The sequence below is a fragment of the Mastacembelus armatus genome, chromosome 3, assembly GCF_900324485.2.
Source record: "Mastacembelus armatus chromosome 3, fMasArm1.2, whole genome shotgun sequence".
In the NCBI taxonomy this organism is placed as follows: Eukaryota; Metazoa; Chordata; class Actinopteri; order Synbranchiformes; family Mastacembelidae; genus Mastacembelus; species Mastacembelus armatus.
Window position 1 is genome coordinate 13,459,374 of NC_046635.1, and position 72,089 is coordinate 13,531,462.

General features: G+C 39.8%; 1 protein-coding gene across 1 annotated transcript; it reads right to left on the minus strand.

Annotated features, from left to right (window-relative positions):
• Positions 1 to 25,442: 25,442 nt before the first annotated feature.
• ppfibp2a (PPFIA binding protein 2a) lies at positions 25,443 to 51,085 on the minus strand. The gene is given in 25 exon segments (XM_033324989.1): positions 25,443 to 26,149; positions 26,151 to 26,233; positions 26,321 to 26,509; positions 26,635 to 26,760; positions 27,097 to 27,219; positions 27,382 to 27,470; positions 27,545 to 27,656; positions 27,798 to 27,948; positions 28,221 to 28,349; positions 28,816 to 28,957; positions 29,626 to 29,767; positions 29,965 to 30,025; positions 30,108 to 30,175; positions 30,261 to 30,385; positions 30,531 to 30,609; positions 31,273 to 31,334; positions 31,937 to 31,969; positions 32,169 to 32,280; positions 42,508 to 42,600; positions 42,866 to 43,159; positions 44,450 to 44,581; positions 46,241 to 46,354; positions 47,175 to 47,261; positions 49,734 to 49,981; positions 50,953 to 51,085. Coding segments are annotated over 25 exon segments (2,973 nt in total). The 5' UTR covers positions 51,017 to 51,085; the 3' UTR covers positions 25,443 to 26,034.
• Positions 51,086 to 72,089: the final 21,004 nt, after the last annotated feature.

The window sequence follows — 72,089 nt, forward strand, 5'->3', positions numbered from 1 at the left end:
GCCAACAACCGGAGGGACCAAGCTGGCTGAAGCACAAATAAGGATGCCAGTTTTATCCTCATTTAGCTGAATAAAATTATCCAGCAACCATGACTTTATGCCGTTCAGACAATTTTGTAGGATTGACAATTTAGAGACACACTGAGGTTGGTAGTAAAAAGTTGAATACTGTCAGCGTAACAAAGAGATGCCATTAAACAATCTCAAGGAAGCAAATGAAACAAAAACAAAATAGGGCCAAAAACAGAAAGCTGAGGAACAATGCTGTTCATGTCTTTGTTAGAGGTTAGATATAGCAAAAAAAACAAAAAAAAAAAAACTTCTATGTGAGAGGTATTAAGTGAACCAGTCAAGGGCTGTATCAGATATTCCCACCCAATGGCTCACTATCTGGATCAACACAGAATGATCCCCAGTATCAAAGGCTGAACTTAGATCCCGCTAAAAACTGACGGATCTAGGCTGGGTTTTTTTTTTTTTTAAAAGAAAGAATTACAGCATTTTTAATATAAGCTGGGACTCTCTACGGGCGGCTGTGGCTCAGGAGATAGAGCAGGTTAACCATGAACCAGACGGTTAGTGGTTCAATCCTTGGCTTCTCTGGTCCAAAGGCAGACACTGAACCCCAAGATGCCCCCCCCCCCACTGGTGTATGAATGTGTGAGTGAGTAGGTGAATGGAGAAATACTGTAAAAGCGCTTTGACTGCACTTGAGTGTAGAAAAGTGCTATACAAGTATAATACCATTTATCTCAGTGAGCAGTTAATTATTGAAAGAACAGAAGGCTAGTGGTTTTAAGCAGTGGAGTTCGGATGACATCCAAAGAACATGATCTTGTATTCATAATGTCAACTAATTTGAGAGACAACTAAGATATATAGGTGTAAAATATTGAGGGTTGTATGTATATACATTATTATTAAAAAAAAACTGGCAGCAGCAGGTCGCGCAAGAGAGACAATATTGGTAATGGTATCAAATAACAGTTTGGGATTTCGCTTTGAAAAATAAGCAGCTCTAGAATCTTTGACCATGTTGTTAAAATCACTTAAAAGATCTAGCCGTGTTTTCATAGGACAAATTCTTGTCAAGAATTTCATGACAGTGTTCACTAAAAGAATTAACTAGAAAATCAACATTGTTGTCCACTGTTAGAGATCATTTAAAAAAATGTCAGCAGAGTTATTGTTTAGAATGCGAGAACTAATGAAACGACGAAGAGGACAGGAATCAAGATTGAAAGTCAAATTAAGTGATTACAAAGAAAAAACTTCCTCAACGCAGGTATCTGAAATATTTAGACCCAGACTAAAAATTAAGTACAGAGTAAGTCTATGCCCTTTGTCATGTGTGGGACTAGACTTCTTTTTCTTTCGGCTGCTCCCTTCAGGGGTCACCACAGCGAGAGAAGAAAAAAGGATTTTAAATTCCATTCTGGATTTTACAGGGAGCCAGTGAAGAGAAGCTAATATAGGAGAAATGTGATGTCTCTGGCTAGTTTTTGTCAGGACTCTGGCTGCAGCATTCTGGATTAACTGGAGGCTTTTTATGGAGATACTGGGACATCCAGATAGTAATGAGTTACAGTAATCTAGCCTTGAGGTAACAAATGCATGGACTAGTTTTTCTGTGCCATTTTGAAACAGGATGTTCCTAATTTTGATAATGTTGCGCAGGTGAAAGAAGGCAGTTCTAGAGATTTGTTTTATGTGTGAGTTAAAGAACATGTCCTGATCAAAAATAGCTCAGTAGTGCTGGAGGCCAGGTCTATACCATCTGAGGTTTTAGGCCCAAATACAATAACTTCTGTTTTCTCTGAATTTAAAAGTAGAAAGTTACTGGTCATCCGAGCCTTTATGTCAGTTAGACATGCTTGAAGTCTGGTTAACTGGTTTGTGTTAACAGGTTTCATAGATAGATACAGCTCAGTGTCATCTGCATAGTAATTAATAGTAATAGTAATAGTAGTGGTAATTAATAGAGTGCTTCCTAATGACATTGCCTAAAGTACGCATGTACAGGGTGAACAGAATCTGTCCTAGCACAGAGCCTTATGTCCATAACTACAGTGCCCTCCACAATTATTGGCACCCCTGATTAAGATTGGATTTTAAGCTTCTAATAAATTCATTTTCTTTTTAAAAGTAGAACCAAAATTCAGAAAAAAAGAGAAAAATCCAACCTTTAATTGAAGTACAATTATTCTGAGACTGGAGCATGTGACTGGTATCAGAGGAACAGCATTAAAATGATTGCAATCCTATTTATCGGACAGATTCCAGTTTGTTCATGTCCATGATGAACCTTCCACACGAACAAAAGTTAGTTATGGAGTTCCACAAGTCTCTGTGCTAGGACAGATTCTGTTCACCCTTCCTTTAGGCCATGTCATTAGGAAGCACTCTATTAATTACCATTACTATTACTATTACTATTAATTACTATGCAGATGACACTCAGCTGTATCTATCTATGAAACCTGTTAACACAAACCAGTTAACCAGACTTCAAGCATGTCTAACTGACATAAAGGCCTGGATGACCAGTAACTTCCTACTTTTAAATTCAGAAAATACAGAAGTTATTATATTTGGACCTAAAAACCTCAGAAATAACTTTTCTAAAATTAGAGCTACTTTAGATGGCATAGCTCTGGCCTCCAGCACTACTGTGAAAAACCTTTTTATTATTTAGTTATTTTTGACCAGGACATGTTCTTTAACTCACACATAAAACAAATCTCTAGAACTGCCTTCTTTCACCTGCGCAACATTGCCAAAATTAGGAACATCCTTTCTCAAAATGATGCTGAAAAACTAGTCCATGCATTTGTTACCTCAAGGCTAGATTACTGTAACTCATTACTATCTGGATGTCCCAGTATCTCCATAAAAAGCCTCCAGTTTACCCAGAATGCTGCAGTCAGAGTCCTGAGAAGAACTAGCAAGAGACATCATATTTCTCCTGTATTAGCTTCTCTTCACTGGCTCCCTGTAAAATCCAGAATAGAATTTAAAATCCTTCTTCTCACATACAAATCCTTTTATGATCAAGCTCCTTCATACCTTAAAGACCTCATAATACCATATTATCCCAATAGAGCACTTCGCTCTCAGGGTGCAGGTCTACCTGTGGTTCCCAGAGTTTCCAAAAGCAGAATGGGAGGCAGAGCCTTTAGCTATCAAGCTCCTATCCTGTGGAACCAGCTCCCAGTCTGTGTTCAGGAGGACAGTCTCTGTACTTTTAAGGCTAGACTTAAAACCTTCCTCTTTAACAAAGCAACCATCAGTGCACCGAGCTCCCCTACCCTTCCCTTCCCCTCTCTTCCTCTCCTCCCCCCTCACATGTATATTCCACCATTGAATGTCACTAACCTTGTGCTTTTTCTCTCCCCTAGTTTGTGCTCTCTCCCTCTCTCTCTGTCTCTCTGCACCTTCTGCAGGTGTCCCTGATCCTGGAGCTGTATATTGCTGATGTGCAGTTACTGGCCCCACCAACCTGCAGTGTCTATTTGTTGTTTATTGTTGCTGTTCTTTTCTCTCTGCTCTATCCACTCACCCCAACCGGTTGAGGCAGATGGCCGCCCAAACTGAGCACGGTTCTGCTGGAGGTTTTTTCTTCCGTTAAAGGGAGTTTCTCCTCTCCACTGTCGCCAAGTGTGTGCTCATAAGGGATTTGTTGGGTTTTTAGTTTTTGTAAAGTGCCTTGAGAGGATTTGTATTGTGATTTGGCGCTGTACAAATAAAATTGAATTGAATTGAATTGACATCAGCCTAGCCTCCACTACTCTTTCCCATAACTTCATTGTGTGACTCATCAGCTTTATTCCTCTGTAGTTTCCACAACTCTGCACGTCTCGCTTGTTCTTAAAGATGTGCACCAGTACACTTCTCCTCCATTCCTCAGGCATCCTCTCACTCTCCAAGATCTTGTTAAGTAGCCCAGTCAAAAACTGTACTGCCACCTCTCCTAAACACTTACATACCTCCACAGTTATGTCGTCAGGACCAACTGCCTTTCTATTCTTCATCTTCTTCCTCTTCGCCTTCCTCACTTCATCCTTACTGATCTTTGCTACTTCCTGCTCCACAACAGTCACCTCTTCTACTCTGTGCTCTCTGACATCTCAGAATCAGAATCAGAATCAGAATGAGCTTTATTGCCAAGTGTGTGAGCACACACACACAAGGAATTTGTTTAGGTACAGGGGGGGTACTCCAGTGCAAACAGACATAGATACAAATGCTACAAGGGGTAAAAACAGTAAACATAAATGCTACAGAAACAAATGCTATAAAAAACTAAAAAAAAAAAGCACAGATAACCTGAAGACAGAATGTAAGGGGAACTAGGTGGTGTGCAAAGAGCAAAAGGTGCCAGTGACATAGTGCATAGTGCAGGTGGTAGGAGGGAATGGTGGAGAGCTATGAGTTTAAGAGTTGGATGGCCTGAGGGAAGAAGCTTCCTTTGTGCCGGGCTGTCTTGATGTTTGGAGCTCTGAAGCGCCGTCCAGAGGGTAAGAGCTGGAAGAGGTGGTGGCTCGGGTGGGTGGCATCCAGAGTGATTTTCTGAGCTCTTTTTCTCACTCTGGAGGTGAACAGGTCTTGGAGAGTGGGTAGGGGAACACCGATGATCTTCTCAGCAGTCCGAACTGTTCTCTGAAGTCTTAGGATGTCTGATTTAGAGGCGGAACTAAACCAGACAGTGATGGAGGAGCACAGGACAGACTCGATGACCGCTGAGTAGAACTGGTTCAGCAGCGTCTGTGGAAGGTTGAACTTCTTCAGCTGGCGCAGGAAGTACAACCTCTGCTGGGCCTTCTTCATGATGGAGTCGATGTGGAAGTTCCACTTCAGGTCCTGAGAGATGGTGGTGCCCAGGAACCTGAATGACTCCACTAGTGCCACAGTGCTGTTCATAATGGTGAGAGGGGGGTGGGTGGGGGCATTTCTCCTGAAGTCCACAGCCATCTCCACTGTTTTGAGCGTGTTTAGCTCCAAGTTGTTGTGACTGCACCAGCAAGCCAGCTGCTTGGAGAGGAGTCACGGGAGGTGCAGTTGTTTGTGTAGAGGGAGAAGAGCAGTGGGGACAGAACACACCCCTGGGGGGCGCCGGTGCTGATGGTGCGGGAGCCAGAAGTAAATTTCCCCATCCTCACTAGCTGTTGCCTATCCATCAGGAAGCTTGTAATCCACTGACAGGTAGAGTCAGGAACGGAGAGCTGGGAGAATTTATTCTGGAGGAGTGATGGGATGATGGTGTTGAATGCCGAGCTGAAGTCCACAAACAGAATCCTTACATAAGTCCCTGGTTTGTCCAGATGTTGCAGGATGTAGTGCAGCCCCATATTGACTGTATCATCCACGGACCGATTGGATCGGTAGGCAAACTGCAGGGGGTCCAGGAAGGGTCCAGTGACGATCTTCAGGTGGGCCAACACCAGTCTTTCAAAGGACTTCATGACCACAGATGTCAGAGCCACTTGTCTGTAGTCATTGAGTCCCGTGATTTTTGGCTTCTTGGGGATGGGAATGATGGTGGAGCGTTTGAAGCATGCAGGGACTTCACACAGCTCCAGTGATCTGTTGAAGATCAGAGAGAAGATGGGAGCCAGCTGGTCAGCACAGGTTCTGAGGCATGATGGTGAAACCCCATCTGGTCCTGGTGCTTTCCTTCCCTTCTGCTTCCTGAAGAGCCGACACACATCGTCCACACTGGTCTGAAGTGTTGGAGCGGGGGAGAGGGGGTTGATGGTTGGAGGTGTTAATGGTTGCTCTGGAGGACAATCAGAGCGGGTGGGGGGTGATTCAAATCTGCAATAGAACTCGTTCAGATCGTTCACCAGGGTTTGATTGCCTATTGAGGAGGGGGATGGAGTCCTATAGTTGGTTATTGTCCTCAGGCCTCTCCACACTGAAGCAGTGTCGTTATCTGTAAACTGGTTTTCCAGCTTTTTGGAGTAGCTCCTCTTAGCTGCTCTGATCTCCTTATTCACTGTGTTCCTGGCCTGATTATACAAGACCCGATCACCACTTCTGTAGGCATCTCCTTTGGCTTTACAAAGCTGTCTGAGTTTTCCAGAGAACCACGGTTTGTCGTTGTTGTATCTTAAGAAGGTCCGGGTGGGAATGCACATGTCCTCACAGAAACTGATGTAAGATGTAACAGAGTCCGTGAGTTCGTCCAGGTTTGTGGCAGCAGCTTCAAAAACACTCCAGTCAATGCATTCAAAGCAGGCTTGTAGGTCCTGCTCTGTTTCCCTGGTCCATCTCTTCACAGTTCTCACTACAGGCTTAGCAGATTTGAGCTTTTGCCTGTATGTTGGTATGAGGTGGACCAGACAGTGGTCAGAGAGTCCTAAAGCTGCTCTGGGGACGGCGTGATATGCATCCTTTATTGTGGTGTAGCAGTGGTCCAGAATATTGCCCTCCCTGGTGGGGCACTTGATGTGCTGCTTGAATTTGGGCAGTTCGTGGCTCAAGTGTGCTTTATTAAAGTCTCCGAGGATGATTAAAACAGAGTCCGGGTGTTGATGCTCTTCCTCATTCATCAACTTTTCAAAGTATTCCTTCCATCTTTCCATCACACTCGTGGCACCTGTCAACACATTTCCATCAATGTCCTTAATCACCCTAACCTGCTGCACATCCTTCCCATCTCTGTCTCTCTGCCTCGCCAACCTGTACAAATCCACCTCTCCCTCCTTAGTGTCCAACCTATCATACAAATCCTCATACGCCCTTTGTTTGGCCTTTGCCACCTCTACATTCACCTTACGCTGCATCTCCCCATACTCCTGTCTGTTCTCTTATGTCCTCTCAGTGTCCCACTTCTTCTTAGCTAACCTTTTCCTCTAACATATTCCTGAACTTCCTCATTCCACCACCAAGTCTCCTTATCTGCTTTCCTCTTTCCAGATGACACACCAAATACCCTCCTACCTGTCTCCCTGTAGCTGTCCAGTCATCTGGAAGAACCTCCTGACCTCCCAGAGCCTGTTTCAGCTCCTCCCTGAAACCCACACAACACTCTTCCTTTTTCAACTTCCACCACTTGGTCCTCTGCTCTGCCCTTGCGTTCCTCACCACCAGAGTCATCCTACACACCACCATCCTATGCTGTCTGGCTACACTCTCCCCAGGCAGTACTTTACAGTCACTGATCTCTTTCAGGTTGAAATGTCTGCACAAGATGTAATCAACTTGTGTGCTCCTGCCTCCACTCGTATATGTCACCCTATGTTCCTCCGTTTTCTGGAAAAATGTGTTCACTACAGCCATTTCCATCCTTTTTGTGAAGTCTACCACCATCTGTCCTGAATTCCTGCATACCAGACTTACCCATCACTTCCTCGTCACCTCTGTTTCCCTCACCAACATGTCCACTGAAGTTTGCCCCAGTCACCACTCTCTCACCACTAGGAATACCCTGAATCACCTCATCCATCTGCCTCCAGAATTTCTCCTTCTAACTCACATCCTACCTGTGGGGCATAACCACTGACAACATTCAGCATCACACCTTCAACTTCCAGCTTCAGACACATCACCCTATCTGACACTCTCTTCACCTCCAGAACATTCCTAGCAAAACCCTCTTTCAGGATAACTCCTACTCCTTTCCACACCATTAAAAAACAGCTTGAACCCTGATCCTAATCTGTAGGCCTTTCTACTATTCCACCTGGTCTCCTGCACACACAAGATATCCACCTTTCTTCTCTCCATCATATCAGCCAACTCTCTAGTTTTCCCTGACAAAGTCCCTACATTCAAAGTCCCTACTCTAAGTCCTACACTCCTGCCCTTCCTCTTCTCTCTTTGCCTACAAACACACCTTCCTTCTCTCCTTCTTCAACCAAGAGTAATCCAATTTCCACTGACACCCTGTAAGTCAACAGCACCAGTGGTGGTCACTGTTAACCCGGGCTGCGATCCAGAATGGAAGTCATATTTGTGATTCGCATGTTTGATTTGGCTTAAATTTTACGTGCCCTTCCTGACACAACCCTCTGCATTTACCCGGACTTGGGACCGGCACATGAAGACACTGGATTTTGCCCCCTTGTGGTTGCATTGCTCCCCTATGGTTGCATTGCACTCCATAATACTGATAAAATTTCTCGAGATCAGCATCATCATCACCAGTAATAATCAGCCTGCACTGTAAACCCAGATAAGTTGATTGTACTTAAACCATTTGAGGCAAGTGATTGCCTCAAATGGTAATCGACAGTCAAAAAAGTTAATTTGTTTAAGTATAGTCAACTTAAATGCAAAACAGTCAGAACGTAATATTTTTAAGTCATATACACTTAAATGGTTTAAGTAATCTACAGTCAAAAATTAATTTGTTTAAGTAGTGTATTTTAAGTCAAATACACTTAAAACTATATTTGTATTAAAATAAATGGGATAGGAAACTTCCAATTCAATGACCACACAACACAGTACATTTTTTTTTTTTTATTGAAACACAACAAAGCAACAAATATCATTGATAATGATGCTCTTCATGAACTATGAGATCTAAAACCAGTTTTCAAACACAAGCTTTAAACCAAAAACAGTAAGAACTGGTTATCAAATTATCAAAATGTTTTGTGTTTTTTTTCCACCAGTTACTACAGTATATTCTTCCTTTTTGCTGCAGACATTTTCTCTCACAATCACTTTGAAATACCCAATTAGTAGTAGGTCCTATCTGACCTGTCTTCATCTTGAAAATTTCCATCAAGCTTGGACACAAGCCATCAAGCACACCAAATAATTCCTCTTTAAGGTTTCTTCCAACAACCCTGTTAAACTCCAAGTAAACCTGAAAAATGCAAAACAAGCCAGATTTTGTCATACAGGCAAAGTTACTTATAACACAAATGAACCTCTCTGAACATGTTGTCCAAGTATGTATTGAATGTAAGAAAAAACACATATTCAAAGGAAACTTCCACAAACCTGGCTTTCTGTGAAAAGGGCTGGCCAGCGTCGGACCATCTGGCTAATGTCAGGCTCATCCTTTACATCCTCATCTCTTCTAAGGGCAAAAGTGATGTCCATGTTCGTTCTAAAAAAGGAATCAATTGTTTTTTGGTTTTTTTTTTAACTATTGTTGCCAAATCTTATGTGGAACAACATAAGTTGAGAGCTACTGTTTGTATGCTTTGGAGTTAACCTCAAATTTACATATTCAAATGCACACATTTCTAACTAGAAACATTTCAGTGGTTTCTAATTTGTAATACTTGAACATAGAAAACAAGTCACCAAGTTCACCAAGAAAATGGTGTCTTCTTAACTGCAGTCAACTGCTGATTATAATAGTCCAAACTCATGAAAAACTGAAAAATGCAAATTACATTTTTTTCAACAGCATGTTACTGCATATAACTCCCAGGCAGAAAACACGTTCATCAAAGGAGAAGGTAAATTGCAAAAAAGACCCAATTTACTTCTTGAAAATAAGAAAAAGGCGCAATTTTCTCAGAATCCACCAAGAAGCAAGCCCAGACTAGTCTTGAGTCTTGAACCAATCACAACCTAGAAAGTGCTGCAGTGCTGAAAACAGGGGTGTGGTCGTAGGTAAAACTTTAGTTGAGTACACCTAGTGATTGTCTCATATACTCATACTATTTAAGTAATGCGATAAAACTAATTTTTTTAAGTGACATTTACTCAAACTGTTTACATAGAAACAACTTTTGTGTTAACAGTGTGGACAACTTCAATGTAGAAGATAAAAAATTTAAAAAGTAAAAACTAAAGTCATTTAAAAAGGAGCTGTTTAGACCAGGGGGCCGATAAATTAATACACAAATAAAGGCGTTTTTCCCTCCAACTTTAACTACTAGGAGTTCAAAGGTGGAAAACTGTACTCCACAAGTAAAACAGCTCCTGAACACCACTGCAAGTCATCCTCTTCTGCCAGACATCCGAGACTGGCTGCTATACGAGTACCCATCTGGACAGAGTTTAATGATTTCCGTTAAGAATAGAAAGTCTAGTTTCTTAACACTAATAAAATCATTCAAAATGAATGATTTGTGTGGGACAGAGTGAGTGTTTAGGAGCATAATCACCATTGTTGTAAGTGTTGGAATATTCATAGCGGCAGCACAGGGCAGGTTGCACAGAAACTGCAGGTTAGCTCCAGATTCTGGTTAATGCCACAAACTACAGGAATGGAGACCAACTGACCTGGAGAAACAGGATGAGCTGGCGTCAGGTAGCATGACCTGGAGTATCAATCCATGGATAGGAATGGAAAGTTCCAGATGGGTGGGTACATCAGAAAGAAATCAGACAGATGCAAGTGAGGTTGCTTCCTAGCAAAACCACACTTCCACAACAATTTCACTTGTATCCCAGTCCTTCTTCCTCTCTTTCTCCTGCAGGGTTGATGACAAAAAGAATTCCACAGAACTCCAGCAGAGATATCTGCAGTTGGACCAAACTTGGTAGCAGGGTAGCATAGAACACAGGCAGAAAGGGTCAGAAAACACACAGTCTATGAAGGCCAGTAACAGCTGAAGTGAAGCCCAACACAGGTGCCATCACACTGGAATTGGGCACTGGTCTTCAGTTGTGACACCAGTTGTCTCACACCTTAAAAAAAGCTCTTTGATTGGCAGGCATTTGCAGTGGTTGCCACTGAAGAGAAGCCTTTCTTTCATCATGCGTGAGTGACACTTCATTTTTTTTTCACTTTAACTGCACTCATGTTGAAACATTCATGCCAATAATTCCCATTTCATGTAATCCACAAGTTTTTTCTCTGTTCGGATTATTTTAAACTCTTAAACTCAACAAACTCTTAAACAAGCTAACTGATAATCAGACATATGAAAGATGGATGGTAGGGTTAGTTGTACATGTGTTCTACTTCTGATACTGCCCACATGTCAAAATCTCCCTCATTAACACACTGAATCACACATTACTTTTTAATTATTAGACCAGTGCTGTTGCATGGCAGTTCACTTTAGTATGTGTATAAATAGATAAACATGAGGTGGATTTTAAAGCTTTATGAATAATGTGCTTTATAAATGTAGTTTCAATATGAATAGATACATTATAAACAGAAATAAATTGTCACTAAAATGTAAATAAATTAATGACAATGTCTTGTACACTATATATCCATCAATTCAGTTATTATATAAAATTTATACATTATTATACAAGTATCACTTATAAATTTCTTTCAACCAGATCTAAGTCTCTACCTCACAGCTGCCTCTGAAACCCATAGAACCCTTCCTTAAACCCTTTTACATATTTATATGTTATCCTAATGGTAGCACTGGGCATGTTTAATACTGTTACTGGGCCTGATATATGTGGAAGGGCCAAAAGTGAAGAGGGACATTTTATACTTGGCCATCAATCTGACCAGGATCTGTAGGCACTAGTGGATATGGTGGTAATTCATTTTAAAGTGGGCTCAGTGGGCTATGAGGGGCCCTAAGGGGTGGTGATGGGTCCTCAACCTATGATTGAGATCCTGAAAGTGGAGCTGTTTTATGGGATTCTTAATATAGAGGGGCAGGCACTGCCATAGATGTCAGTGTCAGTGAAAGAGAGGGGCAAAAGGCTAGTCGGGGCTGACCTCTAAGAGGGGCAATAATTAACCAGAAGTTGAGAATTTTTAGCTGTCTGAATTGATGTGTTCTGTATACAGTACACACCAGGAGAAGACAAAAACAAGTATTTCACCACCAGGTTGAGGAGCTCTAAGCTGTCTAGGTGTATACAGAGTCTTAAATGATTTATATTGGTCATCTATCTTTGATTGAATGGGAAGTGGTGACATCAATATAGCTTGCAGGTCATAGATATAAATGAGAATACACAGACAGGTATGCCCGCAGTGTCACCTCACAGTCCATAGGACTAATAATCAATGTTTCTGCCACAGACTCTCTGGAAAACCAGAGTCTGAAGTTAACAACACTACTTTGTGGGTCTAAACCATGGGTCTATGAGGGCTGGATTCTTTCAGAAATTGCTCTTAGGAATCAAGAAATGCTGCATACTATTCTATGGGAGCATTCTCCCTGCATATTAACAATGTATCCAATGTGTGAGGTACACAATAACAGCGCTAGCAGACCCCATTTGCATTGTTGTGTGAACAACAAATGTAATTGATTACAATATTGCTTATTGTATTTTTGAGAAAAGAGATGTCCCCAGAGAGAAGTTGAGGTGGTTGAGGCAATCACATCCTTAAATTTATCTTTTTTCAACCTTTCTGTGACTGTGGAGGTATAATCAAATGTCACTTAGTTCTTCACTGAAAAAGTATATTTGCCCTCTTGGTTCCCCAGTTCAAAGGTGCACCATGACTCACTCATTATCACTCAGCACTCAACTCAATTTGCATCTCACTCCACTCAAATCAAACCCAGTCATTCCATAAAAGGAAAAATTCTGCATGTGTTTCTACTTTTAACCTAAACCATAGCTTTACATCCCAAAGAATATTAGTTACATATTGTAGCCCAAGATTCTGCCCTCTAGGCTATTGCTATGAGTCCAATACCATCCTCATACTAGTGCACTGAGGAAAATATTGTCTACAGCCACCAAGGACTACTCAGCTGAATAGAGTGTATGAGTTACATACGCATTACTACATACATGTGGTGGTACAGATGGGATTTTCCCAAAAAGAACCACTTTTTATTTCAGCTAGATCAGGGACCAGTGGGGTCCAAAGCCCAGAAGGCTGTGACACATACCTAAAGAAAAATCCTTGTGGATTGTGTGCTGGATTGTGGGCTTGCCCACAGTGAAGGAGGAGGACTGCATGCATGTTCCAAGCTTTTCAGCACACATCCCTGGGAAACACCTAAAAACACAGTGGAGAGGGAACATTACACAAAAAGGGACAAAAAAACATGGGCAAGTCCAAGGAGCCACCAGCACACCAGCTGGTGGGTGGCTGCCACTGGGCTGCCTATCAAGCAGCCAACCCCAAAGCCTCCCACCTGTCTACGCCTGAAAACTAAATGACAGGGCGGGTGCTATCTTGACTCTTCAGCCCCTGTTGTTGCAGTCCCCATCCCAACTACACTGCTCAAAGCCACACTGCCATTAAGTCTTGTCTTGATCCAGGAGTCTTGGGTAGTTATAGACCAATATCTAGCCTACTTTTTATGTCCAAAATCCTTGAAAAAGCTGTTGCTAAGCAGCTATGTGACCACTTATACACAAATGAACGATTTGAAGATTTTCTGTAAAGATTTAGAGCACTTCATAGTACACACTAGATGTGTTTATGCCCGATTTCATGCTCGATTTTCCCCCTCCATTGATCATGCAGACATTGCCCGATTCCAATTCCGAATTGATTATTTGTCTAAACAATCCTCGTGTGTGATTATTTTACTATTGATCGGGTTGGAGACTCAATTGTGAATATCAAACGTGATATTTACGATTCCTTATCGAGGAAGCTTTAAGGGGAATACCCACAAAAGCCACTGAGAGATTGAGCAGCCCGGGAAATGTCACCACTTGGCCGTTAGTGGGTCACCATGTCATGCACCTTTACGCCTCGCAAACATGATAGCAAATCAAAACAAAACCAACGGCAAATGGAGCATTGAAAGGACATGCTTGTATATGCCAACAACATGTAATTGCTACGATATTAATGTACTGTGCAAGACATAACGTTACTACAATAGGGCCGCGTGACGGGGGAAACCATCACTTGTTCCACAGGAATAACTATAGGCCAGACGCGCAGCCATATCCCAGCCATTAAGAAAATGCGCTGGTAGTCATCGCGCAAACAGACACATTTCCATCCACACAAACATACATAAACATTGCCATTATAACTCACCTCTGTCATAGCATCCTTGCCGGTCACAAACACCTATTATAGGGCATCAAGGGTGCACACTTGCTGCTCTTTCTACATAATTATCGCCATAATTTTAAGCATTCTCAAACATTTTTTCTCATAACACGCACCTCACTCCATTCACGGGTCCTTGGTTCCAACCCTTAAAAACGTAATTTCTGTATATATAAAGTCCAAGCACATCATCACAGGACATGACATCAGGGGTTTAGAGGCTTTAAAAGACACCTCATTCAACGGAGAAGAGAAGAGTCGACAATTGTGTAAGAGGGGGTAACGGAGAGGTCAATGAAAGACTTTTTTTTTTTTTTTGCTCATTTTTGCACCTTTGTGAGTGCGTCTCAGACAAGTCAAGGAAGAACTGTGTATTTTTTTTTGTTTTGTTGTTTATGCACAGATTGGAAGTGTGCTTTTAGTGTAAATATTGTAAAAAGATACTCTAGATACTCAAGCTACGGTGTCTGAGGAATCGCCGTATTACAAATGGCAGGTGTGTGGTCTCCCGGTCTTGATGAATTCTCCAGTGTGTACGTTCTGAGGATTATAATATTAAAAATTGGCTGAAACTGTCCTTACGTCTTTGGTCTCCCATGGTTTGTAAAATCGGTGAAGATTTTAATATCGTCTAGTGTGTCCCCAGTCTTAGGCAATGTTATTAGGAAGCACTCTATTAATTACAATTGCTATGCAGATGACACTCAACTGTATCCATCTATGAAACCCAATGACATAAACCACTTACCATACTTGAAGCATGTCTAAAGGACATAAAGGCATGAATGACCAGTAACTTTCTACTTTTAAATTCAGAGAAAACAGAAGTTATTGCAGTTGGGCCTAAAAACATCAGACTTAAAACCTCATACAAAGCTTATAGTTGAGGCTGGTTCAGGTGACTGTCAACCACCCCTTAGTCATGTTACTATAAAGCTAGACTGCCTGAGGACTCTCCATCGGTGCACTGAACCCCGAGTGAGTGTGAGCATATGTGGTTGTCTGTCCATATGTGGCCTTGTGATGGACTGGTGACTGTACCTCTGCCTTTTAACCCAAAAAGAACTGGGATAGGCTCCATGAGGGGCGTCTCTCCATCCTGCCCTCTCTCTGCATTTGTTGTTTCCCCCACAGTTGCTCCTGGGGAGGAATTTGGTTTTTAGAACCATTAATGCATACGGTAGACTATCTCCTCCTCTCAGGCTAGTGAGTCATTCAATCATTCCCCCACTAAGCATTTTTTGAGGGGTGTTCATAGGCAGTACTTAAATATGTGCTTCCTCGCATCATAATGACATCTCATTCCATTTTTGCGTGCACTTGTAGGCAGAGGTAGCAAGAGTACTCACATTCTATACTTAAGTAGAAGTACAGATCTTCTTCTTTTCCTTTTGGCTGCTCCCTTTCAGGGGTCGCCACAGAAACTCATCTGCCTCCATTTAACTCTATCCTCTGTATAAGTAGAAGTACAGATACTTGTGTGAAAAAAGACTGGTAAAAGTATAAGTACTGACTCAACTCCTTTACTCAAGTAAAAGTAAGAAAGTAAAGGATCTGAAATGTACTTAAGTAAAAAAGTAAAAAGTAAAATTTTAAAACCCATAAACTCAAACTTCATTCTCTGTACTTTTAAGGCTAGACTTAAAACCTTCCTCTTTGACAAAGCGTATAATTAGAGCTGGCTTCAGGTAAGCCTGAACTATCCCTTAGTTATGCTGCTATAGGCCTAGACTGCCCGAGGACCATCGGAGCACTGAGCTCCCCTACCCTAACCCTAACACTCCCTTCCCTTCTCCTCTCTTCCTCTCCTCCTTCCTCTCCTCCCCGCTTGTTTCTATACTTGTCCTCCTAGACCTTAGTGCTGCATTCGACACTGTTGACCCCAACATCTTATTACAGAGACTGGAGCATGTGACTGGTATCAGAGGAACAGCATTAAAATGATTGCAATCCTATTTATCGGACAGATTCCAGTTTGTTCATGTCCATGATGAACCTTCCACACGAACAAAAGTTAGTTATGGAGTTCCACAAGTCTCTGTGCTAGGACAGATTCTGTTCACCCTGTACATGCTTCCTTTAGGCCATGTCATTAGGAAGCACTCTATTAATTACTATTACTATTACTATTACTATTAATTACTATGCAGATGACACTCAGCTGTATCTATCTATGAAACCTGTTAACACAAACCAGTTAACCAGACTTCAAGCATGTCTAACTGACATAAAGGCCTGGATGACCAGTAACTTCCTACTTTTAAATTCAGAAAATACAGAAGTTATTATATTTGGACCTAAAAACCTCAGAAATAACTTTTCTAAAATTAGAGCTACTTTAGATGGCATAGCTCTGGCCTCCAGCACTACTGTGAAAAACCTTTTTATTATTTAGTTATTTTTGACCAGGACATGTTCTTTAACTCACACATAAAACAAATCTCTAGAACTGCCTTCTTTCACCTGCGCAACATTGCCAAAATTAGGAACATCCTTTCTCAAAATGATGCTGAAAAACTAGTCCATGCATTTGTTACCTCAAGGCTAGATTACTGTAACTCATTACTATCCGGATGTCCCAGTATCTCCATAAAAAGCCTCCAGTTTACCCAGAATGCTGCAGTCAGAGTCCTGACAAGAACTAGCAAGAGACGTCATATTTCTCCTATATTAGCTTCTCTTCACTGGCTCCCTGTAAAATCCAGAATAGAATTTAAAATCCTTCTTCTCACATACAAATCCTTTTATGATCAAGCTCCTTCATACCTTAAAGACCTCATAATACCATATTATCCCAATAGAGCACTTCGCTCTCAGGGTGCAGGTCTACCTGTGGTTCCCAGAGTTTCCAAAAGCAGAATGGGAGGCAGAGCCTTTAGCTATCAAGCTCCTATCCTGTGGAACCAGCTCCCAGTCTGTGTTCAGGAGGACAGTCTCTGTACTTTTAAGGCTAGACTTAAAACCTTCCTCTTTAACAAAGCAACCATCAGTGCACCGAGCTCCCCTACCCCTCCCCTCCCTTCCCTTCCCCTCTCTTCCTCTCCTCCCCCCTCACATGTATATTCCACCATTGAATGTCGCTAACCTTGTGCTCTCTCTCCCCTAGTTTGTGCTCTCTCCCTTTCTCTCTCTCTCTCTCTCTCTGTACCTTCTGCAGGTGTCCCCGGTCCTGGAGCTGTATATTGCTGATGTGCACTTACTGGCCCCACCAACCTGCAGTGTCTATTTGTGTTTTATTGTTGCTGTTTTTTTCTCTGTCCTCTATCCACTCACCCCAACCGGTCAAGGCAGATGGCCGCCCAAACTGAGCCCGGTTCTGCTGGAGGTTTTTTCTTCCGTTAAAGGGAGTTTCTCCTCTCCACTGTCGCCAAGTGTGTGCTCATAAGGGATTTGTTGGGTTTTTAGTTTTTGTAAAGTGCCTTGAGATGATTTGTATTGTGATTTGGCGCTATACAAATAAAATTGAATTGAAGTTATACTGTACAACAAGGAAAACAAAATATTCATGTTGTATTATTTAATATTGCTCACAATCATGTGATCAAATCAATGTGACTACATAAAATTCAAGATCAAGCTAAAGAGTTTTCCTAAGACCACTTCTACCAGAAAATATGTCGATTGTAAAAAATAAACAACCACTCCTTATTTGATAGGATGGATGGATGGATGGATGGATGGGCTTAATGATGTTTTGGGCTGGGACAGACCTTTAGTCAGAATCAGAATCAGCTTTATTAGCCAAGTATGTTGTAAGGCAGCTCCCACTCCAGTTTTTCTTTGTAAGGGGAGAGAAGGTCTATGGAGAGATCTATATCTAGAGAGATCACTGTCATCTGCTTAAGTAAAAATTAATCACCTACTGGACATACGTTGTGCAGTTGAAGGATTTACACCTCTCATCCAACAGGCTTCTTCAATTCTGCCACCAGTCAGCAGAACAACTAATTTCCACCACTTGTTTGAGCCAGCTAGCACGCAGGGTAACTCTCTAATTGAAGATGTACATCACACTGCAACAGTTGCATATTATTAACACACAAAACAAGGGCCAATTGATCATGAGTGCATCAATATGTAGTTTGCATAAAATTATTTCCTTTAAATAGTCAGTGTTTGAGGTGACACAGGGTTGGCTCATCAATAATGTAAATGAGCCATTAGGGCATTAAGAAGCTGTCTGTTGGAATGACGGACCACCAGGCGTCAGTGAGTTAATATCCAATACAGCACTCCCTGCCACACAGGCCGATGACTAGGCCGATTACACACATATATTACACCTACCTAAAGCCAGGTCTCTTAAAGTTAAATTTTTTTTTTTTTTTTTTTTTTTTTGGATAGTTACATTGATTTACAGATGGCAGAGCATATCATTAACTGGAATTAATTCAAAGAAATTGTTTAGTAATTTTAAACATCTGAAATTTTTGCAGTTCTTTGATTGTTTCACATAAAAGTTGATAAGAGATTATTAGAAATGCAATATAATTATGGAATATTTTACCAATTAGGGAATAATTCCCAATGAAGCAGTCTGAACCCATCTCAGTCCCTCTGCCTCAATCCATAAGTGCTGCTGGATGCCACCTGCAACCTTGAGACTCCCCCTTTCCACCTCTTTCTCCCTCCACTTTTCTCCATATATGCCAATAATAACTAGCCATGTGAAGTGACAGTGAGAGGAACTATTTACTGTGAAGTTGGTTGTGTCATCTCAAGAATCTGTGATGCAAGCCAAAGAGAGAATATCAGCATAATCCATCACACCATTAATTCTTGCAGTAAAGGATTTAAATTTACCACATAAAAGATATTTATACAAGAAAAGTCAAAATAGTCTAAAAGTAACTGTAGTTTGAATTTTTAAAGCATCACTGTCATTCATAATTAATCAATCAGCTTATTTAAATTTATATTAAATTAAATTTATATTAAATTAAAATGTATTCAAGTTTATATTAATTGTTTTAGTATGAGTTTTTCTCTGTGCAAACCTTTATATCCAGGAACAGACTCTTTCATATCTACTGAAATATACTGTTGAAGTATTATACATATCTAAACTCTTGGTAGCAAAGGAAAAAAAACTGTTTATTGTCTGTGGAAGCATTACATACTTGTGTATGGGGCAGAAATTCACTCAGGGTGTTTGAATTTAGTTTGGACATTGGGTGTACATGATTATTAATTTAAAACCTCATATAATAGAATTTTGTATATGATTTTAGAAAAAAATTATACTATTTGTTTTTAATTTAGTAAAAAAATCCAACCCGTCATATACACTTACACATCAGTCTGTACCAGTCCACATCAGAGTGCTTGTGTAAATGTATCCTATTTTTGGATCATGATGATGATATACAATAAGAGCTAAAATAATCATATGTCTCAGGATGACTGGGCCATATCTTTAACTGCCATGCCACTCAGTACCTATGCTCTGCCATCATCACTGAACACTAGCACACGAGGGGGCTCGTTAGCCTGCTATTACAGATGTGACAAGTGCACTGTAATAGCCCAATTATGCCAAAATGCCAAATTTCACTCGAAAGCAAAAGGCATGTGTAGTGATTAATGGTGAACACTTAAGGGGTAGAGTTAGACAACGCTGTTGGATAGGAGAAAATATGTATCAGGCTGTCACCACTACAGATGCTTCCTCCCTCCTGACAACTGCAATTCATTTGAGATGCTATTAACATGCATAATTATGCTAATCAAGCTGTAATTAAGTACCAATTTATCAGAGACCATTTTTTGTCTGTAATTTCATCAAGCATGGTTGTTGGGGATTGTTTTTTTCTTGCATATTTCTCTATACAATGTTGCCCAAATGAGGCTCCCTCATTACTTCTAACAGCCCCTTTGCTGTATGTTTTTGAAGTCTGGGTAACAAGGGTATGTTAGGCACACGAATCCAGCTCTTACTGTATACTGGACTATACTGTACACATGTATAACATGTATACAACTGGTTCATTAAACACAGTATGTGTCTACACGACATGTCTTCATGTACATGAATGACAAAATAATTTTCCCAAATAACACGTATGATCATTAAAAAATCACTTAATAAGCTTCTGAAGCTTTTAATTAGTTGGCATTCCTAAGTACAGTTGCCTAGTTGGCATAGAGATGGTTTAGTTGTTAATATAGGACTTAAGTAGGAAATATTACACTAATCAGACAGACAATGACTTTGACTGAAAATGCATTGTAGGGCATATATATATATTAATATGGCCCTAAAATATGACACTTACAGTCAGCACTGACTGTTTTGTATTCATTGCCCTCTTTGTGGATTGTCCATCCTCTACTGACTGTTTTTCTCTTTGAGGCCCACATAATGGGCCCTGAAGAATAAGAACAACCCAACCCACATAAAGACTTGCAGCTTCTTGTAAATGCTGTATACAGGAGACACTCATCAAAAACTCAATATTTGTTTGTTTACATATGTATCATCCATCCATCCATTTTCTGCCGCTTTACCCAGGGCCAAGTCACGGGGACAGTGGTCTAAGCAGAGATAAAGTATGTATCACTCAACTTAATTTTTGATGATGATCAGTGAAACAAATTAAATTTTAATCACACTCAACAAACAAAATCCTGCATTCTCTGGAGCTGTTTATCTCTGATACTGCTGTGTACATAAAGGCACCATGTCTTCTGACGCAGGGTAGCACATATGAATTGTTATTTGTGATGGCATTCCTCTGTCCAGTTTCACCCAGAGTCAGACAGGTGTTCTTATAGGGCATGAAAGCCTCTGTTGATGCATGTCAGTCTTGATCACCCATGATGATGGCCTGAGGTAAGGAAACTGCTTCCATTCCTCTGACACTAGAGCTCTTTGGAGTTTCAGCACTTTTATAGTTTTATAGTTTTGGCAGCCAGAGCAACCATTCAGATGCTGATGTGGACAGTCTCTTTTATCAGTCATTTATATGTCTATTTGCTAGATAATTTTCTTTTAATTAATTTGTCATTTTTTTCTGTGTGTGTGTGTGTGTGTTACCTTTGATTGTAAGATTGTCCTCTAAGTGTTTCCAGGTTCTGGAGCCCTGATTGTCTTGGCTTGTAATGTTTGATGAAGGGAATTAAACTGGTAGTGTAACTACTAAAACTACTAAAACCTTTGAAAATTGCGTTAAAAGAGTACGAAGAATAATAGCATCAATAACTACAAGAGGATCCAAAATTACAAATTAACAATGCCTTCTAACAACACATAGTATGTGGAAGTATTGTGAAGTAGATTTTAATATGGGTGACTGCTGTTTCTGTTTCTCACTGATCTGTTATTAAAGCATTATATATATATATATATATATGTGTGTGTATATATATATATATATATATATATATATATATATATATTCTGTTACCTTAAAACTATGTTTATAATTGTAACCATAACAACAACCTAACCATGTAGTTTCACATCATGTAACATGTTTCTTTCAACAGTGATTTGTAAGTTTTGGACAAATTATATTGCCCTGTCAATGCTGGTGTCAGATCAGAAAATGCTTCCCATGTCATCCTAGAGGAAATGGACAAACACCATATTGTGTTGTTTCATATTGTTGATTTGTTGAATGTTTAGGTTAGAATGTTTAATTAGAAAAAAAATTCTAGTTGCTCATATATAGGGAAATTTCTTTGTATTGGTAACATACCCAGTAGTAACATAAAATATGGAATGTCATTTTCCTTTATATTCACTCAGAATAACTTAGAGTTACATCCATTTATGCCTAATTAGGGTCACGGGGATCTGCTGGGGCCTATTCCAGCTCTCTTCAGCTGAAAGCCAGGGATACACCCTGGACAGGGTCCATCACAGTCCATCACAGGGCGACATAGAGACGAACAACCACAGACACACACACATTCACTTCTATGGGCAACTTAGAGTCACCAGTCAACCTAATGTGCATGTTTTTGAACTCTGGGAGGAAACCGGAGTACACCCATGCAAGAACAGGGTGAACATGCAAACTCCACACAGAATGTTCCCTGACAAGTTGTGAACCTAGGCCCTTCTAGCTGTGAGGCAACAGCGCTAACCACTTATCCACCGTGCTGCCCTGCCCAAATACAATGTTTACTAAATTACATAGAGGTGTCACTATGCTGTCTTGTGGGTGCATTTTTCATGCAATGAGAAAGCCAGTCCAGAAGCTAAGCTTTGGCTACCAATAAAACGGCCACTTGACGCCAAAGGGCCAAATCATAACCAAGCTCTTCAGCTTCATTTCTCCAAATCACGACACATCATTCATGTTGTGGACAACCTCATAATTTTCATGTGAAGAGTTCAGATAATCTGCAGATAAATCAAGAAGATTTATAGCCATAGGATGTGGTGGTAAGTATTGTAAAATAACATCTAAACCAGATTAGGCTGTTACATGGGATGCACTCAGCGTGGAAAGAATAGTGAAGCAGCTTGGTTGATGGTGGCTGGCTGAACAGTGTAAAATGGGCTGAGAGGTTTGATGGGGCAGAAGAAGGCTCATGCAGATGGCTGGCTGCTCCTTTTGACGGCATGTCAGGGTTGGCTCGCAAGCTGCTCTGCCGCATCTGGGTGATGCAGTCATCATTGTGGCAGGCCTGTCAGAACAAACTGGTGTGCTGGAGACAGATACAGCTTTAGTGGCTAAATGGGGAGTATCCAACACATGCACCACCCGAACACTGAATATGCTCCCCAAACTGGCAAGGTGGTGGCAAGTTAATGACAGGAACGACCAGTGACATACAAAAAACATGATTACACTCCACATAGATCAAACAGACAAGGTGATGACTTAACACACTCGCTACTGGCATTACTTTGAAAGGGAGACTTGGTAAACTGAACTCAAGTTTGCCTGTGTAGTTTTAATGGAAAAATTATTTTAAAAAGTATAATACACATACATACAGTATAATACACACACACACACACACACACATATGAGCAGACATGAAGATGAGACAGACAAAAGAAAGGAGGGCTAAGGCTTTGCCAATAGAGGGTTTACATGGCATCACCAGTGTCATGTTATTATTTATGTATTAAAATGAATTGACAAAGTGGGAAAATAAAATTTAATTATTAACCAGGGGTTTGCAAATTATTTATGTACTGTAAACCAAGAGAATTTACTTCCACTTTTTTTCTTATTCTGCCATTAACAAGTTACTTTGAAACCAATAAATGTCACAATCACTTTCACTTAATTAAAACAATAGATATCATAGTGCAAAGTAAGATGTCAGTCCTACCACAGTCTCCTGCTCATAGTAATTTACTTAACACACTCGCTACTGGCATTACTTTGAAAGGGAGACTTGGTAAACTGAACTCAAGTTTGCCTGTGTAGTTTTAATGGAAAAATTATTTTAAAAAGTATAATACACATACATACAGTATAATACACACACACACACACATATGAGCAGACATGAAGATGAGACAGACAAAAGAAAGGAGGGCTAAGGCTTTGCCAATAGAGGGTTTACATGGCATCACCAGTGTCATGTTATTATTTATGTATTCAAATGAATTGACAAAGTGGGAAAATAAAATTTAATTATTAACCAGGGGTTTGCAAATTATTTATGTACTGTAAACCAAGAGAATTTACTCCCACTTTTTTTCTTATTCTGCCATTAACAAGTTACTTTGAAACCAATAAATGTCACAATCACTTTCACTTAATTAAAACAATAGATATCATAGTGCAAAGTAAGATGTCAGTCCTACCACAGTCTCCTGCTCATAGTAATTTACTCCTAAAGTGTTATTAGAGAGGGTGACACAAATAATAGCTATTAAACTGTCAGCTAGATGCTGGATCACATTACTGAAATTAGCTGAGATGCACTATTATAAACAATGCCATTCTCTCCTAACACATACATATATACACAGATAAAGCCATGTGAAAACAGACACATACACACAACAAAAAGGAGGAATCATTGCAAAACACAGTAATTTATCCTATGTATAAATTCTGAATAGATTACTACTGCTATAATGCAATCCCATGTTTTCTTCACTGGTATTTTGACTATTTTGAAGTCTAAAGTGCATCTAAAATCATTTAATTTAGTTTCTGTTCCTGTACTGTCAAACTCCTGAACTCTCATTTGGAACCACATGACACTGAGCCAGTGTTTCATTAAAATTGTGCCACCCCTTGTGTTTGCATGATACTCAACTTCCAGTCTGTCTGGTGGAAAGTGTATTTACAAATGCAGTAATGTATCCCAAAACAACAAATACCAGTTCTGCCACTGAAATAGACACCTACAGTAAAAAGAAGGAGAAAAAAAAGACAAAAACTAAATTTCAGTACTCAGAGGTGCACTTAGTTAACTGAAGGTTCAGCGCTGGCAGGCTTTTCAGTTTATCAGATATCAACAAGCAACACTGACATCTACTGGTTGGCTGAGGAGAACTTTTTAGCACTTCGTTTCTTTCGTTTCCTAAGATATGCAATTGTGTATCATGTATATCAGAATTTTTCCAGTCATTAGGAAAAACATTTATCAGTGTCTGTAGCTGATCAATTGCTTTGTGTTCATGACTAACCTACTGCAAAAACCTTCTCTCCCAGTCTTCACTCCTGAATCCCCCTAATTCCCATTTAACATGGATAAAATAAGCAGTCATTTATTTATGAACCTGTCATTTGCAATCACTGATCAGAATGTAGGAAAGTAATGATATACAGAGGTAAATTATTCCCTAATTATTATGCCTGGTATAATTGTAACTTTGTGCTTCTACAGGAGGGTTCAGACGGGAGCTGACTGCTACCCTATTTGCCACACTGTACACACCAGCAGAATCCTAGTATTCACTTGGACTGAAACTGATGGAAAAACACCCCCACACACTGTCATTTATTGAGAATTTATCTCAATACAGCACTTAGTTTGTGTAAACTGGAATATTGCCAATACCAAATATCTATTTGACAAAACATTTACAATAAAGTGGTATTAGATGAAGTGTTAGATTGCATTAGATTAGATTGCATACTTAAATGTATGCAATTACCAAGGCATAGGTAAATTTAGCTCTAAAAAAAACAATCCTTTAACATTTGAGCTGAGTATCTTAAGACAACCCAATTTTAATGAATTCAACCAAATAAAACAGATTCGTATCAGTCTTGTCAGTAATATTGAAGGATCTAAACTTGGGCTGTAACACAACAAACCTGTGCAATAGTACGGTGCAAAGTGTTCCTGCATTTTCATTTTCCAACAGTGGTGGGCAGTCTCAAATGCACTTTCCATTCAAGATCCACAGATCTGTCCTCAGGAGCTGATCTCATCCTAAAACTTTGTCTTTGCATCACACAAAATTGTGTCTCTTACTGTAGTGACATATAGTGCAACAAGGTGAATCATTTCCTACAATAAAGTATTAAAACCTAAAAATCTCAATTTGTCACTCCCTTACACTTTCATTCAAATATCTTTGACTACAATTTAGATAAAATATGCAAACAGGGTAGCAAGTATTGAGGACCAAAACTGCTTTGGCTAATGAGGTGGCTCTTTTTTATTTTTTTGAAAAGGGTATGTATTCTCTATTACCTTGTGAAACAAGGCAACATTTGGATAGGAGAATCTTAAGGTCTTGTCAGTAAACCATCAACAATCAAAATGATTTTTTTTTCACACATACAGAAAATGAGAAACATTTATGCTTATACTATCCCATGTCAGATAATGTACAATCAATCTGGACTTTTAATAAATACAGCTTCCAGACACTGAGATACAAAATGGTCAGCGAAATGCATTGTTCTAAATCAAAAGTATGAGCTTTGGAATCCAACTATATAAGGAATGCAGAGATCAGCTTTCATAAAACATTTCACACAATGTCATCATTCATCACTATTTTCGACAAACATTGTTTTATCCTTACATCGGGTTAAAAATACATTATCAACAATTAACCACCTGCTAAACACAACTTTTTTGCAATGCATCCAGCAAGGCACCATATGGCTGAATCATGGTTGCATTTCTGCTTTAAAATTTCAACATCTTCACATAAGTCACTCAGTAAAAAGGAAGTTAGATGTCTACTCTAACTTTTTAATTACTGTTTGTGGCTATGTTTTTAATCACGTTTTTATCCCATCCTTCTCCTGCCTTCCATCCTGTCTGTCCAAGCTGGGGCTGAGGCCCCTGAGTGCTGCAGAAGGTAATCGGGAAACCCCATTCACTATCAGTGCTCCAGTCTGTTGGGCAGATATAGTCTGCGGATTCATCAGGTTTTCTCTTTCTGAGGTGACTGAATTGAGTGAAACCCAGTTTCTTAGGCTGAAAAATATATAAAATAAAAATATTTAAAAAGTCCAACCCATTTGGACCCAATTGATTAGAAATTACTCTAGATTCTGGTTTTACCTTCACTTTAGCAGTGGTAGTAAGGGGAACATGGCCTGTAGCATTGCCATACTCTCGCTTCTCCTGCATGCCCTGAGTACCAACCAGAGCAGAGAAGGCAGTGGCGAGGTGGCGGCGGAGCAAAGTCTTCTGAGGAGGAATATTTAGCAGCAGGGCCAAAGTCTCAGAGCTAAAGCGAGGCTCCAGGATCTATGGAAGAGCATATTGACAGCAGATGACAGCAACAAATTTTGCCTCCTGGCAAGTACTGAAAGCATGTCAGGATAGTCTCACTTGAAAAACTTTCAGACAAGCTCAAAACATACAGTACTTACAATAAGCCCACCATGAACACCACTGCCCCGTAGATTAGGAGCATACTCAGCTAGGTCCACTGCTCTCAGCCACTCCATCACACGATGATTAGACCATTGCACCACTTCTGAGGGAGAAGGCTGTTTCTGAAGAAAGTTAAAAATAAAAATATTAATTGAAGTCATGGCCTCTTCCAATGTCACTCCTAACTCTTTCTACTTTAAATACACAGAAGCGAAAAGAATAGAGCTCAAAAGCACCAGGGTTTGGAAGCAATTTTATGAAAGGAGAAATTATGTTAAGTGTTCAACACTCATCTGTCACCATCTGGTGGGCAACTGATGTGATGGCACCTTCCATATCTGAGAAAAGTATCTCAGTAAAACACTTTGTCTTTAATTACATCAGCTTTGATTGCTAATAATTCACACAAAATTTTCCATAATTTCAATTTCTGCCTGCTCCTTCAAATTTTGTCTCACCTCTTCACCCGGCCTACGTCGAAGACAGTTGGGGTTGAACTTGTTGGCATGAAGGACATGGATGGCACATTTAATACTGAGATGATGAAGCTGACTGGTAACCTTCAGAGTTAAGAGGTCATTCTGGGTGAACAAGCAAAATAACATCAGTAAACTTTACAAAAAATATAAACTGTCATATACTGTTTTTCATTTGTCTTTAAGTCATGTTTGAAATTCAAGCAAGTTTATCTGCAGACCCACCTCAACAGAAAATGTCAGAACACATGCAGGATTATGTCTTACCACTGTGAGGTATTGAATCATTCGACCATCTACACGAGCTTCATGGAATTGATCTTTATACTGAGGCAAACCGATATCATCCAACCACCCTAAAAATGTGGAAATGCGAATTAATTTACTTTACTTGAAACATTTCCAATATTCAATGTAAAAACTGTCTTACGGGTGACCCAGATATGGTCCAGCTCTGATGATTTCTCTACCACTTTAGTAGTGACTGCACTCAGAGCAAGCTGCAGCTTCTTCCTGTGTAGTGGATTCTTCATACCCATCTCCTGAGGTCAGAAAAGACTTTATCACAACACTAAAGACTGGGGTTTAATTGTGGCTTTGCTCACACACTATGCAATTTAATTTTCCCTGATAATCCTTTTAAGTCATGTCATTAGATTAATTATCCCATCTCATCACTTGACCTTCTCAAAATCCTGAGGTGTGGCAGAGAGGAGTGTCTGTCCATTCTCAACCCACTGCCGGGTGAGACTGACATACTGGCCCAGTCCGTAGTCCTCTAGCCAACCACAGACCTGCTCCCTTGTCCACTGGCTAAATGGAATATTCATATCACTGACAGAAAAAAGGAACAGATTAGTTGATAAACTGGTTGATTTATTGCAAAGATTTAAAAATTATCATCTTTTAGATTATTCACAATAAAACACACAAAGCATACAATGCATTTAAAACAAAAACGATTATGGTAAGCCCTTTAGCCTCTTCTCATTTTGGCCATTTAGGAAATGATGGAGGTAAGGATAAAGTGTAACAGTGACCTTGCTGATCTGAAATCCTTAAAATAGGAGTACTACAAAGTGAGGTAGATCTACATCGAACTTTACCGTGCAGAGTCATAGGATTCAAGGGTCCTAGTCAGTCTGGGTCCAGCCGTAGCCCGTAGACCCCCTCTTCTAAATTGACTGACATCTGGATCCATTGCCTGGAGCCCTCCAGACTGGGTTCTTCGAAGTCTGTATGGATGAGGATAAACAAATCTTTGGATAAAAATCTGGAAACGTCTTTCATCCTCAAAGTTAAATTGTAGTAGAATTGGCACAATCAGTACATATTAACTGCAATGTTGAAAAATATAAATAAGAAGTATAAAAGAGGCAATAAAGGAAAATAGCTTAAATAACTGTAGTATTTTAATATTAAAGGCCAGTAAAAAATTATTAAACATTTACAGTTTTGTATAAGTGTATAATGTCAGTAATTTTATAAGTTTGTCTTTATAAAACAACTACATTATATTTGTATAATAATTAAATTTTTTACCTTACATCACATACACCTACTGATGTTTTTGCACATATATTGAATATATAAAATATATGCTATTTAGAGTACATATATATATAAACATAATGATATAACAGACATCTATTTAATGTTTTTTACTTAGTGATCATCTGTTAATGTATTTCCCACACTCACTTCCCCCAGAGTCTCTTAAAGCTCCTGTTATTCTTCATGTATTCTGGTGAGCCCACAGCTCTCTGGCCAGTCTGTGTATTTGCCCCAGAATGAACTGGGGAATTATTGGTTGAAGAGCTGTCATCAACTTTCTCCAGCTTTCCTTTAAGAGAAAACCACCATGAGTGTTGTGCTCTATTTTTTTAGAGCTAAATTAACAAATATGAGTCAGATTGTTTGAAGTTAGCAAATGCTCAGTTAAAAATGGCAGTAATTTGAGCAGACAAAGGATATTTCTAAATTTAAAGTCTTCCCTGGTTGTGAAACTGTGGCACATACAAGTGTAAAAAAACAGTGCATGTGTGGTGTGATGGGCTGTCTTTATACAGTGCTCTATTCAGGAAAGGGAACAAAGGTTACAGACCATTGAGATCAGCAAATAATTCATCAGTTAATGTCCCTTGAAAAAGAAGGGATTTAAGCGAAATTTTACAAGCTGTGATCTTAATGATATACACTGCAGTCAGTCTCCACTCTACAGCAGAACTTGGTAAAGAGAAATCTGGGTGGGGCTCCAGTTAAATCTGGTCGGTAAAGAGGATTGAAGGGTGGAGCTGGGATGATTGTGGTCAATCTGTTAGGATCCTCTGCAATTAGTTGTGATCAAAGGTGTAGTGGTTGTCTGGTTAAAGAAGAAGGGTTTGCCCAAAATATGAGTACTGCCTTTGCTCATGGGAATTCATGGCATCACGACTATTCCACAGTAAAAGATATCTGATGCTATGTCAGAGATTATTACTGTATATCCTGAGTTAATACTTATGGAATTACTTTGGCTGGAGTCTCCATCTTCCCCTCTATCGGGAGACGTTTGTCTCTGGATTTCACTACTGATGTCTCTTCCCATCCCATTTTGCTCTGACAAAGAAGAATTCACAGGCAGCGTCTGACTTCTGGTGTCACTAAGACCACTCTGCAGATATAAACAAAACAAAAAAAAAAAATCAACTGTAATTATATGTGATACAAATTGTGAATTCTGTCACATATTCATCACATAAGACAATAGCTTGCATACAGTATGAAACACATAGGGAAAGCGTTCAGGGTTATTAATGAAATTAAAAAGTAAATGACAAATCTAAGCATATTAGATGATTTAAAAAATACCTTTTGTGAAGGTCCATTTGACAGGTCATTCATGCTGCTTGATAAAGACTGGGGTACTATTCTGAGAATATAAAACCACAGTCATCTCAATTAATTTCTAAGCAATAACAGAGTAGGCCATTGATAAGTAGCTGCTTCATTACCTGGATTCACTGTCCTTCTGGGCTGACAAAAGTGGTACTTGTTGGGAGGAAGAGCTGTTTTTGGAACCCTGTGATGAGTCAGAATTAAATTAGAGAAACTACACATTCAAAATCATGTAGAGTTGTTCAGTCATACAACCAATTTAAACCCACATCAGACTTTACATCCTCATATTTTGCACTGGCAGAGTCAGTATGCTTCATCAGCCCCTGTTCTTCTTCCTCACTGCTGCTTGACGGAGTCCTACCATTTGACAATGAACGAACAGCAGGAGGAGCTACAGCAACAAAAAGAAGAAGTCTATTTTTGTCTCAGCTTAAGCAATTGCAGATATTTCTCCAAAAGAAAAAATGATCAAATGTTGTTATTAAGGGAATATAGATACTTCACAGGGAGGATAAAGGAGTAAATAGGCAGATTACCTTGCCTTGTGGTGTGAGTGACCTCTCTGAATTGCCTGCACTGATTCAGGAGCAGAGTAAGCTCTTCAATACGACGGTCCTGCAGAAAACAGAATTAAGATGTTTATCTAATGTTAGGAAAAGCACAAATGGACAATCTGCTCTACTCTCGTACTAACCAATATTCCACGTAAACATCCCTTGTTCACCATATGGTCTTTACATCAAAATAGTGAAGAGAGAAGGCATTGACATAGAACTGGCTGGAAATCTTAGTTGTGGTCACCAGCTGTGTGGAGCGTGTGTTTTTTGAAATGGTGCCCATGCCTGGTTTTGCCATGGTTCTCTTAATGCAGCTCACTCCAAAATTAGGCTTGGCAGATTGAGGCCTACTTAAATGTGGCTTTGCCTGAAATGGCTTGCCTTGGGGTATGTGTACGTGTGTGTCTTCACTAGTGTGCCTTCACTAGTGTGCCACATGTAGTTCTGCGTCTGTAAGTCTTTAACGTCCAAGATTCCCAGGCAGGGAGAATACAAAAGCTGCTCTGTACTATAAATGGTTGGAGGGCGGTGCCTCCCAGAAATGACAACACCTAAAAACAGTTGCTTCCTAATCTTCAAAGCAGCAGTGATGATAGCTCTTCTAGATACAGGCCAGCAAGACACTTTGCATTGCAGTGAACAACAGATAATACACATTGCTCTACTTCAGCCTGGTTAATCACATACAAAAGAATAGGTCACCGGACTCCTGGTAACTTACCTTTTCATCATTGGCAGCTACCAGTGATTTCATTCCACTCCTAAGTGTCTGCAGTTCTTGATCTATAAAGAAAAGCCTCACACGTTTATTATTTTGTATGGACAGCAGCTCAGGTCAAATTAATTATATTTATCTGCAGACACATACAGTGGCCTATGGGTATTTAGAAAGAATGGAAAGTAAAAAATACATGATTGAATGCTATAGATTTATTCCTCAATAGAGTGTCATCTAAGCATGTATTATTGTATTCACCGAAGGCAGTTTGATCTACCAATCATAGCTTTAGTCATATTAGCTTCTACATATCTGGCCCCACAATCAATAGATACTTTCTTTGCAACAGTTACAGGCATTACAGGTAGTATTGCTAGTGAGTGTCAGTAATTACAAAAAAAAGCACCTAGAGAAGTGTTTATCTATGACAAAGAAAATTCAGAACAAAACAACATTAAAGAGAATGAGGACACCAAAGGGAAGAGAGCTGGTGCATCAAGTAATTTTGGAAACCCCTTGGTGATTCTCAAAACTGCTTCTCAGGGCAAAAGGAAACAAAAGCTAATAAAGTAAAAAGACATGTCTAGAGAAAGGAAATAATTGAAAACTGAAAAAGATATGGCCCATGGGTTTAGAATAATTTTTATTAAGTACTGCTCAGGCTTACATTTGATGTTTAGCCTCTTCCTGTACATCTCCTCTGAGAGAGACAGACAGAGACCCATGATGAGACACTTTATTAAGGGCCAAGACAGACTCTTCACTGCAGCTGTTACTGCAAGTTAATGAATGCAAAAAGGAGTCAATAACTGTGTCAGCCATCAGGCTGGGCAACTCTGACAGTGCAAGGCTGTTGTTGGCAGGTTGGTGTAGGGCTTGAAGCCGGGTGCTTTGCTTACCTTTCTCTGAGCTCTCACTGGTTAAAGAAGGTCTGGCAAGCAGCTGATTGTGCAAGCTTTCGATCTCAGCGTTCTTACTGAGGAGATGCTGCTGAAGGGTGTTGATCTCTGCCTGTGGATACCACATAATGAGGACTCATTGCAGATAAGCCATGCAGTTCTGCACAACTGTACTGTATTATACAGTGGTGTGAAAAAGTATTGGCCCCCTTCCTGATTTCTTCTTTTTTTTTTTTGCATGTCTGTCACACTTTGTTTCAAATCATCGAACAAATTTAAATATTAGTAAAAGATAAAACAAGTAAACACATCATGCAGTTCTTAAATGAAGGTTTTTATTATTAAGGGAAAACCAAATCCAAAACTATATGGTCCTGTGTGAAAAAGTGCCCCCTAACCTAATAACCTGTTGGGCCACCCTTAACCTCAACAACTGCTATCAAGCATTTGCAATAACTTGCAATGAGTCAGTTACAGCACTGTGGAGGAATTCTGGCCCACTCATCTTTGCAGAATTGTTGTAATTCAGCCACATTGGAAGGTTTTCGAGCACGAACCACCATTTTAAGGTCATGCCACACCATCTTCATTTTGTTTTTCTTCAGCCATTCAGAGGTGGACTTGCTGGTGTGTTTTGGATCATTGTCCTGCGGCAGAACCCAAGTTCACTTCAGCTTGAGGTCACGAACAGATGGCCGGACATTCTCCTTCAGGATTTTTTGGTAGACAGCAGAATTCATGGTTCCATTTATCACAGCAAGTCTTCCAGGTCCTGAAGCAGCAAAACAGCCCCGGACCATCACACTACCACCAACATATTTTACTGTTGGTATGATGTTCTTTTTCTGAAATGCGGTTACTTTTATGCCAGACATAATGGCACACACACCTTCCAAGAAGTTCAACTTTTGTCTCGTCAGTCCACATTTTCCCAAAAGTCTTGGGGATCATCAAGGTGTTTTCTGGCAAAACTGAGGTGAGCCTTTATGTTCTTTTTGCTCAGCAGTGGTTTTCATCTTGGAACTCTGCCATGCAGACCATTTTTGCCCAGGTGGAGTAATGAACAGTGACCTTAACTGAGGCCTGCAGTTCTTTGGATGTTGTTGTGGGGTCTTTTGTGACCTCTTGAATGAGTCGTCACTGCGCTCTTGGGGTATTTTTGGTCGGCTGACCACTCCTGGGAAGGTTCTCCGCTGTTCCATGTTTTCACCAGATAAAGGCTCTCACTGTGGTTCGCTGCAGTCACAAAGCTTTAGAAATGGCTTTATAACCCAGACTGATAGATCTCAATTACTTTCTTTCTCATTTGTTTTTGAATTTCTTTGGATCTTGGCATGAAGTCTAGCTTTTGAGGATCTTTTGGTCTACTTCATTTTGTCAGGCAGGTCCTATTAAAGTGATTTCTTGATTGTAAACAGGTGTGGCAGTAATCAGGCCTGGGTGTGGCTATTGAACTCAGGTGTGATAAACCACAGTAAAGTTATGTTTTAACGGGGGGGGGGGGGACTTTCACACCACTGTATGTGCCAAAATATGTCTAAAACTCTTTCACATTCACTAAAACAAAGCATGCACATGCATCTTAATTTAAAGTGACAGCAAAAAACCTCACACATTTTGTACCAGCAGTATATACAATACAAAAGACCCACAACAAAGGAGATGTTTGTTTTCATTAAACTCTAGAAAACCAGCTATCGGGCTACTTTCAAGGAATTTGATTTGTTTTGAAATAAGGTAAAATTTATTTTAGAATGATTTATTCACCAGTGTGCACTAGCTCTATGTTGGAAATAAAAGTAAAAATACATTTTTTCCATCATATATAGCACTGTTTTACTTACCAAGCATTATTCCTCTTGTTTAAAAAGGTCTTGTAAGTTACACACATGTGCATGCAAATGCGCTTAGTATAAAACATTATTTGCCAATGAAAAAAAATAATTGTTATTCAACAATTGGTCAGCAAACTGACAATAACATTGGTTATGTATTGCAACCCAAAAGTCTCTGAATTGGGCACAGCCCTCTGGTTAATGCTATGGGTCCTATCCTAGGGATAGTGATAGGGATAGGGTAGAAAATTGTCTATGCCCACATGGGTGGACCCCACTTCGTCTGAACCGAGTGAACTCATGTCTACAATGTCCATATACAAAAAAATAAATAAAAAAGCCTATTTTTATAGTTTAAACCCGAAATATGCCTCCAAAATATGCTCCCAAAACACTTTAATTTCATGTCAAACTCAGCTTGATATATTGTTAATAAATAAATTAGTGACCTAAATTAGTAAATTACATTGTTCTTAATAATTTAGCATTAAAACTGTTAGGATATTTTTTACTTCCTGTGTATGGACTCTTATTTTGGTCTCTGGTTTCCGGTTTCATCTATGTTAGTCATAGGTAGCTTTATGTTTATCAGTAAGAGTTTTCACCTGTGTTTGATTAGGCTGTTTCTAGTGTATATATATATCTCCTGTTCCCCTTCGTTTCTCACTGGAGAATTAAAGTTTGTTCACATCTGTTACATTTGCTTGTACGCCAAGTGGCAGAGTTTATGTGTTGTTTGTTAGTCTGTGTTTGGTTCTGTGCTGAGCAGCGGAGTATCCTGAATCTGTGTATTGTGTCCTGAGTGCAGAGAAGGTTCTCTGCAGTGCCTGAGCCTGGTGTGTCCAGGAATTAATAAAAAGACCAGTGGGGCCCACAAGCCCAGAGCGCTATGCCTAATTCACAGAATCTTTGGTTACAATACATAACCAACATTCTGTTTCATTGGTGTGTAACCCTCTGGGCTATTACTATGGGTCAAAGTGAAAGCCAGAAACGCTTCACGCCCCACAGGGCCCAAAACACCCAGGAGGATAACTAAAAACTACAGTATGACCTGAGCCTAAATCACCAGGTGGGGCACAGAGGTACACACATACTAGAAAGACAGACATGAACAAGAGCAAAAAAAACAGGTTCAACCTGGCAAACACCTGCCATGCACAGGGCAGGTAGGCAGAACTGGGGCACAGTATAACTGTTCTACGACCTTCCATAATTTGCAGGCAAAGGAGGGGGTAGTGAGATTGCTCACTCTCTCTATCGACACCAAAGTGAATAACAGGATGTATTTTCCAAGAGAACAAAGGAGAGGAGCCTACCACAGGGCCTCAAAAGGAACCCTAATGAGCACATGCTCACCAGAGCAAAGTCCGATTGCAACACCAGGGGGCACACCACCAGGCAGTACCTGCATCCGCTGAGAAAACCACCATTCACATTGGGTATTGCCACATGGCATGAAACAATGCACTCTTGACTGCCTGAACCTGTGCCAGACCCAACCAACCAGGTCCAAATGAAGGCACCATTCCCCCAGGCAAGGGGCCCTCATGAGACATGATGTCTGCAACTTCTTTGAGCTTCCTAGGGATGTGCACTGCTTTGATCGAGAGGAGGTGAGCTTGAGCCCACAATAGACGACGAGCAATGCAGAGCAGATGCGCTGAATGCACTCCACCCTGACTGTTGATATACTGTAATATACAAGCCCTGGCAAAAATTATGGAATGAACACTCTTGGAGGGTGTTCATTCAATTGTTTAATTTTGTAGTCAATCTCAGTTTTTGTTTTTGTGTTTTTTTTAGATCAAGCACAAAAAGATATGGAATTCTGAGGAAAATATTACTGAATCATAAAAAAAAAAATAAAAAAAAAAAACACTACACCACTAATACTTTGATGCACCACTTCTGGCTTTTGTAATTGCTTGAATTCTCTGACGCATGGACTTGAATATCGACAAACAGGATTCCTTATCAATCCAGGTCCAACATTCTCTTATTGCAGGTGCAGATCGGTCTTGCAGGTTGCCATTTTCTTCAGTTTCTACCATGACCATGACGTTTCTTGAAGGAAAGGTTTCATGTGTTTTGCCCTATGGCAAGATGCATTATCCTGAATAATGATGTCATCACCAAACATCCTTTCAACTGATGGATTAAGAAGTGTCCAAATTTCAATATACAGTGCATTCAGAAAGTATGCAGACCCCCTTGACTTTTTTCAATGTTATGTTGCACCGTGGTACTACAATTGTTTAAATTTTTTTTTTTCATCAATCTACACTCAGTACCACATAATGACAAAGTGAAAACAGAATTTTAGAAATGTCTGCAAATTTATTAAAGAAAAACTGAAATATCACATTTACATTCTCTTCCCTTTGGCTTCCTCAAGTATTTAGACCATTGACGCAACAGGCTTTGCACACATGGACTGGGGGATTTCCACTATTCTTCTTTGCAAATCAGCTCAAGCTCAGTCAGATTGGATGGGGACTATCAGTGAACAGTCAGGGCTCTGGATGGGCCACTCAAGGACATTCACAAAGTTCTCCCTAAGCCACTCCTGTGTTGTCTTGGCTGTGTGCCTATGGTCGTTATCATATTGGAAGGTGAACTATTGGCCCAGTCTGAGGTCCTGAGCGCTGGGGAACAAGAGCAGTTAACAGTTATGGAGAATATCTATGCATTTTGCTCCATTCGGCTTTCCCTCAACCCTGACCGGTCTCCCAGTCCCTGCTGCTGAAAAACACCCCCACAACATGATGCTGCCACCGACATTGGGCAACTGATGGGAGGTTCCTGGTTTCCTTCAGACATAACTTTTAGAACTGAGGCCAATCCGTTCAACCTTGGTGTCATCAGACCAGAGAATCTTGTTCCTCACAGTCTGAGAATCCTTCAGGTGCTTTTTTGTAAACAAACCTTTTGCACTGAGGAGAATCCAGTTTTTGAGGAGGGAGCAGGCCGCCATCCAGCAAAGGAAACTCATTTAAGTCACTTGTATTCAAGATCTTGTCCTTTCAATCATGACCCAAAGCTCATGACCATAGGTGAGAGTAGGGACATAGATTGACTGGTAAATCAAGAACTTTGCGTTTTGGCTCAGTTCCTTCTTCACCACAACAGACCAGTACATTGACAGCATTGCTGCTGCCGATGCACTAATCCGTCTGTCAATCTCGCATTCCGTCCTTCCCCCACTGGTGCTCAATATTATGTCTCAAAACACTTTACTATATGAAAAGGGTTCACAAGCAAACACTCAATCTGCTAAATAAAATTAAAAGTCCTCTGAATAGACAAAAACGTGGCAAGCCTGAGAGTGTACGTGCAGTTTTACTCACGACGTCAGCGGACATTTGGTAGACAATAGGACGAACCGGACCGGCTACTAGGCAATGATGGGGATGATGAGATGAGGTTGAAACACCAGCAATCAGCAGGCTACATCAACAACCAGCTCGGCAGCGGTGTACTGTAGCTGAACTTTAGGTCATGCGACAGGGGGGAAAAAAGCCAAACGAATGTCTCCTGGTCCAAGTCCTTCAGCGAGCATACACAATGTCTCTTAGTCAGTTTGATCAACTAAAAGTCTCTTCAACAAACTCATTCCGAGCTCATTTTAGCTTCAAAGTTGGCTCACATTAACAGTATACAGTAGAACTAATTAGCCAAGTAGCAACACTATTACGTGAATGCTAACATGCTAATAGCGATCTTCTACACTTCCTTATTAACGTTACACTTTCGAAGAAAGATAAACATTTTATCTCGGAGCATTTAACGTCACATTTCACAAACCTCCCGTTACACATCAGAAAACTCTGCATTCACCAGTAATGAGAAAAATTCTACATCAGTTTACTCTCGTCTTCTTGGTATTTCTGTGTTCTCCCGTCTGCTCTCTGCAGCATACGTGCTAGCTACAGGGTTTCTCAAATGTCCCTCCTTAGCGCTGCTCTGATTGGCCATTAGATCATCAAAATTACATACAACTAAAGAAGTCTGACACCCGGTGAGGTTAAGTAGTACAACTGACCATGCTTCTGTATGTACACAACACACAAACTATGTGCAGATACACACCATTTCTGATTGGACAAAAATTCGCTCTACCTCAACTGTATACACAAACTAAAAATCAGTGGAATCCAGTTCTTTGACTCCCTACCCTGCTACCATAAAATGAATAATGAAGATAGCTTATTTTGTGATCAGCCAATCTTTTTTAAGGAAATTTTAGAGTCAATAAAACATCTAAAACCTAATAAATCACCAGATTTATCACCTCTCCTACTAGATAATTGGCTGATGGTAATAGTGCTATTAAGCTGAAAAACAGAGCATCCCCAAGATTTTTCTTACAACATGGAATTAGACAGGAGTGCCCTGTTTCCCCATACCTTTTTCTTCTAGTTGACCAGCTTCTTTCAGCCCATGTTAATGCCAGCTCTCTACAGGGTATTCATATTGCAAACAGGCATGTTTTAATAAGCCAACTAGCAGATGATACTACCCTATTTTTACATAATGCAGAACAAATCCAAATCCCAATAATAATATTATCCACATTTTCTCAAAAGCGTCTAAGCTACATTTAAATATTAACAAATGTGAACATTTTCCAATTAAAAATTCTGCCCTTACAATGATAAGTAATATATGAGTGAAAGAAAAAGTTGTCTACTTGGAAATTACCATCAAAAAAAATGAAAAAAAAAGATTGAGAGAAAATCTTGGTACATTTATTGAAAAGACTAGAAAAAGGTTAAACTGATCGTTGCACAGATGTTTAATTTCTTATGGGAAAATAAGACACGCTCTTATTAGAAAATCTGTTGTGCTGAACTCACCTTGGACAGGTCCTTAACAATATCCTAAAGGTCAACAGCGCTTAAAGAGTCCTACATCTATAGGGAACTTTATCCCTAACTACATTTTCGATCAGCTGGGTGGTATTGATTTTCTGCTGCTCTGTAAATATAATCCAGAAAAAATTCCAGTCAAACAATACTTATTAGCCTGGTCTCTCATCTACAAACATTCACCACACAACTATATTATCTGAAACAATAAAGATATACTTTATAGGAAGAAATCTTTATACTACAACCATTGGAAACAAAATGGCATTATCTTTATAAGACAGTTGTTTAATTGTGAAGGCTTGCAATTTAACTACAGTCAATTTTTTCACTACTATTCCTCCTGGTCTTTGTACGATTATGATGAGATAACATCTTTTAACTTAATGGACATCTCAACTGCCACGACGTCAAAAAAAAAAAAAAAAAAAGCTTATTGGAACAGATATGTAGATAGGCTTAACTGGAAAAACATATGGTCCTTGCCACAATAATTTTTTGTCACGAATAAGTTTAGAGTAGTAACATATAAGCTTATTCATAGATTTTACCCCACTAAGAACTACTTAGACAAGTTTAAGTCAAGTCAAGTCAAGTCAACACAAACCGTTCCTTCTGTAACAAAAATAAACAACGAAAAGGCGTGCGTCATTAAGGCACGTTTGGTCTCGCGAGTTTCTGTGAAATTATGTTTGTGGAATCGCCCCAAAATGAAATCATTGCTACAAACAGCTGGTGTGTGATTTCCCAGTCTTGTTGAATCCTCTAGTGTGCATTCACAGGATCATGATATTAAAATTTTCTTGAAACTGTCCTAATGTCTGTGGTCTCCCACATTTTTAAAATCGGTCAAGATTTTAAAATCGTCCCCAGCCTAAGTCATGCGGTCACCTTCACTGGTGTGACGAAAGACTGCCCCAGGGAAACCCCTATAGCAAAACAAGGGGCTTCTGAATATCTGGGCCAACCAGATGACTCCTCCATCCTCCACCACAGTCTCTTCTGTGGTGTAGACTATTTACAGTTGCTAGAAAAAGTATGTGAACCCTTTGGGATTACTTGGATTTCTGCATAAATTGGTCATAAAATGTGTTCTGATCTTCATGTAAGGCACAACAATAGAAAAACACAGTCTGCTTAAACTAATACCACACAAACATTATATGTTTTCATGTTTTTATTGAACACAACATGTAAACATTCACAGTGCAGGGTGGAAAAAGTATGTGAACCTTTGGGTTTAATAACTGATTGATCCTCCTTTTGCAGCAATAACCTCAACCAAACGTTTCCTGTAGTTCCAAATCAGACCTGCATAACGGTCAGGAGGAATTTTGGACCATTCCTCTTTACAAAATTGTTTCAGTGCAGCAATATTCTTGGGATGTCTGGTGTGAATCATTCTCTTGAGGTCATGCCACAGCATCTCAATTGGGTTGAGGTCAGGACTCTGACTGGGCCACTCCAGAAGGCGTATTTTTTTCTGTTGAAGCCATTCTGTTGTTGATTTACTTCTATGCTTTGGGCCGTTGTCCTGTTGCATCACCCATCCTCTGTTGAGCTTCAGACAGATGATCTTAAGTTTTCCTGCAAAATGTCTTGATAAACTTTGGAATTCATTTTTACGTCGATGACAGCAATCTGTCCAGGACCTGAGGCAGCAAAGCAGCCCCAAACCATGATGCCCCCTCCACCATATTTCACAGTTGGGATGAGGTTTTGATGTTGGTATGCTGTGCCTTTTTTTCTCCTGTGTGTTCTTTCCAAACAATTCAATTTTGATTTCAATATATTCTGTCCACATAATATTTTGCCAGTAGTTCTGTGGAACATCCAGGTGCTCTTTTGCAAACTTCAAACGTGCTGCAATGTTTTTCTTGGACAGTAGTGGCTTCCTCCGTGGTGTCCTCCCATGAACTCCATTCTTGATTAATGTTTTACTTATTGTAGATTTGTCAACAAAAATGTTAGCATGTGCCAGAGATTTCTGTAAGTCTTTAGCTGACACCCTAGGATTCTTCTTCACCTCATTGAGCATTCTGCGCTGTGCTCTTGCAGTCATCTTTACAGGATGACCACGCCTAGGGAGAGTAGCAACAGTGCTGAACTTTCTCCATTTGTAGACAGTCTGTCTTACCGTGGATACATGAACATCTAGGCTTTTAGAGATACTCTTGGAACCCTTTCCAGCTTTATGCAAGTCAACAATTCTTGATCGTAGGTCTTCTGAGAGCTCTTTTGTGCGAGGCATGGTTCACATCAGGCAATGCTTCTTGAGAACAGCAAACTCAAAACTGGTGTGTGTTTTTTATAGGGCAGGGCAGCTTTAACCAACACATCCAATCTCATCACATTGATTGGACTCCAGGTTGGCTGACTCCTGTCTCCAATTAGCTCTTGGAGAAGTCATTAGCCTAAGGGTTCACATACTTTTTCCACCCTGCACTGTGAATGTTTACATGTTGTGTTCAATAAAAACATGAAAACATATAATGTTTGTGCGGTATTAGTTTAAGCAGACTGTGTTTTTCTATTGTTGTGACTTACATGAAGATCAGAACACATTTTATGACTAATTTATACAGAAATCCAAGTAATCCCAAAGGGTTCACATACTTTTTCTTGCAACTGTATGTTTGTATATAGTGTATATTTACTTATATCTGTGTGTATATTGTACATATGCAAATGTTGCATATTCCGCTTTATTATTCCATTGTATTTTAATTTTTATTATTTAATAAAAGTGTCTGTGTGTAACTGAGCTACTGTGACCAAGGAATTTCCCTTGCGGATCAATAAAGTTTATCTAATCATGCATAGCCTGTGCTGCATCAGATCGAGTCTCAGGTGAATAAACCACTGCTGAGGCCATCCTATGTGCAACAGGCTGCAGGGGTACCACCAATTTAGCCACAATCGTCATTCCCTGCAGACGCATGACTGACAGTGCCGTGACCACCTGGCAAGGAGTGAAATGAAGCAGCAGAGATGAGAGCGCTGCCACTTTTTCTCTAGAGAGACTAACTATCATACTGACTGTGTGCAGCTCCACAGCCTCTTTATCATGATATGCATTGCAATAATATGGGACACTAGCTCTGTGGTCTGCAGCAATGACTCCCGGGAGCAAACTAAAAAGCACGGTTTTATTGCATAGGCAGAAAAACAGCAGAACCATTATCTAATATACAGACAGCAATTGCACCAAAAAAGGAAAGACAACAGGTGAGTCTGATAGAGACTTCATGAAATAATGTAAGTTAATGGAAGAACTAATGGTTTCATCAAAAAAACGAGGACAAAGAAAAGCAAATATAATAGCTCAAAAAAGTCTCTGAAGTCAATCCAATGGGATTATGTTAAAATATACTATACAAGTAATACATTCAAATGACTAAGCCTTAACCCTGTTTGTACAGTACTTTAAAATACCAGGTAAAATAGTTCTCTGACCTCCTAAGAAAACATAGGTGTCTATGAATGAGAGAGCATGCAAAAGAGAATGACTCATTTAACTGCCTGGAAAACTGGATTGGATGTCATTTTGGAAAGTTCAGTGGACAGCAGTGGAATTTGGGCACTGTTGGTGTATCACACAGTCTAGACAAGAAAATCAGTATTTTCTTTTACCTTTGTTGTTTTGAGTTTCTTCTCATACTGTAACTTCTGATCCTCCAGTTGCTCCACTTTGTCCTTCAGAATCCTGAGCTCCTTAAATAAGCCCTAAGTGTGAGAAAAATGTGCCTCATAATTCACGCTGTATGTCAATAGAATACTGGTATTGCCACCCTTTCCAGCTGGTATACAATACAATATTCTGGTATTAGCAAATCTGAACAGCATTCCTTCATAAAACATATTAAATTCCATGAAAAGCAATGATTAGTAGTGTGACACACTGATGCATAACAGATCAGACGCTTGCTTTTGCTCCACACAGATTGCACTAGTGAGGATATTAGAAGCCATGCAGGCAGGCTTTGCCTACACTGTCTCCTCCACAGTAGTCCTGCTTCTCTGCTTCTGAGTTATCCTCTTTTGGGCTATGTATGTCCCCATCAGGTCCATCGGCAGCCTCTTCTAGTTTGTGCACCCCTGTGGTTCTGTCACAGGATTGGCCCGTGTTTGAACCCTGGACCTCATTGGACTCAGTGGAGTATGCCACGGTAGAGCTGTTGTCAGCCAGGGTCTCCAGTGCCTTTTTTTCCTGGATCTTGCTATTGATCTCCTTTTGAAACCTACACATCTGCTCCTGGAGTTCACTAATGAAATTCACTACAGTCTGACAGATTCAGTGGGTGGGGTGGGGGGTGGAGAATTGAGAGAAATGTTTAGAATGACAAACAGAAATACTGAAGTGTAGATGCATACATCTGTGTTTGTATGTCATTGAAGTATTACAGAAGTAATTTTTCAAGTTTAGTACAGACAGTATTGATTTTTTTTCTTCAGCATGCATACATAAATATGATAGTGAACATGTGTTAGAAACACAGCTCATTGACTCCTCCCTATATACAAACACACTGGGCCAGTTAGTCTCAGAAGCATTTAGTAAACGCATACTGTTTTTTGTATTTGTTCATGAACCTGAATTACCCCCTTGCTTTGTGCCATAGTCTTGAATTCACCAAGTAGGTAGTTTGAACTGATAAGGAGTGAATAGGTTTGCTATAAACCGTGCCCATATTCCTTCAAAATGAATGTAAACAGCAGTCGAGTTATGCTCGGACTGTGGACAGAGGAAGTCTCACTTGGGGTCCAGTGCAGCGGATATGACAGATGATATGTAATCCTCCATGGCTAAATTTAACTCTGAGCTTACTGGCTCCACAGTAAGGAGGCTTGCATATGGTGTTTGTGTGTGTGCAAACATATGTAGAGGGGCAAATTATTACAAATGTCTGAATCTCCTTTTTTGAAATATGTGCTTTGAAAATATGCTTTCATTTAGAAAAAGGGTCCTTCTTTCAAAATGGCATACCCAACCTTTACCAGTATTTAGAACAGAATACTCTGGGCTGAAGCCTACAAACACTGATATTTGGCCAACTATCCATCATGCCAGCTCCGCTATGCCTGAACTCTTTTAACTTGAGGACACAAAGGCTCTTTGACCAGCAGTGTTTTGACAATAACTGCATATATTACTGTTACCTGATTCATATGGTCACTGAATGCCCAGGATGTCTGCTGGCAACTTAACACATTGGTCTTTAAACTGACAAAAAAATTAACCCCCTTGTGGACCTTGCCCAAGAACAGCTCAGATAGGATTTGGTTGAATTTTGCGCTCCATCTGTCCAGAAGTGTTTATGGTCTTCCATAAAATCAACAGCTGACTTCAAGGTTAGATCCATCAGAATACAAGGCAGATTTTTGTGTGTTCCTTGTCATTCTTGATGGAGATGCACTCAACGACTGAAGCAAAACACAAGTGTTCATGAGCATTACTCCTTGAAAATAATCATACATAACATACATAAGTTCTGACAAACTAAACAATTGTTATTTACACAAAAACTTTCTGAGCACAAGAACTTGTCATATTTGGCTCGGTATAAGGCCGTACCTCTGCTTTGTGCTGCTTTTCAGCCCCTTGACCCTGTCTCCCCTCCATGTCTGCCAGTGTTAGCTTCAGGTAGGATACCTCCCCCATAAGACTCAGCTTCTGGTTCTCCAGTGATGTCCTATGCAGGAGCTCCTGTCATCAACAACATATAGCAAGACCATTAAACCACTCTAACACACATACAGGTAAGTACCAACATACACTAATACATTATCCCTCTAATGATACAAAACACTCAGTACTTAACTGAGCTAAAGCAGCATTAAGTATGAGACACAGCAAGCTAACAGTTCTGTAATGACAGTGCCCTCGGACAAACCCACTGGTTTCAGACGCAGTTTGAGTGGCTAAATATACACAACCCATGACCACTATTTATAATGCCTATTTCACAGCTCAAAGTACACAGCAGAGTGGGGGTGGGGAGTGAGAGAGAGAGGTACCAAAAGCATGCAAACAGAGAAAGAACATTAAAATAACTATGACAGGTGCATTTTTCTGTCAGTGTGAAATGCTGCCAATAAAAGCTGGTGATGAGGGGGACTATGGGGCTGCTCTACAGTTCTGACTATGCCCTCAATGGCTGTCAGCTTTGGGAGTTTAGACAGGCTATACAGGCAGATGTATTACTAATTTGCTTGATGTTGTGCAGGTGCTAAAACACTTAAAGTTCAGAACTGACCATCAGAGGCAAGCAAGCAGTACATATGGATATATCCATTTAAAACTCTCAGTTTGGAAAATATCTAGGGCTTCTTCTAGTATGCACATGGAAAATATTAGAGCTCTGTCACCAGGAAGAGATTTACGGCTCAGGTCCAAAGCCTCATAATGACCATGTCTCCAAGAAACCAGCCCTGGCTGCCCTTTGATACACTGCACACATACAACATTGCACACAGAACCAGACACATTCCTGGCACTTGTAAAATTGGTCAGATTAGGGTAAAACAATCTACTTTGAATAGAAATTTCACAGGAGAAGCATTATAAGAATAAGCCGCATTTATTCTGTTGATTACCTGGTTCATTTTGCCTGCAGCAAAGTAAGCATAAGTGCACTTCCCTCATAGAAGTAATAGCTTGTAGTTTCAGTAGATTAAAGTTTTATAAATCCATTCCATTTAGTATCCTTTGTACTGTTTAGTAATGTCTCTACTGTAGATTTGAAGTCAAATGCAAACAACTGAATGTTGTAAAGTTGTGAACTTCTAACTTTTAAAAGAGCACCACCCCTATTCTTTTTCCCTCCCACCTCTCCACCTTTCCAGCTGTTCTTTCCTTTCCCTGCTGTCCGCCGCCTCTTTCTTGCTCTTTTGCATGCATGTGTGTGTGTGTGTGTGTGTGAGAACAAGCAGTGAGTCAGTCCTGAAGGTTTCACGTTGGGGGTGTGGTTAATGCAGTTGTAATCACCTGTCCAGACAGACCAGTCTGGCCCTGCATAAACCAGGCAGAGACACTGTGCTGGAATGAGTCTGAGCCTTCTAAATATTTTGGTTGTCAAGGTAATCTGCACCCAGATAAATGGAATTTTAGCAAGGAATTTTTTCCAAGGAGGCATAACTGATCCTGAGGTACATATTACAATTTATAAGAACTGGATATTCACAGTAAGAGACAGCTGGATGCTATTTCATTAGCATGGAAGAACAATACAAATATAAAAGCCTTGGCGAAAGTCATAGTTTCCTGACTATGATCCAGTAAATCATGAACAATATGGTACTGTGAAAGTCTAGTGTAAGGTGTTTTGACACAGCAGTATGATCAGAAGTCAGTATGTCTGTGTACCTGCTGTAGCATCTCCTCAGTGGAGTTGAGTTTCTGCTGATGCTCCACCAGAGAACTCTCCAGATCACTGATTTTCACACCCTGAGCTTCCACCTGGTCTGTCAGCACACTCACCTGGGTGTATTTGAGTTTGGATAGAAAGATAGTGTTGAGAATCCAGGCAATAAACTATTTAATCATCATTTACTTTCACATTTTATCACATAATTGCAGCCTAGGTCTAGCTAAATTCTTCAGAGCTCCAGATTTTGTTTACTAGTACAGTTTCTCACATTGCACATCCATTATTGTCAGCTACATTCACATAATCATGAGTGCTCATTTTTGTTGATATGTCTGAAGAAACAAACTGAGCCCCTGTTCTTACATACGCCTACACATTACAACACATGATGGTGCTAGCCTCAACTTGTCTGAGATAAGCATTTGTTTAGTTGCACACACCTACACACATCTATACACAGACAAACAGATCACACAATTGTTTAGTTGCACACACCTACACACATCTATACACAGACAAACAGATCACAGAAAACAAGACATTCTGGTGTTGTAACCGCACCAGCTCACTTTATAACTATTACTTCACCCAACAAGAAGAAATACGCAATTACGCAACATTCACATCATAATACTCTGACCTACCATTGCCCTTTCACCTTCCTTTCCTTGCCTGTCTCCTCTAACACAGTTATGTGATACGGGCACTGTTCTGAATCAGTTCACACTAGTAGTGTATTGTCATATTTCTTCTTTTATTTAAACAGGCTCATATCCAGTGGAATTGATTCAGCTTTCTAAATGTCCAGGCCTGCTTCAGGTTAAATGTTTTACCACTCTCTTTTTAAAGGCCATGTACTGTAATATTTGCATCATTAATCAAAATGCACCCGATCACAAAAATGAGCATAATCCAGAAGACTAATCTCACCTGCAGAATCAGTGACTGTTTGTCTCCCTCCAGACGTGATAACCGGTCCTGATAGGACTCACTGTTGGTGTTTGAGTGGATGTTTTCCTTCAAAATAAAAGTCAGGTATTAACTTGAGTGAGTACACTGTTAATACAGAACAGTTGCTCCGTAGGTCAGGTTATCTTCAAGGAAATTCCTTTTGTGCCATTGGATTGTATGTGGGAAAGTCTGTACAAGGTTTACAGGTCCTAATTGAGGATTAAAAAATTTGTGCAATATTTTATACCGGCTGATTAGTGGCAGAAGTCTTAGTTCAGGGCTGCCTTTGTAGCTGGGGATATGTCAGAGCCATCAGTGCAAGGGAAGTAAAGTGCAACCAAAAGAGCTCAGATTTCTCAGAAACCAAGGCTATTAACCACATGCATTGAAACATTATGTAGCCCAGCATCCATCTGAGCCAGCCAGCTAAAGTGCTTTGCAATAATTTTAAAACATAATTAAGGCTTTAATAGACTCAGCAACAGACTTTAAAAACACACAATCATGTGTTTAAACATTAGAATATTTTTAATACTCCCTATAGTATGTACTTATACATAGTATGCAGTTGCAAGTAGGAAAGTAATGGCAATGTTTGTAGTTTCCTGGTTTTCTGCATAAATTAGTCATAAAATGGGATTTGATCTTCACCAGAGTCAGAAATTTCAATATTTTGAAGCTGATAAACGGTCATGATCTTTCATGTCTTCAACACACCCATTAAAGAAACAAAGTGATGGTGGAAATAGTAATGGTGACACTAGGCTTCTGATATCACTAAACGTCAAGTAGAGGAGGTTGTGATTTAGAATTACCTTGACTTATAAAAACAGTAACAGTCAGAACTCTGTTCATACAGTATCATTGTATCCATGGCAGTATAGCACAAAGGAACATAGTTGACATTTATCCATTTCTTATTCTACTCAAACACTATAACCTTATGACCAGTGTGGTAGACTTGTTATGCATTTCATTTAAAGACCCAGTGACCTAAAACTAAATATAGTTTGATAAACAATAGTTATTACTATTAAGACTTATTACATCAATTTTGTTTAAGTTAGCTTTAACACACAACTCTTTAATTCAATGTAAGGCTTAACGTAAGATTTAACATTGTATTAATAATGAAATCATTGTTGAAAAAGACTTAATAAACTCCTTTACTTACAGTAACTGTTCCAGCCCAAAGGGGCCTTGCACACAGGATTATACTGCATGTTCTGCAGCACTCTGCTTCAAGTAACATACAAAACAAGTCTTCATCCAAATTATCACTGGTAACTCTAAGTATGCAGTTAAAGGAAAAACAAAAGATCGTTTGTCCAGTTGTGATGCAGTAGTAAAAATTCTTACCTTTCTGAGCCAGGCAAAATGTTTGTAGATATCAATATCATACTCCATTCTACAGGGCCATTGTATTGTAGCTCTGACTACTAATGTTGAATACTAACACAATTCAGCTAGCATTGCAAAGCACTATGGATGAACAGAGAACAAAATCCATAGCAAGATAAATAGGAGCATAAAATTTCAGCATTAAATTTGAATCCAGCTTTCCTTCCTTTATAGACCCTCCATATTGCAAAGTGTGCAGAGAAGACCTTCGTCCTTGTGGTTTAGATTCTTCACCGCCTGAGACTTTTAGAGTTGAGCTGAATAACTTAAACTATGCCAGCTGGCTGAACTTCCTTTCTTTCTTCTCTTCACTGTTTTCCACCTCTTTCTAACTCCTTTCTTTTTCTTCTGCGTTCTCTCTCACAGCTTCAGTATTTACCACATCTTCACTTTTTTGCTGCTTGTCATGATCTTTTTTTTCTGTCTTCCCTTTGTTTCTCTTGTACCGCTCTCTAAACTGTATGTCTCTAGTCCTTTCTCTCACTCTGTCTGAACTAGTGTACCTCTCAGTCAAACTAATTTTGCTGGGCTTCCTAAAAGGGCACAGGGGAGAGGAACCTTTCTGCAGCACATGCTTGTCAGATGTGGAAGCCAGTAACGACAAAGCAGAAGGGGAGGAGGAAGCAGTGGAGGAGACTTAAGGGGTACTTGAGTTGACAATATTAAACTTAACTACAAGTAAAGTAAAAGAGGGCAAATATTGGCAGTGGCTAACCTGAACTAGACAAACAAGTGTTGCAGAACAGAGAGGGCAGGAGTATGAGAATGAAGGAAATGTCAGAGGACTAAGACAGACAGTGAAAGGGTTGCACGCCTGCTAATACTTTAAACATGTGTTCTGGAACTCATTACCAGTGCAGATTTCAATAGATCGTGCTTCTAGTTCAATGCGTATTAGCAGACAGAAAAATCCCTCCTGATGTTGATGTCCAGGATCAAAGCTCACTATATCATGGAACTATTAAAACCCATGGATTCTGACATAGCAGCTTGATTTAGACAGTAAAAGTAACTAACAGACACCTTTCCAATTTTAGATATTTCAAATTGGCTGTTGGACTTGCATACTGGGTGTTATATACGTCCTATCACCCATCTCTTTTGAAGGCCTTCAGATGTGAATGAAGGTGTACTCACCTCATCTCTCTCCAGCCATTTTAGTATAATGTCAGCTGTATCATGGGAAAGTTGTTTCTTGACAGAGTCCTGTTCTTCCTCACCCCCCTGGCCCTCCAGTAATTCCCTGAGGGCCTCAGTCAGCTGAAGAGCCTTGAGAGTGGGGTCCACGGGTAAGGGGAGGTTCAGCTGTTTAGTACACTCTGAAGATTGGTAATCCTGGTCATCTAACTGCATAAGAGCACCCAACAGGCCTTCACCAATTTTACCTTGAGAAAAGAACAGCAGGAAGTCAAAAATACTCCACAAGAGAAAGAACAAAAGAGAATGAACTTTGATAACTTGATTATTTTGGCATTCTAACTTCTAGGCAATCTGCACTGAGCAGTATGTCAGCAGTTCCCCAAATTAACTCTTGAGGGCACTATTGTGCTCCAGTTCGGTGTACTGTGTGTAAATAGCATCAATTGGCCTAGTACTGTGCACTGTGGCTTCTGAAATCCACAAATTACACGCTCAACTTGCAGGTCACTGTAATTATCATGTCTAAATTGCTGAAAGTACTTTTCATGCATGCTATCTGTAAAATTGCAGTAATGAAGTATGGACATGTGGACAGATGCATATTTTGTATTATAAATCATCTGCCTTTTCACTGACAGCATGCGATTATTAGCTGTTCTATGTGGTATAGTTTATAACTAAAACATGCTAATGGTTGGCCTCTCACTTCTGTTAATAGAAAAACATCTTCTGCTCTTGTGCAAAAAACACTGCTGTGGTTGTGACAAACAGCAGTGACTAAAATGTATCACCTCTGCTAGAAAATCCAGATGGGAAGACACTGGAAAGTAACGTGGAATTTCTGCAATTAGTGTACCGTGAGAGGTATATGCGCTACAAAATAAATAAAAGTACAAATGTATACAGCTGAGTGGGTGGTTGATTTAGGACAATAAGAGAACAGATAACAGAGAAGTACTTATCTAATTAAAGACTATTACTTACAAACTACTGTCTTATCTTCAACAAATGCTTCAGAAACTCCTTTTCGTTTGTAATTTCTCTATTACAATTTGCATATTTAGAAGATTTTATTCAATGTGCTAGCTACAATATATAGAGTATGTATGTGAATGCCCCACAATAAAATCGTGTGGGCAGACCTGGTTTTATGGAAGCCTACAATTATAAATTGGGTATTGTGCTGAAGATCTGATAAAGAAACAGAAACTCTTACCAGCAATAAAGTCATCCATTTGCTCCAAGGCAGCCTCTAACATGTGGCTGGCATTTGACGCCATGGCAACCTACAGTCTTTAAAAGCAACGCTAATAGATCCTCATTCACTGGTGGAAAGATAGAGTGTTAGCTGGTGGAATGAGACAGTGAGAAATGTCAAAGAGAGACAGAACGTCACAAACTACTCCCCTTCCTTGTCACACTTAGATCCTTTTACAAGCATATCTGCAACAGCTGTCCTGACATATGAGTGACTTCCAAGTAAATAACCACCTGAAAATGGCTTTTGGGTTTTACTTCTCCTCTCATTTTGTGGCCAGAGCCTCACCCAGTGCACAGTTATGCACATGAGGATGAAGTTCATATTTAGTACAGAAACAGTACATAGTTTTTTTGTTTTTGGTTCCTTAGGTTTTATTGTTTGTATGTATTTTCATTCCGTAGCAGTTTCATAAGTGAGTCCATTCTAAAGCGTGGGTGTAAAAAAAGTAGAAAAAGTAGGGAAAGTGACAATAACCATATATTTACCTCAAAACCAGTAGTTTTGGTGGAGCCACAGAGGTCATACCAGTATGCTATACAATAACAGTTTGATTGATGTTGATGACAGAGAGCACAGTTCACAATGATAAGACATGCACAATGAAGCAGGAACAAACTGCATCTGACTGAAAAGCTTCACCCATAAGATACTGGGTTCTGATATTATTTCATGTATTTATTTCATATTTGAGTGTGTGTTTTGACTTATATACAATCCATACATACACAAAACAATTGACACATAGAATTAGCCTTAAATATTTTACCATCATTTATTACTACTCTGTTGTAAAACTAAAGCATCAATCATTATAAACCAGTGAAAAAATGCTGTGTGTTGAATCATATGTCCTTGTGATGAGGGGATGTTGCTTGGGACAGAGACCATTAACCTGGCTAGATAAAAACCAGGCATTGTAATCTGTCATTATTCTTAGTTTGTATGATGACAAGTGACAAGTGACCCTGTAATTCATTTAGGATTTAGTTCAAATAAATCCTCTAAAGTTTTTTTTATTTTAAAGTATTAATGCATAATCTTTTTTATGCATTTTAAATATGAACCCCATTAAAAATTTAAAATCTGATTCTTATTTATTTGACTGGTTTAACTGCTTAAGAATCTTCATAAACTTTTCATTGTTATACCATTCATATTCTCTCTTAGTTCAAAAACCATGCTATGTTATATAAAGTATGGCCAACAGGGTGCATCATTGGTCAAGAAAAAATCTTATCTTCATACTAAGCTATTTGTCACAGAGGCATAATATCAAAATGTATGGCATTTAATTTATAAATGTTTACTATTTATTATTTATTCTACCCACCTAAAATGTTAATCCATCAGTCCATACCACCATATGAATTTCCAGAGCACAAACAGATGTTAGACGATAGGAAATGAGTGTTCTGTTTTGCAATTTGTGAAGTTGAACAAACCTTGGCCAAAGGTGAATACTTTCTGAAATCCAAAGATGGAACAGAGATATTGATAGAATAAGAACTAGGAATATATGTATTTGAAATCACATAGAGCAGGAAACTTATTTCTACTCAGCATCGAAAGGGTGAACCAGAACCAGATGGGTTCCATCCGTTACAGTTTGTACCTTTTTCAAACACAGACATAAAAAATAAACTCTGAAAATTTGAAAAAAGTTTCATGACCTTGCCAAATAATGAAAAGGTTTATTTTCTGTTGATATAAAATTAAAGTATAGTCTAATCCTGCCACAATAAAAGACAAAATAAATGATCTTTTAGCTTTTTTTCTCATATACTTTCTTCTTTTTTTTTTTAACCTTTTTAGGAATGTCTACATTGTACTGAGTCAAAGGCTTTCTTGTAGTCAATGGGAGCACAGGTTAGTCTGTCTGGTCCTACAGTCTTGACTGAGTGCTTTATCTAACAGTACTTCATGTTTTGCTCCTCTGGTGTTCTTACCCATCCCTTTCTGGGCAGAGACAGGTTATCGGACGATATTTGGATGGGACTGCTCCTTTTGGAGGTCCTTCAGGTTCAGGACACTCCTGCTTTCAGTTAGCCATTCGGTGCTGTGGGTTCCATCCATTAGCAGCTGGTTCATTTGAGTTGCTAGGCACTCATAGAGTGCAGTTAGTTTCTTTAGCCAGTAGATGTGGATCATGTCAGGCCCCTGTGCTGTCCAGTTCTTCATACTTGAGACTCTTTCTAGGATATCCACCATTGTGATGGTTACTGGGTTCTGTTCAGGGATGTTGCTGTGGTCTGCTCTCTGGTCCACTAGCAACTGAGCATTGGTGTTATGTCATGCCTCCTTCTCCCATATGATTTTCCAGTATTGTTCAGACTGCAGCCTTGGTGGGTCTGCCCTCATGTTATTACCCTGCCACTACCCAGAGTACACTTTTGATGGTTCAGTGGAGAACACCCTATTTATTCATCTTGCTTCAATTTCTCTGGTGTATGTCTTCAGGCGTGTAGCCAGGGCTGTGAGTCACTGCTTGGCAGTCTCCAAGGCCTCAGATACGGACAGCTTGTTGTACTTCTTACCCATCCCTTCATCCCACCTCTCTGCACTTCTGATAGTTGGCTAACTTCTCTCCATGTTGCCCTTATTTTTGCCTTCAACCTCCTTCTCCATGCAGGATACTGCTCCATAGTGGTGATGTTTATCTTGTGACCAAGCATCTCAAGGATCACTGCCATGGTGCATATCAGCTTGTTGGTCTCAATAATGGTTACAGTAAGGATTGTTTGTTATGCTGCAGTCACATCTTCTAGTAGAGAGTACTTCACTTAGTCTTGGTAACTGGCTGCAGAAGTTCCTGGTGTGCAGCTTACACATGAACTTTAATCTCAGCTGATCTTGTGTGGAGCTCACAGGAGCTTGCTGTGCAGCTTGGTATCCAATCTTATTCTCCCCAGTTTCCCTCTTCTTTTTCCTTTGTTACTTATTTGCTATGAATTACTTGGCAGCAAAGCAGTTACGTGGTTTCATTTTCCTTTTTGTATTTGGAATTTTTGATACAATGTTCAGTACTTGGTACGTTTTCTTAACATTACATAACCTTAGACATATAGAAGACTATAGAATTCTCTACTGTAATGCAACCACAGGGGGGCACAATCCAGTGTCTTCATGTGCTGGTCCCAAGTCTGAGAAACTGCAGAGGGTTGTGTCAAGAAGGACATCCAATGTAAAATTCAAGCCAAATCAAACATGCAAATCACAAATATGACTTCCATACCGGGCGCGGCCGGGGTTAACAACGACCGCCACTGGTACTGTTGACCTACAGGGTGCCAGTGGAAATTGGACTACTGTTGGTCAAGGAAGGAGAGGAGGAAGGCGTGTCCGTGGGCAAAGAGAGAAGAGGAAGGGCAGGAGTGTAGGACTTAGAGTAGGGACTTTGTCAGGAAAAACTAGAGAGTTGGCTGATATGATGGAGAGAAGAAAGGTGGATATCTTGTGTGTGCAGGAGACCAGGTGGAATAGTAGAAAGGCCTATAGATTAGGATCAGGGTTCAAGCTGTTTTATCATGGTGTGGAAAGGAGTAGGCGTTATCCTGAAGGAGGATTTTGCTAGGAATGTTCTGGAGGTGAAGAGAGTGTCAGATAGGGTGATGTGTCTGAAGCTGGAAGTTGAAGGTGTGATGCTGAATGTTGTCAGTGGTTATGCCCCACAGGTAGGATGTGAGTTAGAAGGAGAAATTCTGGAGGCAGATGGATGAGGTGATTCAGGGTATCCCTAGTGGTGAGAGAGTGGTGACTGGGGCAGACTTCAGCGGACATGTTGATGAGGGAAACAGAGGTGATGAGGAAGTGATGGGTAAGTTTGGTATGCAGGACAGGAATTCAGGACAGATGGTGGTAGACTTCACAAAAAGGATGGAAATGGCTGTAGTGAACACATTTTCCAGAAAAGGGAGGAGCCAACTTGGTGGTGACATATAAGAGTGGAGGCAGGAGCACACAAGTTGATTACTTCTTGTGCAGACGTTTTAACCTGAAAGAGATCAGTGCCTGAAAAGTAGTGGTTGGGGAGAGTGTAGCCAGAGAGCATAGGATGGTGGTGTGTAGGATGACTGGTGGTGAGGAAGATGAAGAGGACAAGGGCAGAGCAGAGGACCAAGTGGTGGAAGTTGAAAAAGGAAGAGTGTTGTGTGGCTTTCAGGGAGGAGCTGAAACAGGCTCTTGGAGGTCAGGAGGTTTTTTCAGATGACTGGACAGCTACAGCTAAAGTGATCAGGGAGACAGTTAGGAGGGTACTTGGTGTGTCATCTGGAAAGAGGAAAGCAGATAAGGAGACTTGGTGGTGGAATGAGGAAGTTCAGGAGTGTGTTAGAGGAAAAGGTTAGCTAAGAAGAAGTGGGACACTGAGAGGACAGAAGAGAACAGACAGGAGTACAGGGAGATGCAGCGTAAGGTGAATGTAGAGGTGGCAAAGGCCAAACAAAGGGCGTATGAGGATTTGTATGATAGATTGGACACTAAGGAGGGTGAGGTGGATTTGAACAGGTTGGAATACCTTCCTTTGTTCCTCGCAAGATTGTACTGTGAACTGTTTGTGTTTTGGACAAACTGACTGTTATCTTGAATCCTGGTTTGGTGTCTCTGTGTCCTGTCTCCCTGTTCCTGGTTCCTGCTTCTCCTGTTCCCATTCCTGCGCACATGAATTGAGCTTTGCCTTTGCTTGATCCAATAAAAAGTCTCTGTTTCTGCAACCTTGGGCACTGTGGAAATCCCTCTTTAAAAAACATAACAATATTGTGTACTTTAACTAAGAAATATAGCTAAAATTAAATGTAGGCATAGTATTATATTTTGAAAAGAATTACACAATTTAAAAAGTAAACATTAACATATATTTGGAACACATAACTTACAAATATGTTTAAAGTAGAGTGAGCTTTTAGGAAATATGTTTACTAATTAAATATTGATATTTCAATATACTTTGTAAAAATTTACTTTGAATATGCATTTTTTTGTATAAGTAACTCTTTAACTAATCTTGTACTTTGGTGACTTACCAAAAATATTAGGGGAGAGTGGGGTGAGTTGTGCCAGTTTTTACTTAAAGTGACTTTAAAGTGAGGCCATGATAGTAAGGTCTCCAACTACAAAATGAACTTAAATTTCAGGATGTGGTGCATCTCTGGGAACAATCACTTTTGACCTGAAATATAGTATTTAGGAAATATAGCTTTCTGAAAAAAAGTGGTCTTGTGGCACAACTTGCCCATGGAGCGGGGTGAGTTGTGCCTTTGAAGAGAAATTGTAATGGGAGGTAAATTGATTTTTGAAGTAAAATGGTATATTTTGATCTCAGAAACTGTAATACTTTGTAAAAGCTAGACAAATTCAATACAAAATTATTCTTATAACGTTTATTTAAAGGTATTTTACAACATCAAAGGTCAATTTTCTGAAACAAGACCTAGCGCTTCATGAACAAATCAGAGTTTAGTTCAAAGTTCAAAATGAAAAGTTTGAATGCAATCCTTTTTACAGATCTGGGCTACTACATAACATCCCACTTGTCAATGCTACAAGGGAATATAAATTTCTGCTCCCTTCTGGCTGTGCCTCCAAATTTTTGTGGTGTGGGTAGTTTCTTACACACATCTTTTCTAGGGATGAATCCTTCATCATTTTCTTTGAAAGTGAAGATGGGTTTTCCATCCAAAGACTTCTTACTACTTCGCCTTAGAAACTTTGCATTGATGTCGGCACCGTCTACCTTCTCAACCAATCCAATGTAGTTGTAGGATTTGGTTTTGCCTGCAAAGTTCACAATGACAAAGTCCCCAGCAGACAGATCCTTGTCACCATCATCATCATCATTCTGGACATCTGAACTCTCATAGTCAGTGGTGTCGTTAAGTGGAATGGAAATGTCACTATCTTCTGAGCTACTGGAGACAACCACTTTCTTTTTTGGTTTGGTTGGTTTATTCCCTCTCTTGTTATTTTCACTGCTTTTCTTCTTTTCACCCCTTTTCTTTTCTCTACAAGCATACAAGAAGTATGGCTTGTAGAGATACATAACCCAATTGGGCAGAACCAGTTAAACCACTTGAAAAATATTTAGTTGGGGGTGAATTGTGCCACTGGCATAACTCTATCTCACAATGAGTTGGCATAATACAACTAACCAAACATAATATCTATTACTAGTAACGGTTTTGAGAACAATGATAACAAGGCAAATACGTTAACACATTACGGAGCGCTATACAATTAGCCTACTAATGGCTGTTGCCATTAACAACACGGGAAAATACTGAAACTCACTTGCAATAGACGCACACAACTACACAACAGCTGCTGCTGTATATCAGAGTATGTCTCTGATAGTCCCTGTCGTTTACTGCACGTGGCGCCGATGACTGCACCTGGCAAGGTATCCAAGCAGACAAGGTGGCTCCCGACTGGTCGAGAGCTCGGGTCAAGGGAGAGTGTTGTAGGTAGGGGGGGCGGAAGTCAGCTGGGGTGTGTCCGGTGTAAAGTAACCACTAGGGGGTCTTTTTACAACATGTGAGCAGGATAGCAGTTCAATTCAATTTCAGTTTGTATACAATCATCTCAAGACACTTTACAAAAACCCATCAAATGCCTTATGAGCAAACACTTGGTGACAGTGAAGAGAAAAAAACTCCCTTTACCGGAATAAACTTATTAAACTTTCATCCTCAGAACAGTTATAACTCATTTGAGAGCCTCACTCTTAGTCTCTCACATCCAAACTGGAAAACACAAAAACCAGTTCTACTTGTCGTTGTGTACTGTCCACCTGTCCCTTACTCAGAGTTTTTAACTGAATTTCCAGACTTCCTGTCTGATTTAGTGCTTAGTTCAGATAAAGTCATTATAGTGGGAGATTTTAACACTCATGTAGATGTTGAAAATGACAGTCTCAGCACTGCATTTAATTCTATATTAGATTCAATTGGTTTCACTCAAAATGTTAATAAACCCACCCACTGTTTTAATCACAGCCTTGATCTTGTTCTGACCTATGGCATCAAAATTGAACATTTAATAGTTCTTCCCCAAAATCCTGTTTTGTCTGATCAATCTTTAGTAACTTTTGAATTTAAGATGATGAATCATGCAGCGTTTGGAACAAAATTCCACTACAGCAGATGCTTATCTGACTATGCAGTTAATACATTCCATCTTTATTTACATCTATGCCAAGTATAAACATAGTGGAGGGCAGCTGCCTCAATCCCACTCCCTACCAAATTGATCATATTGTTGACAGAGTTGTAGCTTCACTGTGAAACGCTTGATACTGTGGCCCCTCTGAAAAAGAAGTTAGTGAATCAGAGGAGATTAGCCCCATGGGATAATTTACATATTCTATTCGTACCTTAAAGCAGGCATCACGAAGGCTGGAAAGGAAGTGGCGTTCCCCAAATTTAGAGGAAAATTTTCTAGCCTGGAAAAACAGTCTATTAACATATAAAAAAAGCTCTCTGTAAAGCCAGAACTGCATGCTATTCACCACTAATAGAGGAAAATAAGAACAATCCCAGGTTTCTTTTCAACACTGTAGCCAGGCTGACAAAAAGTTACAGCTCTGTTGAGCCCAGTGTTCCCTTAGCTCTCAGCAGTGATGAATTTATGAGTTTCTTTACAAATAAAATCACAACTATTAGAGATAAAACTCAGGTGGTTCATCATGGACATGAACAAACTGGAATCTGTCCGATAAGTAGTTTTGGAACCATTTTAACGCTGTTCCTTTGATACCAGTCACATGCTCCAGTCTCTGTAATAAGATGTTGTGGTCAATGGTGTCGAATGCAGCACTAAGGTCTAGGAGGACAAGTATAGAAACAAGTCCATTATCTGAGGCTAAGAGAAGATCGTTGGTGACATTTAACAGTGCTGTTTTTGTACTATGATGTGTTCTAAATCCTGATTGAAAATCTTCAAAGAGTTCATTTCTGTGTAAGTGGTCTGATAGCTGCTTAGCAACAGCTTTTTCAAAGATTTTAGATATAAAAAGTAGGTTGGATATTACTCTATAATTAGCCAAGATTCCTGGATCAAGACTAGGCTTTCTGAGTAGGGGTTTGATTACTGTAGTCTAAAAAGCCTAAGGTACATAGCCTCTTAGTAGAGATAAATTGACCAGCTCTAATAAAGATGAGCTGTTTAATGGCAGGACATCTTTGAGCAGTCTAGTCAGGATGGGGTCTCATAGATATGTTGATCATTTAGATGAAGCTGAACTGTTGACGTTAGTTCTGAGAGGTGTATGGGAAAGAAGCAATCTAAACATAACTGAGGTCTTACAGATTATTTAAGAGCTACTGCAGTAGAAGATTCATCTGTGGCAGCTGCAGGAAGGATCTGACGATTTTTATATCGAATTATTTAATTAAAAAAAAAACTCATAAAATCATCACTGCTGACAGCTAAAGGAACATTGGGCTCAAATGTGAAACCTGGAATTGTTCTTATTTTCTTCTATTGGTGATGAATAGTTGTCACGGATCGGCCAGGCTCTCCCCTCAGACAATCACAGCGATCCACTTCACCTGAGTTCTAATTACAACCACCTGTACCTCATCACCACAATCATCTAACCACAGATAAAAGCACACTCCACATTCCCCTCCTTGTCCGATCTCGTACACACGACGTGGACCTAACTCTTACTAGCCGAAAAAGCTAAGTACAATAACGACGTTTACCCACTGTTCCTTACCTGCTCCCTGTGCTCTTCTCTCCAGCCAGATCTACAGTCTTCGTTCTTCTCCACCAGAGAAATCATCTACTCACCTTGAGACGCCTCCGCGCTGTTCTAGATCATCATATCATACAATAAAACGTTTGAGAAATTTCACTTCCCTCTGTGTCCGACAGTGTATGTTACAGAAGATCGGACCGACTACCGAACTACAGGATCAGCATTCATGATCCTGTTCCCTAGTTGGTGGACACCACGGAGGAGGACCGACTGATTTCCCGGACATTTCAGATCCTGTCACGCACATTCCAGACTGTATGTTACAATAGTATGCAGTTCCATATGTAGTAAACAATGAAAACACAGACCCGAACAAAATACAAGAGTTAAGGTACATGTGTGAAGTGTACCATGGAGTTTGTCTCCTGTGATTCATTAATTTATTTTTCAGACAGGCCACATTATCAAGTGTTTTATGCCAAGAGGGTACAAGACTGACAAGATACGTGACTTCGCAGGAAGTAAGATTGAAGTGGCTGCCATCCATTGTGTTGGCACATGGCGTAGAAGTAAATAATGACGGAATCATGTTCTTAAATTTATTAACAGTATTTTCAGACAAACATCTGGCTCTCAAATGAGTCATAACTGTTCGTAGATTGAAAGGTTAAAAAGTTTGAGTGGAAGATTGCAGCTATTCCTCCACCTCAGCCTGTGTTTAAAGGAATATGACAGTTTCAGTAACTGGTGCAGTCAGGTTTCAATAAGCCAGAGTAAGATTGAGACGAAAGAGACCTGACATTTAATAATCCACGTCACTGTTCTGTTTTTCTGTTCAGTAAGAGGGGTACTCTTAATTTTTATGTGTTTTTTATGAACTAGACGATTGGGATTGCTGACCGCTGCGAAAAACTCAAGGCAAACCACGTTGCTGGCTGCTAAACAGCCGAAGCACGTTTTGAATCACCTGACGCAGTTGGAATAATCGAGAGCTATGAATTGTAGTGAGGGGGCTTTTATTTTGAGAAAATGCTATAAAAAGGCTTTTATTTGAAAGGACAAAGAGCTACAGGAGACTCTAGGGACCTTATACTAGAATCTATATTTATTCTGAATATTCCATATACTTTACAAAAATGTAACGTAGTCCTATAAATAACTGTAGACTTTTATTGTGAAAGTCTCACCGTGTCCTGGGAGCAGACACCATGGCTGACATTAAAATTTACCTCAATTGGTGCCTGAAGCTGTATACGACCATTTTAAGATCATGCTGCTGTTTCAGGGCTTTTATTTTGAGAAAATGCTATTTCAGCTAGACTTTTATTGTGACAGTCTGACCATGTCAGAAAACCATGTCTGAACATGTCCTGGTAGCAGACACCATGCCTGATATTGAAAATGGCCTCAATTGGTATCTGAAGCTGTATGCCAATAGGCAATGTCCGTTTTAATATTGAGTTGCTGTTTCAGGGCTTTTCTATTGAGAAAATGGTATTTCAGGGATTTTATTTTGAAAGGACAAAGTGTTGCAGGAGACTCATGGGACCTTTTACTAGAATCTGGACTTTACTTTGAATATTCATTTTACTTTACAGAAAATGTAATATCTTCCTATAAATGACTAAACCTTTATTGTGAAAGTCCGAACATGGCCTGCTGGGAGACGACACCATGGCTGACATGTAAAACAGCCACAGAGTAAATTGCTTTAAATAACTGAGAATGGTCCCCATGTGTAACAGCATTAGGCAGCCAGCCATTCTTAATTACCAACCACAAACAGCTTTGACCTCTGCTGCTGCTTTGTGCGCTGTTGCTATGGTGACCTAATCCCAGAGTGGAAGGGGGAGTACAATTTTAAACAGTCACTTGCTCTAAATAGCTGAAAATGGGCACCATGTGTAACAGCAGTGGACATTAGGCAGCCAGTCATTCTTAATTACCAACCACAGACAGCTGTTGTCCTGCTATTGCTTTGTGAGCTGTTGCTATGGTGACCTAATCCCAGAGTGGGAGGGGGAGTGACAGTGACACAGCATTTTACACATGCAGAATGGAGAAGCTGAGAAAACTTCACCTCACAAAATGGAGGACTACAGAAAAACTATAAGACCTATCAAAATAATTCTTTCACTAACAGTGCCAGGAGGCTTGAACAAAGGGACTGGTCCACTTTTTGCATTTACCAGAACTGATGGAGATCTTTTATAATGGGACTGGATGAGAGATTGAGCAGTCACCCTCTGTTTGTTTGGCCACCTGGTGGAAAAACCGTAGTTCCTATCGAAATGAGAACAGCGTTACCTGAAAGAAGACAAAAACTACTTTTGAGAAAATGGTGTATGAAGAGGCAAAATTGCGGCCGTGACAGCGAGTTAGAGAGAAAAATTTTTCAATAAACCTAACAGCTTCTCCCACTCTAACAATGATGTCACCACGCTAGCTCTCTCCTATACACACCAATGTAAAATAAACATGTAAAGATGAAACAAAAGGGGTCCCAAGATGGACCCCTGGGGGACCCCACATGTCAACGCCATTTGGTCTGAGACACAGTTACCAACTTCAATGGAATACTTCCTGTCTTCAAGATAGGACAGTAGTTTATATTGGTTTATGTTTTGGGGCTATTAAGCGGGGTCACTTTTTATGACTGTCATAAATCAAGTTATAATGATGTTGTTTGTGGGATGCAGCGTGCTGATGTGAATGCCGTTACGTCTGTGTGTACCACGTGTCACGGGTGTTTAAATACCTGCAGCAGGCGCATGGGTGCCTTTTCTACCGCTTGTTTATTAGTAAAAACTGTCATCAACCATGATGATCTTTCCATAAGGTACGTGTGTCCTTTGTTCCTCGATTTAATAGCAGGTATATCAGATCGTCTGCATTGAATACGTTGTATTTCAAAATAGCGTGACTCCATCAGGTGCCGCAACCATTTCATTGGTGGATAAGGACTCTTCACGTCCACCAGCTGTTGGAGGTATGTATTCTTCTCTTATAATTTTATAATATATTTTATTACTGATGTGGTTCTAATGGAAATATGGTCCGCTCAACAAGCTCCAGCGCTGAGCTGGATAAACGTAACAGCACATACCTAAGTGATAAAGGTAAGAGTTATTCTGTTATGTATTCATGTTTAACCCTCTGGGGTCTGAGGGGGTTTCTGGGGCCTGGACAAATTTTGACATGTCCTGACATTTGTGCTTTTTTCAGTGTTTTTTAAACATATTAATGTCTAAAGTCTAATAACACTGTAATCAGCACAAAATTGGCTACAATAATATGTGAGCAGCAAGTTTATACATTATTGTGTTTTTGAGAAAAAAGTGGTTATGCATGGTTAGTGAAAAACTACAATTTTTTACTCACTGAAATAAGGCAAAGGCAAAGGCAAATTTATTTGTATAGCACCTTTCATACACTACGCAATTCAAAGTGCTTTACAAGGCATATAATTACATTAAAAGCATTAAAAGCATTGAAAAGAGCATTTAAAAATAAAGACATTTAACATAAAATAAATTTAAATCAAGTAAAGTAAATTAAAATAAAACATAAAAGCACATTAAGAAAACAAAGATAACAATTATTCGAAGGCAGCAGTAAACAACAGAGTTTTCAGTCCAGATTTGAATGAGCTGACAGTTTGAGCAGACCTCAGGTGTTCAGGAAATTTGTTCCACAAGTGAGGAGCATAGTGACTGAATGCTGCTTCACTTTGTTTGGTTCTGGTTCTGGGAACACACAGTAGACCTGTCCCAGATGACCTGAGGGGTCTGGAAACCTCATAGGGAACCAATGTATCTTGGATATATTTTGGTCCACAACCACTTAGTGCTTTATAAACTAGCAATAAGATTTTAAAATCTATCCTTTGACTAACGGGAAGCCAGTGTAGTGATCTAAGAACTGGTGTGATATGGTTCAGTTTCTTGGTGTTTGTAAGGACTCTGGCAGCAGCATTCTGGATTAGCTGCAGCTGCCTGATTGACTTTTTGCTAAGACCTGTGAACAAGCCATTACAATAATCTAACCTACTGAAAATAAATGCGTGAACAAGTTTTTCTGCATCTTGTTTAGACAGAAAACCTTTTATTCTAGCAATGTTTTTCAGGTGGTAATAGGAAGATTTAGTGATGGATTTTATGTGGTTGTTAAAATTCAGGTCTGAGTCAATGATTACACCAAGGTTTCTGGCTTGATTTGTAGCTTTCAATGACATGGAGTCAAGGTGAGCAATGACCTTTGACCTTTCATTTTTGGGGCCAAAAACAATCACTTCTGTCTTGTCTGTATTGAGCTGGAGAAAATTCTGGCGCATCCATTCTTTGACTTGATTAATACACTCACATAATGAAATTAGAGGACTATAATCATGAGATGATACTGATATATAAAGTTGGGTGTCATCTGCATAGGTATGGTAGTCAATGTTGTAGTATTCCATAATCTGAGCAAGGGGCAGCATGTAGATATTGAATAAGAGAGGACCAAGAATAGACCCCTGAGGAACCCCACATTTCATTTTTGTTCGCTCAGACTCATAGTTACCAAGTGAGACAAAATAGTCTCTATCTTGTAAGTAAGATTTTAGCCAATTTAACACTGAGCCAGTAACTCCCACCCACGCTTCTAGTCTATCAAGCAGCACATCATGATCAACTGTGTCAAATGCAGCACTGAGATCCAGTAGTACTAAAACAGAGGTTTTGGATTCATCATTATTCAAATGTAAATCATTTAAAATTTTAATAAGTGCAGTCTCGGTGCTGTGGTGTGCGCGAAATCCAGATTGAAGTGCATTAAAAAGATTGTTTTGCACCATAAATCTGTGAATTTGTTGAGAAACTACTTTTTCAATTATTTTTCCCAGAAATGGAAGATTTGATATTGGCCTGTAGTTACTTACTGCTGAAGCATCTAGATTAGGCTTTTTAAGAAGAGGTTTTATAACAACAACTGCCCTGACTGAAGAGAACTATTGACAATCTGCAATACATCTGGAGCTAAGCTGTTAAAAACATTTTTAAAAAAATTTGTTGGTAAAATATCAAGGCAGCATGATGTAGATTTTAATTGTAGAAGCGTTTCTGCCTGAGCTCTGTGATCAAGGAGATCAAAATGTTCTAGATTCACTGGAGAACAAGGAGGCACAGGTGATATTGTCATTTTCCTAGGACTGCAGCTAGAGATAGTTTGTCTTATCTTTGATATTTTGTCTGTGAAAAAGGCTGCAAAATCATTGCATGACTTTTTGGACAGCAGTTCAGAAGGAAGAGAGGGTGCTGGGTTTGTGAGTCTGTCTACAACAGAAAACAATGTGCGGGCATTATTGCTGTTTCTATTGATAACCTCTGAGAAAAATGATTGCCTTGCATTTTTTAGTTTTTGGTTATAGTTGTGAAGACTCTCTTTGTACAAGTTGAAATGAACCTGGAGTTTATTTTTTCGCCACTTGCGTTCTGCTTGTCTGCATATTCTTTCTCAACCACTGTGGCTTTTCTCCAAGGTGACTTTGACTTTTTTCTTGCTGACAATACCTTGGTCCTAATTGGGGCAATGGAATCAATAACAGTCATAACTTTGGAACTGAAACTTCTTACAAGATTAGAACAGGGGCTGATGGCATGGTTGGTGATAGTGCATAAACCTGAATAAATAATGCACAGCTCTTCTCATTAATATTCCACTTTTTGACTACCTCTGTTTCTCCTGTGTTCAAAACAGCAGGGGTGGTTGTTTTAAAAAAAACACAGTAATGATCAGAAAGAGCAACATCGGTCACCACCACCTCAGAAATATTAAGACCTTTAGAAATTATTAGATCCAGTGTGTGTCCCTTGATGTGTGTTGGATCTGTTACATGCTGAGAAAGCCCAAAGTTGTCCAGGATGTTCAAGAGTTCATTTGCACTTGCATCTTTGAGGTTATCAACATGAATATTAAAGTCACCCACTAAAACAATACAATCAAAATCAATGCATACAATAGATAGTAATTTAGCAAACTCGTCAAAAAAAATGTGCATTGTACTTTGGGGGTCTATAAATTGTTACAAAAATTGCTCGACAGGAGGATTTGGTATGAAGAGCAGCATATTCAAAGGAGTCAAACTTTCCATATGATATGTTTTTGCATTTGAGGCTATCACTAAATAAAATAGCAACTCCACCTCCTTTCTTATGTATTCTTGTTTCACTCATGAAACTGAAATTTGGAGGGGTTGATTCAATAAGAACTGCAGCATTATTATCTTGTCCTAACCATGTTTCGGTTGAAAACATAAAATCAAGCTTGTGCTTAATAATAAAATCATTGATTAAAATTGATTTGCCTACCAAAGACCTGACATTTAAAAGAGCTAAATTTAGTGTGTTCAAAACATTGTTTTCCCCATGTTCTGGGACATACTGTGGTTGGCAAGGGATACATAAATTTGCAGAATGCATTGGGTAAGTCTTATTTCTCCCTAGATTTACCAAACTTTTTCTGTTACCTATCAAAACTGGGATTGAAACAACTATTTGCATATTGGGCCCCGGCTTTTCCTGGAGAGAGCCATGACTAACAGTATTGCAGCCTGGACCCAGCACATATCAGTTAGAGCTTACTGTGCTGTTATCAGGCTGTGGAGACAAAGAATGGTTTTGGTGACGGCGTGGAGGAGGGGTTGGTGGATGCTGCAATTGTGATGATTGCAGCAGAGCTTGTTGAGGAATTGGTGGGGCATGCCGCTTTGAGGGGCTTCTGGGGGTGAAAATGACACTGGGGGAGGAGGTCAGTTTGGGCCTAGTAGTGATGTGCTTCATCAGGTTGGCGAGGTTCTTGGTGATGGGGAATGGGATGCCCCGGGAAGATGGTGAACTAGGTAGGGTTTGCGGGGTTGTGGGAAGTGAATCCTCACAGGCAGTGTCTGCTAGTGGAGGGGGTGTGGCCTCCTCATCTTTGCTCTGACTTCTCTCCATGTTAGAACATTCGGGGGGGGAGTGTTGGCTTTGGATGTTTTGATGTTTCTTCATTTTGTTTAGATTCCCGTATCTTGTCCTTGGCAGATTCCCGTCGTATCCTGTTCTTGGCAGAGGGAAGGTTGTGGCGCAGGAAGAAAAATAAGTTGGAGGTGAAAGCTTTTACTCCTGATTTATTTAGAGACAATACGTCTCCCTTTAAAAGATGCCTGCGATCCCAGAAATGGTTAAAATTATCAATAAAATGTACTGAGTGGACATCACATGCAATTGAAAGCCATGTGTTCAGTGCTAGTAACCTGGTGAATTTCTCAGTTCCTCCTCTGACTGGTGGTAGAGGTCCACTGATAAAAACTTCTGCATTTAGCGACCTTACTTTGTTTAGCAGATTATTAAAGTCCTTTTTGAGGATTTCGGACTGCTGCTTCACAATATCATTTGCCCCTGTGTGTAAAACGAGGTTTTTCACAGTTGGGTTTTCTGCAACAATGCTCAGGATTTTGTCAATAGTGTCAGAGACCATATCTTTTGGGAAATACAGCACTTGTGTGTTGTTACTGCACATCCGTCTCACATCTTTTATGGCCGAGTTGCCCACAATCAGAGTCTGAGGCCCTGTTAGCTTTCCTCTTAGTTTTCTGTCTTCTGTTGAGTTTTCAGACCTTACCCCTCTCTGTGGATGTGGAGGATTGTCCAAGTGATCAGATGATGATCCAGGGTCGTGCAGTAGTGGAGCGAATCTATTTTGTAGCTGTAGAGTTAGTTTCTTAGAAGTTTTGTTGCTCCTTTTCCCTTTAGCTGTTATCCATGGCTGTGCTTTCCCCTGCACAGGAGTTGAGGAGGATGGTAACGCTGGCCAGCCTGTCGCATCACAGATTTCTGGGCGCTGAATTCTGCCTGTTGCTTGTCCTGATTTAGTCTTTGGCTTTGCTCCGAGAGCATTCCAGGGAGGACTGATACCAGTAGTTCTATTTACCCGGACACAACCCTCCTGTTGCTTGGTCTTGTTAGTGCTAGTTATCTGTATACTAGCATGCTCTTGTCTGCTACTATGGTAGAGTGGTAGAGTAGTGTCCTCTTTCCCAGATAGTCCATTTATCTCCACGTACATCTCTAACCTTTGCACTTTAGTTTCCAGCATATTGATTTTCTGTAGGAGTTTGCTGTGATCGTCCTCGGGGAAGGGAGGCATGGTCATCGGATGTTGATCAAAAATAAAAGTAAAAATAAAATCCTCACTAAAATTCCAAATGCAGTAAAAAAGGGATAAAATAATGTTAAAAAGTGTATTATAAAATCATTGGGTAAGAATGCATGAAGTAAAAAGGAATAAAAGCAAAGTAAAACTGGCAGAAGCAGGAGCCAGCAGAAGTGCGTCTACACTCTACAGAAGCAGGAAGCAGCTAAAGACTGTAGTGTCTCCAATACAATATTTAGAATAGAGGTTGGGAGGTCTGGTAACACATAAGTAATGGCACTGCTTATGTTGCTTGGTACTATGTCATCCATTCTGAGTAAGAAAAAAAAGGACAAAAAAAAAAAACAACTTAACAAAATTGACAGTCCTAGACATTTATTAGTATGACAAAACACTGTGTTTCAACAGAACCAGTTGTTGTCCATCCCTCATGTAAGCAGCCAATAGATAGAAATCAATCATGTCACAGATGTTCAGACACTGCATCCTTTCATTGTCTTTCCTCACTGAGTAAACATGGTACTGAGGAAGGAATTCTGCTGTGTACATTGACACCAAAAGATAAACAGCATCGTTTTTTATCAAAATGAGCATAAGTTCACCAAACTCCACTGAGTCAGTTTCCCCTGTGACAAGGAACTGTCCTTTTTTGTATGCTGTTCCTTTGTACATTTCTACTATGACCTTTGTGTCAGTATCACTGAAGCCATATTGTCTGACTGCATCTTGAATTGCTTTACTGTACAGTGCTGAGTAAAAAGGACAACCACTTTTAACTTGCAAGACAGCCTGTCCCATGGAGCCAGCTGAAAGATAAGCCTGCAACATCTGATGTCTGTTAGAGTAAGACAGAGGTTTTTGAAATTCCTCAAATTCCTCGCACATCTTTTGAAATAACTATGCTTACTTTCGAAGCAAATAGTCCCCAATCTGATCAAGGGGCCAAATTTCAGGGTCAGTGCTGGATAATGGCGTAAATAATGGTGCTTTGGTCACAGGTTAGTTTCTGGGAATATTGATTTTCTGGAGTCTAAATATTCTTGAATAAGGACATCAAGATATGCAATCTGAGGACAGATATTTTCTGAGCACATACCATGTCAACAATGTCTTTCAGCTGCAGAGTCAGCTGCCACACATCATTTGCTGCATCTTTCACTTGGTCACCAATTATGAGAGGCAGCAGTCTTAAAAAATTCCAGTTCTGTATTGCATTTCCTGTGAGTTTAGCTGCTTGAGGGTTGACCTCACATGGCATCAGAGGCACAGTATTTGAACTGTTTAATGTGCCTATTTAGAGTGGAGTATGTGGACCAGGCTTTTTTTTTTAATGAAATACTTCAGATGCAGTGCGACATCATAAGACAGAACACCCTCAAATATGTCATGTCCTACACAAGGTGGCAGAAATGGCTGACACACATTAAAGTATTTCAAAGAAATGAATACTGCCTTGAATTTTACTCCTTTGACGTCTTGTGTATTTTCTGTCTGGATGCAGTCAATTGCTGAATTGTAATTTTCAATGGTGCGGGCCGGTCCACATACATTAGGATCATCACCCTGAAATTCAGATCGGGTTATTAGACAATATCTACAGAAATGTTCTGCACGGCTGAAATTTTCTGAGAACCCACCAATGCATTGGGATCCTAAATTATCACCAGCAATGCAATACAATGTTCCTTTGAATATGGTTTCATCTGATACAGCAATTCCATTCTCCTCCAATGCCTTCAAGTCTGCTAGTAAATCAGAGAACACCTTAGCGTGACCAAATTCTTTACAATCTTTCTCTCTGCACAATAAAACAAGTGACGTGGTTTGTGTCTGATCGTACATGAAGTGGCAAATTAGCAACAGATAAATAAACAGCTAATACTTTATGTCTTGTCTTTGCAGAGCCTAAAGACCCCTCTGGGGTCTGAGGGGGTTTTTGGGGCCTGGACAAATTTTGACATGTCCTTACATTTGTGCTTTTTTCAGTGTCTTTTAAACATATTAATGTCTAAAATCTAATAACACTGTAATCAGCACAAAATTGGTTGCAATAATATGTGAGCAGCAAGTTTATACATGATTGTGTTTTTGAGAAAAAAGTGTTTATGCATGGTTAGTGAAAAACTATTAGTGCAGAATTAGTGGATTAGTGCAGCACAATACAACACAATGAGGAGCCAAACAATCCTCATTTGAGTTAAAATCAGTGTTTTTACTCTGAGGACAAGCTAAACTATTTGTCTCTGTGTGGAATGTAAGGAGCGCCGCTTCACGTGCGTAACACGCCATTATCCAAACGCGCAGAAAAAGTGAGTAAATTCTATGATGAAGTTTGATATTTTGTGTCATTTCTCGGGGGTGTGCACATATTTACCTGGTTCACCTGAGATTATTTACATGTGAACAGTGGACAGTGTACAAGGCGGGACCGCATTACCTGTAATGAGGTGAGACAGGAAAAAACGGACTTCTCCTTACGTTCATAAAAAGTGATGATTTGTTTTTGACTTGAATTGTTTCACTCAAAAGAAAACATTTCAAGCTTTCTAGACATATAATTCTTATTTTTATGAGCCAAGTATTCGCTGAGATTCTGGTTGTTTTATTTACGCGTCTGTGAAGAGAAATGGCAGAGACAGAAAAGTCCGAGAGCGCACTCTGTCGGCTTTCTTTATTTAAAAAAGCACAATGTTTTGTTGTTATTATGATGGTATACCACTAAAAATAGACCCTTTACAGATTTGAATGATATACTTTTTTTATCTGTATGATCAGAATTGACGGAGTAATTTAAGTTTGTTTCGGCCTTATCAGAAAAAGATGCGTCAAAACGCGCCGGTGCGTGCGTCGACCCCAGAGGGTTAACCCTCTGGGGTCTGAGGGGGTTTTTGGGGCCTGGACAAATTTTGACATGTCCTGACATTTGTGCTTTTTTCAGTGTTTTTTAAACATATTAATGTCTAAAGTCTAATAACACTGTAATCAGCACAAAATTGGCTACAATAATATGTGAGCTTCAAGTTTATACATTATTGTGTTTTTGAGAAAAAAGTGTTTATGCATGGCTAGTGAAAAACTACAATTTTTTACTCACTGAAATAAGACCATAAAACACAAACAGAACATTGGTTCACAAGACTTTGGAGACCAGCATGTTGTAGGCTAAAGTGTTTACTTCAGAGTGCTGTGAATGTCATCTTGTTCACACATTCACAGTAAACAATACACTGATTTAAATTTTCTAAGACACTTTTTGTCCAGAAAGGCCATATGCAAGAGGGTGTGTCTGAGGATGAATAGTCATGTGATTTACCTGAGAACACAAAAGACGCACTGAACGTCCAGACAAAGGCGCGCATAATGAGCCTTTCAGTCAATGTAGATGGGACGGATTAGTGCTGTACAATACAACACAATGAGGAGCAAACGATCCTCATTTGAGTTAAAATCAGTGTTTTTACTCTGAGGACAAACTAAACTATTTGTCTCTGTGTGGAATGTAAGGAGCGCCGCTTCACGTGCGTAACGCGCCATCATCCAAACGGGCCGAAAAAGTGAGTAAATTCTATGATGAAGTTTGATATTTTGTGTCATTTCTCGGGGGCGTGCACATATTTACCTGGTTCACCTGAGATTATTTACATGTGAACAGTGGACAGTGTACAAGGCGGGACCGCATTACCTGTAATGAGGTGAGACAGGAAAAAACGGACTTCTCCTTACGTTCATAAAAAGTGATGATTTGTTTTTGACTTGAATTGTTTCACTCAAAAGAAAACATTTCAAGCTTTCTAGCCATATAATTCTTATTTTTAGGAGCCAAGTATTCGCTGAGATTCTGGTTGTTTTATTTACGCGTCTGTGAAGAGAAATGGCAGAGACAGAAAAGTCCGAGAGCGCACTCTGTCGGCTTTCTTTATTTAAAAAAAGCACAACGTTTTGTTGTTATTATGATGGTATACCACTAAAAGTAGACCCTTTACAGATTTGAATGATATGCTTCTTTTATCTGTACGATCAGAATTGACGGAGTAATTTAAGTTTGTTCCGGCCTTATCAGAAAAAGATGCGTCAAAACGCGCCGGCGCGTTCGTCGACCCCAGAGGGTTAAAATATGCTTTGGCTAACAGACCCTCATTCTCTACTGTGGTTACTGGAGTAGTGGTGTGGGGCCCTGGAAAAGGTCTCCCTGTTTGGAGTTCGAAAGGTGTAAACCTAGTGGATT